Source organism: Lichenostomus cassidix, chromosome 1Aa (assembly GCF_008360975.1).
Source record: "Lichenostomus cassidix isolate B80296 chromosome 1Aa, HeHo_3.0, whole genome shotgun sequence".
Classification (NCBI taxonomy): Eukaryota; Metazoa; Chordata; class Aves; order Passeriformes; family Meliphagidae; genus Lichenostomus; species Lichenostomus cassidix.
The window spans coordinates 48,552,098-48,621,361 of NC_139480.1; the positions used below are offsets into that span (position 1 = coordinate 48,552,098).

The window sequence follows — 69,264 nt, forward strand, 5'->3', positions numbered from 1 at the left end:
TCCTTGTCCCCCTGACTCTCCTCTGAGATATTCACTACCACATCTCCTGGCAAGGCACGTGTGCATCTCCTGGTGCGTCAAGGTGGCCAGTGAGATCTGCAGAAAGGCTGCCTTTCCCCACATTCCTGCTGCAGTCAGGGCCAAGGCTTTCCCAGACAGGTCCTGCACCCTTGCCCAAGCCCTGCCAGTGGGCACTAATCCAGTTCCATGCCCAGATTCCATCCCTGCCTGCCTCCCAGATCACCCGGGAGAGGATTGTGGCACTACACCTTCACTGACAGGCATGCACTGCTGCCCTTCTGAGGAAGCCAACATCCACTGCCAGTGCCATGAAACTAATATGTTATTTAGTGGAGAGAGGAATAAATGCTGTCAGTCCCTTGCAGGCAGCTGGCAGCTGCCTCCTGGCGAGGCTGTGTGACTGCCCAGACCTCAGTGACAGGGCAGTGCTGGCTGGGGGAGAGATGCTCAGAAGGTGTCCTCAAAATATAAAGGGGAAGGGGAGCAGAAATTGGCCTCTTGGATTCCCTTCCCAGTGCTCCAAATTAAAAGTTTCTTTGCAGGTAGGGTGTTGAGAAGATAATGTGCTTGCAGATTTCTTCCCACTGATAAAGAAGTTTGCATGTCAGAGTTAAGACATTGAGGGGCAAGAAAGGTGGGGGTCAGCAGACCCCTTCCTTCTTTGAGATAATAAATTCTCTATCACTAGCCCAAATTTAAGACCAGGATCTTTGCAACAGCACACAGAAACAACTGACAATTAATATAGCAGCTTTCTAAGCGACAGAGACACAGAACCAGTAGCAACCTCCAGACCAATGAGAAAAAACCTTCCTATTAGCAGAGAGAAAATGCAGAACAAGTTCTGCTTTTTAATGTTTATCATTTTTTTCTACAATAATTTGCAGGAAGATTATACATGTTTGGGGTTTTTTTTTTCTTTCTGTCTTTTTTTTTTTAAACCACTGGTACTTTTCACACAGCTGCTGTTACCAAGAAGCAGAAGGTAACCATCAAGAGGGTTACAAAAACCAGTATTGGCAGAAAATATGCCTGATAATTGCTGGTCAACAATTTCTAACATTATATCTGTTTCCCTTCTTTTTTATTTCTTCTATTTCCACCCCCTCCACCCCCTGACTCCAGCCAACAGCTTCCAGTGATGTATAGAAGATGATGCATTTGCTATATTAAAGTACATCCTATTCTAAGTCCCTTTTCAGAATGTTGCACATGCAATTGAAACGCAATAACAACCATCAACAAAACAAGAGAAGACAATTTATGAAACCTGAACCCAAGACCCAACTCTTGATTTGGGGAAAAAAAATAAAAGAAACAACAAAAACCCCCAAAGCCAAGAAGACCCTAAACAGTGAGAAGGTTTTAAGAAAAGTTATATATTTACAAGTCTCAGGCAGTTACCTCTCCAGGGAGGAGATTTTGTAACCCTCCCTCTTTCCCACCATCCTTCCCCATCACAACAGAACAAACTAACCAGGGCTAAATTTGAAAATCCTGGGATTATTCACACTCCTTGTATCATTTATAGTCACGTATAGAGAGCTGCTGATTATCTGTGAGATACACATTCCCTGCTGCAATCGCTCATGGACATGAACTACTGGACACACAGTTGTTCCCTTTCCACCACCAGCACTGCCCAAAACACACACCAAAATCAATTATTGCTACTTGTTGGGTAAACAGAGGCAGTCTCACATACATGGGCACTGCACATGGACATACACATACCACTGGACATGCACAGGGAAACAACTTTCCTCTCCAGAAGGACAGAATTATTCACATTACAGACATGTCTACCCTCAGCTTTTACTTCTGCCAGGGAGGAAACAGGTATGAAACAAAACAGGAATGATGCAGGTACATGGGTGGGCGCAAGTTTTCTATTAAAAGGACAGCAAGACCAAGCAAAACGAGACAGACACAAGGTTAGCCAGGTGTGCATGCGTCTCACCTACCTTTGCATGGAAAAGAAATCTCCGAGGGAGAAGTCTCCAAGTCAGAGAAGCAAAATAAAATAATAATGAAGATGCTTTGAAAAAATTCCCCCACCAAGGAGAAAAAAAAAAGGCCCCCCCACCTCCCCCCCTTGCACACAGGCACACTCACACGCAGACACACACACCTCTGTGCCCGGGGTGGGGAGGATAGGAGAAAAAAAGATCAGGATCAGCTGAGTGATGGGGAGCAAAGAACCTGCCGGCGAGAAGCGGGGAGTTGTGTTAGATCCGTGCCTGCAAGGACTGAGCGTGTGCAGGAAGGAGATGGTTTAAAAGGAGAATACATGGTAAGAAATTGTGGCTGCTCAGGCTGGAGTCTGGAGCTCTGGAGTCAGAGCAAACAAAAAGAGATAAAAAAAAAAAAGGACCCCTTCCTTCACGGGAGGGCTTGGGGGGTTTTGTCCCTGTGTGTTTTTCCAGGCGGGTGGTGTTAAGAAGTGACAGAAGCTTCCTCCCAAAAAGACCAGAGAGATGGTCAAAATAATTGTGGGACGCTGAGAGGTGATGGAGGTGTGGGTGGGGGCAAGGTTAGCTATTCCATGGTGGGAAAGTGAGGAGGAAGGGCTGGTGTGTGGTTTCTGTCTGTCTCGCTCTCTCTCTGTCTCATGGTGTGTTCACCAACGGCTTGTGGAGCGAACTGCACAGAGAGAGAGAGAATAACTGTACAGGCAGAGAGGGAGAGCGAAACACCGTCCTTACAGTGACACCAAATGTCTTTAGGGGAACCTACAATTAGAGGCACAGAATGCAGGGATCCTTACAACACGGGAGGAAAGGAAGAAATCCTCTTGCACACCATCACACACCTGCATCCATGGTAGGGGGTCTCAGGACAGCTGATTTGTCCCTGCCTTCAGCCCACTCATCCTTCCTTTTGTGGTGGATGCTGGCATTAGCATTCTTGCTTATCCTCGAACTTTTAAGGATGTGTCCCTCCACAGATCAAGCAGGTTAGAGAATTATCACTTGGGAAGAGTTAAAAAACCAAACTAACAAACCTCCCCCAAAAATCCTTCCCTCAAAACCAATCCCTCCTCTCCCCCCCATTCTGTTACTGGAACTCAGGGGGTGGGAACAACTCTCTGCAAATTAGTTTTCTATGGCATTTTTTGAAGTCAGGGGGAAATGAGAGGGATGGATAACGTGCAGGAATCCCACCTTCCAGTGGCTAGAGCAGAGTACGGCCTCCCCAAGCCTCATCCAATGGAGGGACAGCACAGCCATCTCCCCCCACTGGTCCCATTCTGAGGCTGAGCAGCCCTGCCCCATGTCAGCACAAACCCCTCATTCTTGAAGTGTTAACCTTCAATTTTCCAGCTTGGGGATCCCGAGTCAGCTCTGGGAAAGAGACACTACATGAAGCCATCACAGTCCTCAAGGCTTTTCGTGGGTTTTTCCTGTTCAGAGCAATAAAAACCCCTGTGCTATGAGACACGAAGACATTCTTGCTTCTACCATGGGCATGTATTGTAAATAAGAAGCTAAAAAATTGCCCAGTTGCCAGCTGGAGTGAGATACAACATACACTGCAGACCAGAAACTCTCTGCTTCTTTGCAGGGTTCCACAAAGCCTCTCCAAACCATTCTCACCAAGACAACATCTGCTCTGATTGTCACAGACTTTGCAGTGCATAGCTAGGATAGCTGGATCAGGGGAATTACCACACCTAAACTAAAAATGGCTGGGAAACCAAGGGCTTTCATCATACTGAGAAATAAGCCCTTGGACATTAAATCTCCACAGGAAGGCAATGGAGCAAGTCCTCCTTCTGGTAAAGTCAGGACCACTCTGGTTTTACCTCAAGGTAGCTCACATGTGTTCACCACCTAGGGTGAAAAACATCCTGTAAATATCCTCTCCTCTGCCATTCATCTCTGTGTGACTTGGTTTTGCTGTGCCAGGGACTTGAGGCAGAAGTCAAGCAGCCTCCAGCCACTTACGTCACATAAGCCAAGCTCCTTGGAGCTTGAGCAACATGGTTGGCACAAATTCTGTCTCTCATGAGACCCTTAAAAGTCTTTTGAACAAAGGCAATGGCTGCTGTCCGCTTTTAACAGAACACTTTCGTGTTTTATAAAGTGTCTAATCTTGTTACCTCTCCTGAAAGGCAAACTCAGCCCTCAGAGGATCCTCAGGCTGTTCCAGAAGTGTTTAAAAAAAAAAAAAAAAAACTAGAGAGCAGTGTTATAAACAATAGGAATGTTGTGAGCATCAAAAGTTACCTGATTAACAGCTCCCAGGAAAAAGAGCTCTTCCTTGAACAAGTCCAGCCTGACTTTTTTCACACCAGGGCTGCAGTTCCATGGTGTACCCATGCATCTTCCACAAGCTGGAAAGATATTTTATCCCATGATAATAATTTTTGGTGCTGGTCTAACCTCTCCCTGCCCAGGGTCAGAGCCTGTTTTTATGGAAGCTGTGCAAGACACTGTCTCTGGTCACCTTGGGCCCCAAACATGCATGTGGTTACCCTGAGTTCACTGTCCTGCTTGAACTGGAAGGCTCCAATCTGGAGCAGGGAGCCCTTGAAAGTGAAGGATTTTGTGACATACCAACCTCAGCTCCTCAGTGTGATGGGGATATGGTGCTGGGCACAACCCCAGACCCACAGTACAGTTTGGGGCGATACCAGAACTTTAAGTGTCCCAAAAGCTGGCTGAGGCAGATGCCTGAACAGATCTCTAGACAATCTCTCTAAATCTAAATCTAGACAATCTCTAAATACTCAGGTGCCAGGCTACTCCTTCCTCAGCCAATTCTGGGCAGCCCCCTAAGAGATTTTCTCCTCCCTAAGGGTCTCACCAGCACCACACAGCAAACACAGCAATCACAGGCATTCACACTCCACATAGACACACAAATGCCTTCCCCATTCCTGCAGACAGAGCAGGGGCTGGCTGACCTTCTAGTCCCCTCTGCTAGCAGGTCCACCCTGTGCTGCCAAGGTTAATCTCCTTGGCTTCTTCCTCACCAGCCTCAAAACACTCACCACTCCCTCTCCTCACAGAAATCATCTGTTATTCCTTCCCGAGAAATAGAAGGGCTTCAATTCCGTCCCTGAAATGATGAATCTGAGCATTATATGATTTCAGATGCCTGTAATTCACCAACAAGCCCCTTCAGGGGGAACAGAGGAAAATGCAAAATTGAATTTATTCATGCATGAATATCAAATGGCAAAGAGAGAATGGGGAGGAGGGCAGGAGAGAGGGTGAGACAGGGTGGAGAAACAGGGCAGCAAGGGGAGGTGAAAGACACAACATGGCAAAGGGAGATGAAGGGTACATGCAGAGGGGCACAGGAGGACAGAGGCACATAAACACATGCTCAGGATAATCTGTGGGTCATCTCTCATGTCCTCATGCCAGGATCATGTCTGTTTGCCTTCCAGCATATCCACAGCATGGGGATAAAGAAGCCTTTGAACTCTCACTCAGACAAACCCTCCAAATCGATAAAAATGTGCAACAAGCCTGGAAGGAAGGGAGAGGAAAAGGGGCTAGCTGGGGAAATGGAGTCATGACATTCAACATGTCACAAATCTGGTGAAAAAGTGCAAGCCTGGGGCAGCTCACGCTCCAGGGCAGAGCCTCCTCATCCCACACCCCTCCCCATCCATACATACTGGAGAGGATTCCCATGGGCTTGCTGATGCGTACACCACAAGCATCCCCCAAAACAGCAACTCCAAGCCTTGGACTGGGACACTGTTGCCCACCCTGAGCTAGACCCTCCTCTCCACCATCCACAAGGGAAGGGGCTGAAGATGGCCTCCTTGTCCTGCAGCTCACAGGGCTCCATCTTCAACCCCCAATGAACATTCAGAGAGTTTTGTCATCTCTCCTGAGTGATACAGGTGGGCTTGCTTGGAAGAGACCTGGGGGTAGATCACACCAGAGGTGAGGCATGGCACAAGCTGGTCCTACCATTGCATCCACAGCATTTCCAAGAAATCCCTCTGTCCTCTCTGTGATTTTTGAGAGGAACAGGAAAGTCTACATTGTTCCTGTCACTACCAGAGCCAGCAGCACTGGCTGGTGAGTTAGTAGGGAAAGTACATGATTCACTGCAAGTGCTTGAGAGGGTGGATGAGGGGAGAGGGAAAAAGCAGGAAAGGGGGAGCCATATCAAAGCAGAAGCTGCAGGGATAGCTCGGTGAGATGCAGCCCTCTCCTCTGCAGGTTTGCATTTGGCTGTGGGCTGAGCCCACCAGGCAGCAACCTACACTGGATTTAAAGGCATCTTCTAGCCAAGACTCACAGGCATCATACTGCCTCCTGCCAGGCTGACCCAGCCCCAGTCCTTCTTGACAGCCCTGATGGCAAATTGTGCTCCCCTGCATGGCACATGGGAGTCAAACACTGAGAATCCTTTTGCTGTGGCCCCATGAATGGCTGTGCAGCCCATTCCACCCTCCAGCTCATCTGCACAATGAACAAAACCCCTTGGAGCTGGGTGCACTGTGTGCCCAGATCAGCCATGGCTGCACGTTGGCTAAGCTCATCCCCAGGCATGCAGCAAGGACAAGGAGCAGTCAGACAGAAAGCAGAATTCATCACAGTGCTCCCAGGTAGGGCATCAGGTCCTGCATCTGTTGCTGTTATGGGTTGATGTTTGCTGCTTCCAGGAGACAGTGCCCAGCTTTTCCCACACCCTTCAAAATAGAAAGAGAAAAATAAAACGAGAGAGAGAGAGTGTAAGCTCTGACGTGAGCCTAACTTTAGATCCAAGGGCTGATGACTCACTCCACTGGGGGAGAAGTGGCTGAGCTGGCTGTAGGTTTCTGTTTATATACCTCACTGAGCTAAATATATAGACTGAGAAGTTCTTCTGTTCTGGCCCAACAACTTCAATCTGCATTTTATCCCTCTAAATCTTAATGTTCCCTTCCCTACTAAATCTCTCTCTCTTTTCCCCCAGCACTGCCATCCTAATCCCCTTTATGCTTGCTTTGTTGTAGGAAATTGAAGAAACACGTCCCCACCTTCCACTCTGGTGTTTATGGTTAGACTGACAGGGGATTTCTGGGAAATGATTCAGTGTTGTGGCTCTTAAGCACAGCTCCTCACACGGATCTGCCAGTGCATTTCAGACCTGGCCCAGTTCTCTCAGCCACAGTGCTGGCAGTTGGATCCCATGACACCTCCTGATCCCCTGGCCCTGATGGCTCCACAGCTCTCAGGATGGACATCACTCCCCTCCCAGGGATCCCTTCCTCCATTGCTCCAGCATGGAACTCCACTCCTGACCCCACCCATGTGTCCCAGGGCTGGCAAGGTGCTGTCTTCTCCAGCCCACTGCCCTGGAGCAGAGGCACTGCAGGAAAAGCAATATCCACAAACCTGTCTGGGTTTCCTAAAATTATAGGTCCAGAGTGGTGAAGGTAGGTAGAAGAGCTGAAATAGATGTTTGAGGACATAAGGAACATTTCTGGTTGCACTGAAGGCCACTGTGGGTGTGTAACATCTGCAAGCTGGGATATCCCCTCACCTCACCCCTCCTCATTCAACACAGCAAAAATGGGGATGGTAAAAAAAAAAGAAGAGTGTAGAAAGAGGCAAGAGGGAAATTATAAATTAATCCCTCCAGCAGAGAGGAGAGACAAAGAGTGTGCAAGAGAAAAAGGAATCTCTGCCCCCAAAGGGCAGCTCTGAATGATGGTGGCAGACAGGTTTCTAGATAGGAAACAAAGACCATTTACAAAAAGGTGGTTTTACGAAAAGTAACAGTGGAGAAGAAAAACATAATGAAAGTGTGCATTTGAGGGAGAGGTCTCCAAGGGATGGAATTCAATTTAACACAACAGCTCAATCTAGGGAAGGAAGATCACCTTTGCAGTTTGCTAAGTAGCTGCTGGGAAGAGGAGCATTGTGTCCAAAAGCCCTCTCTGAATCTTCCCTAGATGTAAGTCTGCAGGACCCAACGGTGAAACCTGGATCTGAGGTTCCCCAAGGCATCCCTTGGGTTTGGACCTAGAGGTACATCAGTCTCTAAGGGATGGTCTCATGCAGTACTTATTTGTCACCTTGCTCAAAACCTTCTCATCTTCACTCAAAATATTAGAGAGCTGATTTCCCAGCAAGCATCAAAGCTGAGCCATCCTGATCTGCTTCACCCCACTGATCATCCAAAGGACACCATGGAGAGCCTGCATAGATCATTCTCCATGCAAGAAGCAGCAGAACTTCATTTGGAGAGCATAATCAAGCTAACGAGTGTGTTTGTAAAATGCCTGTTGCAGGACAGGCTCTGCCTAGGCTGAGATCAACAGCATCCAAGAGATCCAAATCCCTCTTGGCTCAGTTGTGCTCCTGGGCTCTGTCAGGCAGCCACACACAGCCAGAGGGAGGCCAGAACAGGCAAGAGGCATCCTCTGATCAGCAGCTACTCCAGGAAGCAGAGAGGAAGATGTCAAGGGCTAGAGAACACCCCAGGGTAGACTGCTGTCTCCTCTCAGGCATGTTCATTGCTCCTTAAAAAAAAAAATAGAGAAAATCTACACCTCGAATAACACATAATCCTTCTCATCACCTGCCCATCACTTTGGCCTTAACTCTTTGAGGCTCTGTGCCACGTTCTGCACAGCTGCTTTGTCTCATCTGGCTTTGGAGCCAGAGAAGCCTCCAAGGAAAACCAGCAAACATCTGCACTCAGCTGAGTGGCAGGGAGCAGCGATGGGTCGAAAAACAAGAGGACTGCTGGGGCCAGTAAGAGAAATGGAGGAAGATTTAGAAAGGCAAAATAACAAGGCAATCTTGTGGTGCCACCTCGTGATGGATTTGCACAACATAGCCTGGGCCAAGAAGTCCTGGGACCAAGGGCAGAATTGGGAAAGTATTGAGGTGGAAGTCTATATGATTTAAGATCAACAAAAACTTGAGACCCGTTCGTGTTTGCTACAACTCAGGAAAGGCATGACCTTGACTGAGACATTGCTTTTCCTGAGAGCAGCAAAAGCCCAGGGAAGGCAGTAGACAATTCCCAGCACAAATGATAGAGGACACCTAAAATGCTGATGGATTCAACCTTTTCCCGTCATATTGTACCCTCTGGCAGAGAGGCTTGTGGACTAAAGGCACAAAACAATATAAGAATGGAAAGGAAAATGTGCTTTTTGTTGTAGGACTCACCACTGCAGTGGAGGGGTGGCTGCAAAGATAGATGCCTTTTCCTGAATCAAAAGCATAAACTGGCACAACATGAAAGGTTTGAAACTCACCTGCTCTCCAACATAACCAAAAATTTATTTCATCCAAAGATCCTTATTCTGGGCTCTGGAGCAGGAAGAAACAAGATCAAATCCCCAGGATATAAGCTTAGAGGAACCTTTCTCATTGGGGTTGTATCTCCCCAATATCATCCCTTTCCAGCTCTCTCTGAAGCATGGTGCATACTGATTTCCCCTCATCAGGGGCAATATGCCCTTCCATGTACTTGATGCTGTACGAGTGAGGAATTTTCCAGGTCTAGAGATTGCTGATGTACTTTCTCTTCTACTGTTGAAGTACAAAACAAGGCATCTCCTCCAGCATTTTTCAGCTGGAGAAATGTTATATAAGCACATAGTTAGTTCTCATCTTAGGGACAAGGAAACTGAGGTTCAGAGAAAGAAGGTGATCCATTCAAGATCACTCTGCAGAGCACATGCAAATCTAGGTCTGCCCAGTCCCAGCTCAGCACCCACACAGTGGATCATCCTGTACCAGCATCCAGCTGGGACACCCTCTGGATACCAAATATCATCAAATGGAAACCAAATCTGACACTTCAAGGTGTGCACTGCCATGGGGAGAGTGAGGAAGGTGTTTCCTGCTAAACCTTTCATCACACAGCTGCCTTTTTCCCTGGGATGGGCTGTTTAATTTTTCTGTGAAGGAAGGGTATGGGCAGAAATTAAGATCTTGGAGTAGATCAGCTGATCCAGTGTGGCATATCCTGTGCTTCTAACTCTTCCCAAGTCCCACAGTCCTCTTAAGTATATTTTCCAAATAAGAAAGGAAATAGAAAAGACAGAAAGATATAAATATTGGAGGCTAAATTTGAGCTACAGCAGCGCCTGAGGGAGAAAAGAAGAAAAAAACAAACAAAAAAAAGAATCAGAGAACAGTTTATCAGATGCAAGGTTAGGAAGGGACAGGGGTTATGGTTAATAATAAGCCAGTTTGCTGTTCTGCTCCCAGGCTAGAGCCCAGTCTCTCACTCCCCTCCCCCAGCTCCTCCATCGCTCCCATCCCACCTCCTACCCTCTCTGTCACTCACTCTTTCTGCTCCATCACCTCCCATCAGGCTGGGGATTTGATGCAAGGCTCGCTCCTGCCTCTTCCCATGGCTTCCCAGCACGGACCTGGCTGTCAGCATGGCACACCCACTCCCTGGGCTCACCGACCCGCCTGCCAGCCCTCCACCACAGGGTGGGAAGGGAGTGCTTGGGGCACCCAAAATTGCAGGGAGGAGCTCTGCATTGGCTGATGATGGAGCAAGGAGAATGGTCTGTGTGAGCACCCAGGGCTGCACTGGACAGCTGGGGCTGAAGAGATGCACAGAGCCACGATGCTCAGCCAAACCAGTTTGGCCAGCTGATACAGCCACTCCAGTGCTGGTAGCCAGGCAGTGTCTGCATGGCACTGCAGTGTGCCTGATGTATGCCCAAGGGCTGCCCAGGAGGCCTGGGCAAGGAAAGCAGCACTCATCTCCAGCTTGCAGCACAAGCAAGCCTCTTGTCATCCTATCCTACCCTCTCTGCTGTAGACTTTGAGGGGAAAAGCCTTCTTCTCCTGCTCTGAAGAGCACTGGGTCAGACCCAGCAATGCATGAGGAGCAGGCAGCTGCTAGTGAGTTGGATAGGAAGGAAAGGACTCCAGCATCTAAAACTGTGAGGGGAAGAGTAGGAAGAGTTCCATGTGGAACAATTCCTCAGAATACACAAAGAAGAGACCCGCAAAATACTCTGCCCACGCAAGGACAAAAAAACCACGTGGCTTCTTGTCTCCATCAGCACTGCAGAGCCACCATTTCAAAGAAGAGGTGCCCTGATGTCAACTGGGCAGCAGGGTGAGGGTGAGGGACCCAAATTGGCCATGAGCATTTCAGAAATGCTCACTCTCATCTGCAAATCAGGACAGTGCAACACCATCCTCCCCAGCAAAAAGACAGCCACACAACTCCAGGGAGAAGGCTGCTCATCTAAGACCCGTGGCTACTAACTGGGCTATCAAGCTAACTAACTGGGGCACTCCAAGTCCAATACAGAGCTCCCAGGAGGCAGCCCTGACCTGGGAGAGAGCCATTGCTAGCTAGAGAACTGCTGTGGCATAGCAGGCATAGACTCTGTATCCACTCCTTCCCAGTCTCCTTGCTGGCATCAGTCCCTGGTGACCCTACTCATTCCCCTTCCCTGGCCACCACGGGAGTCTGAAAAGCAGCCAGGCAGAGAGCTCAGCTGATGGGAAAGCCACCAGGGCCAGGAGGTCTGTCTATACCTGGAAATGCCCTCCAGCACTCACACATCTGCTCACACACGTGCACAAGCACTCACAGCCAAAACAAGGTCAGCCTGTACCCACACAGGAGCATCTTCAGATGCATGGACATCACCAGTGGTGGGATGTCTCTGAGGCAAGCACATCCAGAGGCAGGCAGGACTGCCTGTCCAAGGAGGAGCATCAGGCAGGGCTTAGGCCACCTGCATTTTCCTCCCAGCTGGGGCACTGGCAGGCTGGGCATCTCAGTGTGAGTCACCTTCCCCCTCTGTGCAGAGGGTATTATCTCAATCATTTTGCTGAAGTGTGTTGGAGCCCAAGGCTGAAATACAGCCGGTAGGAGCCAAGTGCTTATTATATGTCCTGAGCACACACTTACTGCTTCTGCATGCATCATTGCATGTGAGCTGAACTTTTAGCAGTGAGGAAAATAGGACAGGTGACATTTCAGCTGTGTACAGCAGGAGCAGAAGTGGTGAAGAGGTGCAGGCAGGTGGCTGCAAAAACACAAGTGCCAGCTAGGGCTCTCACAGCCACTGCGGTGAGGTCCCAAGGAAGAAAGCAGCATAAGGAAAAGCAAGCAGGGAGGGAATAACTTTTAAAGCTGGGAACTAAAGCATCAGGGAGATGAGACCTGAGCATCAGGGAGAATACTGTATTCAGCTCTGAAACCCCCAGCATAAGAAGGACACAGACCCACTCAAGCAGCTCCAGAGGAGAGCCACAAAGGTGATCCAATGGCTGGAGCATTCCCCTGTGAGGAAAGGCTGAGAGAGTTGGGGTTGTTCAGGCTAGAGAACAGAAAGCTCCAGAGAGAACTTACATCAGCCTTCCAGTACTATAAGAGGTCCTGCAAAAAAGATGGGAAAAGACTCTTCATGGATCATATTGATAGGACAAGGGGTAATGGCTTTAAACAGAAAGAAGATAGATTTAGATTAGATATTAGGAAGAAATTCTTTACTGTGAGGGTGAGGAGGCACTGAAACAGGTTGCCCAGAGAATCTGTGAACATCCCACATCACTGTGAGTGTTCAAGGCCAGGCTGGATGGGTCTCTCAGCAACCTGGTCTAGTGGAAGGTCTCCCTTCCCACAGAACTAGATGATCTTTAAGGCCCTTCTAAGCCAAACCATTCTATAATTCTATGATTCTGTAGCATAAAGAGGATGAAGATAAAGATAAAGGTGATGAAGATGAAGGAGGAGAATGAGCTTCTGATAGCCCATAGGACAGACAGGGGGAATAAAAAATTGTGGAGATAAAAAAATGTGGAAGGGTGAGATTGGCAGAATCTAGCTATATCATTTTCATGTGCTGTTTTGCACCCTGGCTAGAGGAAACAAAATCACAACCACTCAGGTATGTTGGCTGAGGGGACCTGAAGGTTGGTTTCAAAGGCAGTCACCCAGGGAAAGCTCCTCTGCTGACTGCAAAACTCCCCAAGCAGTACAGTGAGTTTACACTGCTGAGATGGTTTTCCAAGCAGCATGGGAGCTACACAGAATGAATTGAAAGGTTCTCCGCCCCTTAGATCAACACTACAGACACTTTCAAAAGAAGACACACACACACATAAAATCAGCTTTCCTTTAGACACCTTTTTGGCTCACGTCTAAGCCAAGACTTAGCTAGAATTAATTGCCTTAGTGAACAGCAGTGCACTCCAATCCAAGCCTTTTGAGGCAAATCTGATGAATGACTTTGGTTTTCTCGGAAAATGACATGCAGTCAAAATTGTATTTGAGGAGTGAAGGATAGCATGCCTCTCCGTAAGGACTTACAGTTCCACTGGTGATGGACAGGTTTTCTTCCATCAGCTTGAGAGGGATGGGGGAGGAGAGCACAGCACTCCTCCAAATTGCTGGGAGAATCATGCCACCGCGAGCAGAGATGCAAAACGCATGACCTACCAGAAAGGTACTGAGAAAATGAAGATGTTTAGACTACAGAAGATTGAGAAAGGACACAATAACCGAATTCAAATGCATACAAGTTTGCTGAAAAAGGAGAAGAGTTCTCAGTTCTTAGTGTCCACAGTGGACTGAAGCAACTACAGGCTTACATTGCAGTACAGGGCATTTAGTGATAAGGAGGGCAAGGCACACAATTCTCAGACTGCCTCAGGATCATCCTGCACTTCAGGGCTTTGAAACCAGGCCAGCCCAACCTCTTGGGAGCAATGCATGCATTGATCATCCCGAGATGAGTATGAAGTCAGTGACATCCTGAGGACACAGCCAGGCCTGTCTTCTGTGGGTGTTTATTCCCAAATGCCTGTGGCCACCACCACGATCAAGTGTTGCTATTGTGATGCTTTTCGTGGAGAAACAGCAGCTGTTTCTCCCCTGGCCATTTCTTCCTGAGCAATACCCATTTATTTTGTCTTCCTGAGAGTCTCACAGAGCCCAGCATGTGTTTGCAACACTTTGTGAATAATAACACTCATATATCTCCAGCAAAATAAAAAAACTGGGTCAGCTAAGGCACATGCCTGTGTACATGAGGAGCAGCCAATGCATCTGCCAATGAGCCCTGCAGTGGTGCAGAATCCAACCCACCAGGCCCACGAGGGTTATTAGCCAGTGTGCCTCCATGGGGTAAAGAAGGGAGAGTTCATCTATAACTGGGAATATAAACCCATTTTAGTGACATTTCACAGGTGAAATCATGAATAAAACAGCACCTGAGAGAGGGTTCTAACAAATTGCTCATGCTAATATCCTGGCCACTGGAAGAAAGGGAGTGAATGTGCAATTACCCCAGCTCCAGAAGCTACCTCCTGTGCCTCCAATTTGTGTAAATACATATCAGAAAGGTGCAAATAAAGCCAGAGACACATACCTACCTTCTGTAGTGTGCAGGAGGGTGGCTAAGGAGAAACATTCAGAAGGGAAAAATGAGTCAGGAATGTTGGGGAAGAGCAGAGGCAAGACAAAAGCACAGCATATTGCAACACAGAGACTCTTTTAACTCAGAGGAATTTAGAAAGAAATGAGAACCCTGGCTCACATGCTGTAGCAGGCTCCACACACCTGGCCAGGAGGTCACAGGCCCCTGAACCCATGGGCTCCCCACTGGCTGCAGCCCCTGTATGTAGATGCCAAAACAAATACACTGCGTTAGAGAGAAGCTAAGATTGCCAAGAGACCAAGATGGGGTATCTTTGATCTGTCCCTCCCCAGCAGGCAGGACCTTCAGCCACCTCACATACACTCATGTGCATGTGTACATCCATCCCTGTAGGGCCACAATCCAGGCTGAAGTCACACCCTGGGTCAGAGACAAAGTTGTTTGCTGAAGCAAGGCAGCCAAAAAGGAGAGAGAGAAAAGCCTCAAGCAATGGGAGTCACGGGTTGGAGCTTCCCAGCTGGCCATTTCTCTTCCCATATTTTACAAAGCCCTGGTGACCAGCAGTGGGTTCAGTGGAAAAGCTGTGCTATGTCATCTCAGCATGGCCCCACATCCTGCACATCAAGGTGCAGCCCCCAGGAGACAGAGAGCTGTGTGATGTTACCCATCGCCCCTCAATCACCTCCGATCACCTCTGCAAAACTGGCTCAGGCCAGTCTCCTCCCCAAGACATGGATGGGAGACAGGAGAGGGCAATTGCCACTTTTAAAACATCCAGCAATAATCAGGCTGGCAAGGATGTAGAAGAGCACAAAATCAGGCAGCAGGAGCACACAGGCAGGGAGCCGGAAATAATTACCATGATACTGTAACCAGAAAACACAAGGCCAAGCTATTTACCATACTAATTAGTGTTTATCCCTGTTTATGGCTCCACATGGCAGAGGGATTGGAGGCCTGATTGGAGGTGTAAATGCTTAAAGGAACAAGCTCTGGATATTAGAATTAGACACCAGGTCAAGGGAAAGCTTCTGCTGAGAAGAGGAAAGGGAGAGCTAAGCTCTCTTCCTTCTCTTCCTCTACCAGAGAGTTGGAGCTGCTGAAAGGAAGACCCAGATGGTTCTTCCAGAGCACAGTTATGGGGAAGTGCCCAGAGACTGCTACACACTATTTATCTGCTAATGCATCTCCATATCTTCATTTCCCTCAGGTCTTTTTCTCCTACACTGTTTCTCTTGGATGCTGCAACCAGATTAAAGATTTCCCTAAAGTGTTCCTTAATGTTCCTCCTTCTAAACTGAGTCTGTTTCAACAAAATAAGACACAATTTTTCCTATATTACAGCAGAGTTATTTTTCCAAGGCAGTTTTCCCACATCTTCCCCCCTTCAACATCTTTATCTTTTTTATTTCTGAACAGATTCAGAGCAGAGGCATAGGAGGAAGGGAGAGATCTGCTGCATATTGCAGCAAAGGTGAGCATTAAGATGAAAATTCAGGACCCCCTGCTCCAAACCCTGGCCTAGCCCTCTCTTTGGTGTGATCTCCACTGGGATGTTCTGCCCAGCAGCAGCCAGTCAGCCTCTGCTACCTGTCCTCACCACTGCCTGCGACAAAGCTGCCTTGGCAACAGCAAGAGGTAGCTGAAATACTTCCCTAACCATTTTTTAATTTGTTTTAATACTGTAGGCTTTGTCATGGGGAAATAAGTCTCTGGAGGTGCTGCTCATGCTAAGGAAAAGTCTGAGTGCTCAGGCACTGGGCACTGCTGATCTTTCCAAGCCTGGCTCTGTCCCCCCATCCTGCAGGGGCTGATTCGCTCTTCCCTTGCATTGCTCATCGCCCACAGAGTCTCTCCCAGAGAAGCCCTGCAGCTGGTCTTGTCTCTGCCCCTTGTACTTTATTCTTCAGCTCGAGGATTAAAACAGTGCCTGCCTCTCTCCTGTGAAGCTCTCTCCCAAAATAAAATCAAAAAGCAGTGTTGGCCCCAATCTGTCCCTGTACCTTCGCTCCATGCTACATTACCAGATGCTCTCAAGGAGCTTGGCATGTCCTATTTGCTTCCATCGAGGATGTGATATCTGAAAACCCCTAGGAGACAATGGCTTTCCAGTCTGGAGAATTTGACTCCCCCTCTGCATCAGATGTGTCAGAGCAGCATCTGATTTACCTTTTCCAGTGATTTTCATCTGTCTGGTTATTAATGAGGATGTTTAACCCACTCCTGGGCAAATCCCTGAGAGTCAAACAAGTTACAGTGAGGCGGAACTGTGAGGGGAACAGTCTTAAAGTGAGACAGACTCCAAGCAGGCACTGACCCTTTGGTGCATGAAGAACCATCCCACCTCAGCTGATTCTGTCCCCTGAAAAGGCCCTTGGGCACCCTGCCTTCCCCCAGCATGGCTGGCTGTGCACTACAGCTGTGTCACTCTCCCCAGCTCTCCCACTATCAGCACCCTGCACTCCTGTGCTGAGAAGCCACAGCAGCCATGGCCATCTCAACACAGTCTCTAAGCACAGCCATGACCAAGTCATTGGTGCCTATCTGGGAAAGGCATTTAATTTCCCAGATAAAAATTAACTCACAAAATCAAATTGAATCTGTGTGATGATCTGCTTCTTTCCTCTATCCTCTTCCTTCAGGATAATGTCCTTATTTGCCCAGTGCCCAGACTTCCACCCCTCTCACCCTTATTATCCCCATCATCAATCACTGCACCAAAGGATGCCACCACACACCCTTCACAGTCCAGACACCTGAGAAATTGCCATCATGAAAAGAAAATAAACTTCTCAAGGGGAAAAAGTGACTACATCAAAGCCTCACTCTCATCCTTCAAAGAAGGCTGCTGTAAGCTGTCTGAATTCCAGTTTCTAAACCTCCCCTCCTCCATGCTCTTGTCACTTTGACAGACACAGACCCACATATAACGCTTCCTCTGCACCACTGCCCTTCCAACCAGTGCTCCCATCATGCCAGGAGATACCACAAGGGCATCTGCATTTACATGTTGGCCACAGGTGAGGGGAACCCAGAGCTGTTCCACATGGTGTTTATTTACCCTGGCTCTTGTACAGCTGCATGAGGGAGCCGAGCATCTCCTGCCTTGCCACCAGTCTGTACATAACACACCCTGACACACAGCAGCTGTTGGCCCCGTGGACCATGTCAGAAATTTGCACACCCATATGCTGGCAGCTCAAGCAGTACAGACTCACACCTTGGCATGCAGGAGGCAAGGGGCAGCTTGTTCACTCTCCCAGTGTACACACATTCCTGGCAGATGATGCTCCAGGAGATTCCTGATGTCCACTGCTGCAACAGAGGCCAGTGCTCAGTGTCATTTGTCCCTAATGCCTGTGTGCATCCTGCAGCCTCAGTACAATTGGTTTAATAGCCAATCTCTGCTGGGAGGCAGCTTAGGGAGGAGAGGGAGAGAGAAAGAGAGGAGTGAGGGGGAAAGCAAGCAAAACAAAAAGAGAGCAACGTGAGTAGGAGCCTGTAAAATAGAATAACACTGCCAGGCAGAGCAGCAGCTGAATTGACTGTGACAGGCAGACCCTCTCTGCACCTGGGATTCAAATACAAGCTTATTTTCCTGGTTTCTTTGAGAGACAATGAGTCCTGACTACCTGTCAACGTGTACCCAGGAGATGTCACTAGCAGAAAAGGGCCCCAGGTGCTCCTGACCCGCACGGCTGACACAGTTATGAAGGCTGAGGTCACAGGTCACATTTCTCAGAGACGAGCAGTGAGGAGCTTAGAGGGAAAAGAAGAAAAACTGAGCAACAGCAGAAACCAGAGATCCAAAACAATGCACCTGACATGACTCCTGGAGTTCCCAGAGGATTCAGGACAGCTTTGCCTCATGCACAGCTCCTCTTCTGCTCATCTGAGGGCCAGGGGAGCAATCAAACACATGCCTTCAGACAGACACACTTCTTCCCAAGTCCTAGCAGATGCACAAGTGAAGACATCCATTCTTTCTTCAGCTTGGCAGCTTGCTGAGGAGCCATGAAGGACAAACTCCCAGAGAGGTAAGGTCAGGCTGTGCCAGGTGTCCTAACGAGCAAGCTACACTCTCAGCAGCCCATCAGGACAGGGGTATCAAAACCAGCTGTTCATGTTCACCCATAAGGGACCAATAGAGGATCACTTGAAGACCAATTTCACCCTAGAGTATACCACCCCCCTTCCCAGGGCTCACAGCTGGGGGACAGCCCCAAAGAGAGGGGCCACCAAATGGTATTTTTCCTTCCCCTTCTTGGGAAGGAGCAGATCAGGTCATGCCACTTCTCCTGGTGAGACAATCAGCCACTCCTGTGCTCTCTCACGTGTTCACACAAAGGTTCCACCTGTGACTCAGCATCTCCCCCTGCCTCCTCCTCCTCCTCATCAAACCACCTGCACACCCTTCACTGCTGCAACAGGCCAAGGAGCTGCTTCCAATTAAAAGCTGCTGTTCTCACCACTTTTTTTAATAAGAAAAAAGTAATTGAAATTTAATTTAGTCAATGACCAAGCAACAGGGTGTGAAAATGAGCCAGCGTTGGCTCAGGTTCTATTAGGAAAGAGCTTGAAACAAGAGCTGTAGGAGGGGATGGGGGAGTTGCCTGGGGTAGCTGAGGGGGATCTGTACAGGAGGTTTTGAATCAGGGTCTTTTGAATCACCACATCTCCCAACCAGATTTCTTCCCTAGCCCACCCCCAGCATTACATATAAAGCCTCTTGGAGGCTTCAATAATCCCCATTCTCCAGTGAAAACTTCCCATCCCATCCCCACAGCCTGCAAGCAGTGCCTCTTTCCTGCCCTATTCCCATCTCTTTCCAGCACTGCTGTGACTAGATCCCAGCCAGAGTTGGCAGCCACAGGCCCATCAGCACAAACTGCTGGCTGAGAGGAAGGGAGGGAAGCAGAGGAGTCTTGGGGGCCCAAGAACAAGACAGGACTCATGAGTCATCCCCTGCATCCCCACAGCCCCCGCTGGCTACCGCCGAGCTCCAGGAAGATGCTGAATATTCGATGAAGGAGGTTTTTTTTAGATATGCTGAAAATGGCAAGGGAAACTCCACTGACAATTTTTTTGAAAAAATAAAAAAGGAAAGAGAAAGATCACAATCTCATCGCCACAGCCAGTCTTACACCTTCCCCGAGGATATGTTAGAACAGCCAGGGGTGTGAGAGGAAAGCAGCCCGTGGCGGTCTGTTTCTGGCAGGCTGAGGGGATGGAGGATGAGGGAATGGCTGTGTGAGGGTGCAGTGTTGCCATCCCCACCAGTCTGGATGGGTGCAGGAGCACAGGCAGCCTGGGTTTGCACAGGAAGGGGCAGAGCATGTGCTGAGGGAAAGCATCACCTGCCTGTGACACCTCTGCTAGACAGCCAGCATCTCTGCCCTGGTTGCCACTGGAAGACCTCATTTGGAAAAGGAAATGTTAAATATGATATTTTGCAATGCCAACCTGTCCAGCAAGGACAAGGCTCACTGGTTGTTTTTACACGGTTTCACATGAATCACTGCAAAAGTGTGGGATGACATGGGGTCAGTGAGTCTGTCTGCTCTTCCCCCAAATCAGTGAGGCAAAAAGCACCTCTTGCTGATGTTAGCAAAGTAGGCATTTACTCCTCCTCTTGGAAAGCTCCTTCACATCATCTGACACAGGGTTAAATCTTCCCACTCAATAAAACCTCAGCCCAGTGAGAGAGGAAGGTTCTGTTGCACCTTGGTGTGCCTGTCAGAAAGAGATGTGGCACAAACACTTTGTTCTAAAGGACGGTGCTTGGCTGGGGAGGTGGAGGGGAGGGTAGGAGTCAGGAATTGCTGGCAGGGATGTGGGGCAGAGGTTCTGGCCTGAAGCCCACCAGCTCATCATCAGAGGAAACAGAGTGCCCCCAGCATGGTGCCAGGAGAATTCGAGTTTCTCTGCGCAGCTGAGGGAAGGGAGGGTACTTGTGTGTGTGAAGGAACAGCGAGGAAGCAGGATGCAGAGATTTACAGAAATTATAGAAATTTTGTTTTCTCCCACTCTCCCCCGCCCTGTCATTTTCTCTTCTCCACTTTTTCTTCTGGTCTCTGCCTCACCTTCTGTCTTTCCCTCTGTAAGCACTTGTTGGCAAATCTTCTCCGAAAAAGAGTTATTTTGAATATGTGCTCCTCTACATCCCTTACAATATTTTCTGTCTCATTCTCAGTATCTTCCTTGCTGGTGAAGCTGATCAGCTTAATGATGATAATATTGAACATGATGAAATGGCTTCTTTCACACCAAAACCAATTATTCATTGCTCTGCTTTCAGGTATCGGCAACTTTCATGCTTTTCCTTGTCACTTCAGATACAGAAACTCAAATATCACCTTTTTTTTTCCCCTGCCATCTTCTCCACTTTGGAAGGGAAGGACATTCTCTATCATATATTTTTAATCTGCTCCTTGAAAAAGCCTGAGATGTAAGATGGACAATTTTAGTCCTATCCCTCTTTCCCAGTCAGATGTCACTCTTGGGAAAGCCAATCTCCTCAAGTTAGTGGCTTGCCTAGTGTGGAAGTAGCAAGTGATATATTCCTTGTCCTCATGGCATCCAGATCTCTGCCTAGACCACATTCCCATCAGTTTTGTGCTCACTGCACAGAAATAACTCCCCCAACACAGAAGCTGATGGTCCACAGTAGGGTCATGCTTTTCCCAGCAAAATAAGCCAACAGATCACTTCTGCTTGTGATTCATCCTGGAGGAGAGAACAGTGTGGGCTCCCCATTTCACTGTGTGTCACAGAACCTGCCCCCCGTGGGAGCCCAGAGATCAACTGGTGTCTAAAGGTATCTCTGGAGGCCTCCAGTCCAAATCCCCATTCAAAGCAGGGCTAACTTCAAGGCCACAGCAAGTTGCCCAGCACCTTGTCTGCTTGAGTTTTGGTGTCTCAAAGGAGGCAGACTCCAAAATACCTCTGGGTCACCACCTCATGTCGGATCCACCTTCATGTTTAAGATTTCCCTTCATACAGAGTTGAAATTTCCCCAGCTGCAGCTCGTCTCTGCTGCCTATTGCCCTTGATGCTCACCTCTGGGAAGAGTCCAGTTCCATTTTCTCCACACACATCCCCCATTGCCTGATCAGTCAGATCCCCCTTAAATTGCTTTCCTCCAGGCTAAACAAAGCCAGCACTCTCAGCATCTCCTCACATGTTATGTGCTTCAACTCCTTAATCATCTTCATAGCCCTCCACTGAGCCACTCCAGTTTGCCACTCTCTGTCTTGTAGAGGAGAGGAAGTACCTGAGTCTACCTCTCCTTGCTTGGGATCTCCCTAGGTTGAATTAAATCCTGCTCTGAATGTTTCCTCCTCATTATTTTACTGTTAAATGGATGGTAACCAGCCTCCAGGTTAGGTTATTATTTAGGTTTGGTTGGGTTATTAATTATATTCAACAGAAACTGCGGTTTGGATCACCAGGTTCATAAGACTGTATCTAGATTTTACTATCAGCAAATCAGTTTCCCAGTGCACAGGAAAAAAAAATCCCTGAAAAAATCAGGATGAGGTATCAGATGATTTTGTAAACCTCTTATCAGGGATGAGGAGCCAGAAAACAGACCTAGTCTTGTCTTTCCTGCCCAGCTGTCACTGTGGTTTGGGAATTAAATCACCATGCTTTATTTATCATCAAAATTTTCAGCCAACAGCCAAAACAGAGAGGCACATTTTTCCTCTCTAAAATGTACTCGGCCATATCTCAATCTCTCTCAGCATTCACTTCCACCCAGCATCCCTAAACCCCTTCACTTGATTCTTAAACAGGAGGGAGACAAGCTTCAGGAGTTCCATCTGTACTTGATGAAGGGCGGAGGAAGATACAGATTCACACCATCTTGACATAAAAACAAACAGAAAGGAGCAGGGCCCTGAGACAGTGGTGTGGGGAAGACTCTACTCATCCTGCACCAAGGATGATTGACATGGGGAACTCACTGCTGAAGGATATTGCTAATGCAGACAGCTTGAGTGGGCGTTTAACTGGAGGTGAGGGAGTTTAAAAGGATAGATGGCACTTAAATCTCCCAATAACTCAGGCAGCATTTAAGGGCTTCCAGGTGAACATTTGTGAAAGTCGTTAGGGATTTCTTCTTCCTTCTTCCCTGCCAGTCTCGTCAAAAGAATCATCACATGGGGGGTCAAAGGGGAAAGATTCACATCCTTCTGGCAGATCTGTGCAGTAGCTCTTCCCCTTTGGTGGAAGTTACCTGGTGACCAAAACACATTCACCCTGTTAGAACAACTCCATGGAGAGCTTCAGCCCCAAATTATCTAGGGGGAAAGTGCCACAAATCCTGGGGAAGGGTGCTGTAATTTCAGTTATGTGGAGATATTTGAGAGGGATTTTGAGTGAGATGCACAGTCCCACCTCTTCCAATTCCCCTCCCTCAAGCTCCTGTTGCCATGGCAATGGTACTGACAATTTCAACGCATAAACCGAAATTTGCATTTTAATGGAACATAATTAGAATGCTGAGATAAACGATTCTTCCTCGATAAAAGGTAACATAAACACCACATCTCACAAATATGCTCTACCAGCAAGTATTGCACATACACACACACACAGAGCCTATACATCTCTGGCTGTGGGAGCTGAGAAGTTGCTTTCTGTTCCTTCATGCCTAGCTGGGAAGTTTTAAATCCACCACAAAACCCCACAATTTCCAGAATAAAACATAAGAGTTACCAGATGTTTGCTGCAAACTGAATTTATCACCTCCTGGCTGCTGTCCTCCCATGTTCTGCTTCCCCTCCCAGGTCCAGGCAGGGTCAGCCCATATCTGCTGTCCCAACACAGAGCCCTGAGATGCTCTCTGTATGTTCACAGCTTTCCGGGGCTCAGTAGCAGGGAGGATATCTGAGGAAAAGGAAAAACCTTTCAACTGTCCTAATGTTTATTTTCCTTTAGGTTTTAGCTAAATTTGTCATGAGATGTGCTCTCACTTTGTTTTCTGCAATATGCCCAAGAGAGTATTCTCCAGCTCTTAGATCAAGAAAGGAGTACTGTGTTAGCACCTATAACACAGTCAGCCGAGAGGCCAAGTAACTACAAGAGGGCAGAAGGAGGTTTTAAAAAGGAAATGTTTTCAAGACATCTCTCGTTACTTCAGCAAAAGGCAGGGAAAGGGGATGGCTCCTATTCTGCACCAGATAGGAAGGCAGAACGTGAATTTCTCCTGCCCTTGAAACAAACTAAATTCAAAGCAGGCAGCTGGCAGGAGTGAATATAGACAGAAGAGAGAAAGAAAAAAAATAAAAAAGGAGAGAACAGAGGAATAGCAAACAAGTGAATCAGAAAAGCCACAAACTGCCTGGACATATCATTTGGCTTTTCAATTAGGGAAGTGAAATGATGCATACTTGGGTAGGGACAACCACCTGGGAGAGGCTTAAAGTAACAGCAGCCCAGACCAGCTTCTCCCAACCCAGCTGAACCCACTAGGCCACCCAGCCTTCACAGGACTTCAGGCAGCCCTGCAAAGAAGGGGAGAGCGCAGGAGTCACCTCTGCCATGAGGCAGAGTCATCTGCCTCATCTCACCTGCCTGGGCTGTGAAAGCAAAGCCACATGTCCTGCTGAGCAGCACTGACAGGGCACCACCAACACCGAATTGCTATCTGCCAGTGCATCAAGTAAATGACACACAGGTTGCTCCTCAGAACTCCGTGGCCTGGATCTGTCCATTTTGTCTCTTTGAAGAGAGCTTGCCAAGGGCTCTGCTTCAAGTCCTGCACCTTCTATCAGCCCTGGCTAACCAGCCATGTCCTCTCTATTAGATCTGTATGATTAGGGCCCAGAGGGCTCAAGCAACTGCCTGCTCCTCCTCCATCATCCCACACAGTAGTCAGCCTGGTGGAATCCTGATTCCTCCTCCAGGAAAGTCTTTTAGTCCTGCTCCTCTAGTCTGTACAAAAAAGAGCATGTCTGCCTCTCACCACTCCCACCATCCCAGCTAGCAACCCCATTTAATCTCTCTGCCCTCCTTCATTTGCCAGCATCAAATATTAATTGGGTTGCAGCTGATTAGCTTAAAAATAAAACAAACTAACTCTCCTAAACACCATCTGTGCCACTGATACAGTGGTTCATGGGTCATTTATGAGTTAGTTACTCTCCCTCAGGACACCATTTACAGATTCTCCACAGTAGGGACTTCTCAGATATTGGAGACATGATCCTACAGTCCAGTTTACAAAGTTTTAGAAACAGAGAGTGGAGTAAAGCAAATAAGAAAGGAAAGAGATGATCTTGATTTAGAGGAACTTGAGTGCTGGGAGCCAAGATCAAGGGATAAAACTTGCACTCATGCCCCACACCTTCAGCAACAGGGGCCCTGTGACTGGCTTGCCACTTGTCACTTGGCTTCCTTAGCACGGGAAAAGACCATCCCCTGCCAAGCCTCCCTCCAGCACTCACCCTCACCAGCTCTTGGGGCTCCTCTCCTCTCCACAGCAGCCCTGCCAGAGAGGCAGCACCATGGCCCCTTAGGGTACAAAAGTGTGCTGTGGCCAGGGCTGCACATGGGACAGTAAACAGTGATCCAGGGCTGAACTCTAATTAGCAAGAGACTTGTGGCCAAACAGGTATCAGGACCCACAGGAGATGAGCACGACTCAAACCAAAGTCAATGCCCTGATGACTCTCAGACAGGCTGGCTGCTCAAAGGCAGTGCTATGGATTTGCACCCCAAAGTCCCCGTGCATCTTGCTGATTCTGCTCCCAAAACTTGAAAAGGATGGGTAAAACCTACAGCAACTCTACTATTGTCCTGTAAACGTCTTCCGTGCCGTCACCCTGCTTCTGGCAGAACCTTCCTAAAACTCATCACCCGTCTGAACACCCATCTCTCCTGGCTGTGGTGCTCGTGGCAGGCGAAACTCAGCCTCACAGTGACATCTAGTGAGGACAGCCCTAGTGGCACCACGCTAGGAATGGCAGCCTGGCCTCGTCTCCCGCTGGCATTTGTTCCCAGGGCTTCAGGACACAGAGATGTGGCTCTGGAAAAGGCAGCCTGGCCCCCGGGGCTCTCATGTGGCAGTGTGAGGATGTCTGGTACCCAGAATCTCCAGGGCTGTCCCTGCACCCCAAGAGAGTGGGAGATCCCCAAGTCCATGCCAGTGGAATTTTCAGTGCTTTCTAAAGAGTGTTTTCTACACTGTGCCCACGAGAGGTGGATGAAAAGGAAGGGAAAGAGAGGAGGAGAGGAGAGGAGAGGAGAGGAGAGGAGAGGAGAGGAGAGGGAGAGGAGAGGAGAGGAGAGGAGAGGAGAGGAGAGGAGAGGAGAGGAGAGGAGAGGAGAGGAGAGGGAGAGGAGAGGAGAGGAGAGGAGAGGAGAGGAGAGGAGAGGAGAGGAGAGGAGAGGAGAGGAGAGGAGAGGAGAGGAGAGGAGAGGAGAGGAGAGGAGAGGAGAGGAGAGGGCTAAACATAATTTAGAGAGACTCAACTGCTGGGAGTCAAGAATAAATAGTAAAAAGTCAGGTTGAACTGTCACCCTCCCACAGCCTCAGAAACTGTGGATCCTGTTTGGAGAAGCAAAAGCAGTAAAAAGAGACAGCAGTCAAGGAAACAGGGAATAAGACAAGGAAAGACAAAATACAGCCATTAGAGAGAGAGAGCAAAGAAAGGAAGGGGGAAGAAAAGGAGAGAGAAAAAATTACAAAAGCAGAGTGCAGGGAGAGAGGTCTGGCACTACACTGATGAATGCAGCATGCCCGCCACAAGATAGAATATCTTCCCTTGATCTGAGAAGCTTCACAAGCTTTTCAGTGCAGTTCTAAGCAATTCTGAAAAAAAAAACCCAGAAATTTGGAGCCTACAGTGTGTATCACAACAATAAACATCCAGCCCTTCAAATCTGAAGGGACTGAGGAACAGGAGGGGACATGTTCCACCCTGAGTGACTGAAGCAGGGACATGCACGATAAGGTTGGGCTGTGCCAGCAGAGGACAGAGCAGGCAGGATCTGCAGCAGCAGCAGCAGGCAGTGCTGCCCCAGCTCCCCCAGCTCTGCTCTGCACCAAGCAGCACAGACAGCCTCTAACAAGGCCTGCCTAAGGCAGCAAAACCCATGATGTCCCCAGCCCACCTCCTGTCTGTCTCCAAACCCTTAATAATTGATGACAAGCATAACTGGCTAAACTTCGCTGCACTCCGAGCCAGCTCTGGGGCTTGTAAACATTTTAAGGAGTAGAGAGGCTGGGAACAAAACACAGAGCCTTCTACCTGATTGCCACTGCTTTGAAAGTAGCCATGTTCAGCAGCCACTGACATTCCCCAATTTCACATCTACACAGCTTTAGGACACATCAGCTCTCAGCTCTAGTGCAACCTCTTCTCTGTGTATTTTCAAGCTCTTTACATGAGAAATCAATAATTCCCCTGTAACCAGGGTAAAATACATCCTCCCTGGAAGAAACAACACTTTATTTCATCAAAGACCACAATATTTCCAGAACTGAGAACCACCACTTCCTTTTTACAAATTCCTCTAGTTAAAGAATGTTATACACTGAACCTTGCCCCAAAATACTCATTTCAGTTTCTGTCCATTTTCTCTGTATTCAGAAGGGTGAATTTCTCAGATTCTGGCATGGAAGACCTGTATTTCTGACTAAAACACAAGAGAAAGCCACAAAGCAGGAAACAAACCACGTTAGGAAGGAATAAAGGGTAAATTGAAAGCCAAAAGTGAAACAAAAGAAGGTCAAGTGTCAACAGGGAGGTCAGTTTGCAATTGAAAAGGGAAAGATCAATTCTAGAAGCACAAAAGGGGGAAAAAAAGATAAGTTGAAGTCCAGAGGCAAGAAAATAAAAAACTAAAGTCAACAAGTAACAGTCCAGCAGCTTGAAGCTGATTTGAAAGGAAAACAAAGGTCCTGGTAAACTTGGAGGCTCAGATGTTGATGTAAGTCTCATCAAACCCATCACTAACAGTGATTTTTCTGGCCACAAAAACCTTGTGACACCAACTGTGTATTATATGCAAATTATTACTTGCAAAGTGCTTTCTTCTGCTATTCTAAGTACTGAAGAAAGACTTGTTTGGTTTTTGGTTTTTTTCCCAAGTAAACCATTTCTGTTCTTAAAAGTATTTCCTCTAGCTACAAAGTGGCCTTTTAGAGCACCAGCAGAGCTACTGATGCTTGTTCTCTTCCCATTTGGAGCAAAAGAAAACAACAGGTAGAGGACAAGGTTATGTTGAGAGCTGCTAAATCTTTGTGCCTCTTTATCTCCTCTGTACAGGATGTCTTGTTCAGGGGCAGAGTTCATTTCTTAGTAAGAGTTCATTTCTTACTACAGCATCTTGTACAGTGGGAAGCTGATTTAATCTTAACCTGCTCTAACATTATCTGCAGAAGCTGTGCAAGGCAGAGCCAGATTCTTGGTGACCTGGAACAGGTCAGTGAAATGTGAATGGAAGAGGTAGGTGTCTGCACTGGATTAAAAAAAATAAATAAATAAAACAGAATAAAAGACTTTCTGTCAGTCTAAAGTAACTAGACACTTATCCATGCAAGTGTATGGATCAAAGCATTGCTCAGCCCTTGTTCAGATTCAGTAGGCTGGAAAGTGAAATTGCTTTTCAAAGGCATGTCACACTGTTAAAGGACAAAGGTTCCTATGCACTTGAGGTACAGGGCAGGCAGTGATCCATGGCTCTTTGTAGGAACAGTGACCACAACACAAAATGCTTCAAGTTGGCAAAAACAGCTAAATATTAATTGCAGCAGTGTTGGGTATTGCCGTTCAAGAGAAAATACAGAATACGGGAAGTGGTAAAACTAGACAGGTGCTGAAAGCAAAGCACATTCCATAATCCACATGTGAAGAAACATACTGAGGTGAAAATCTGTCATACATCAGCTTGAAAATCAGTCTGATTCATTTTGGAAGAGACAATACAGATATATGTGTCAGTGTGGACAGTACCAAGTATTCCGACATCAGGATTCCATTTCCCAAAATCATAAAACATGGCGCTTTTTTAATCCCTAAACTAAATAAATGTTTGTGATTGTTATATTTTACTTCTAATGCTGCCCTCAGCTTCTGTTTTCTCACATCCTTCACAACATTCCTTCAGGCTGAGACTCCTACATAACCCCCTGAATCCAGAAGCTGGAACATAAAGTCTGCAAACAGACAGCTATTACCAACTGCCACAGACAGGAGTATGATTAGAAATTAATATCAGTTATGACTTTGTTAGCATCTGGTACAGAATAATAAGGTGGAACAAGCTAAATCAGATATCTTCCAGTGCCTGGAATAATAGGGAAAAGAATAGTCACTCCAAGATGAACCAGGAACTTTATCCACATATTCAAGCAGGAGAAAATTACCATTTTTCAATGCCATAAGAAAGCAAGCAGAAAATAAACTGATAATATTCACATATGGAAGTTACTTAAAACTCCAACTGATCTGTAGGCTGGGTTATTAGTACTTGAAAAGCCAGCTACCCACTGAGGCATGAGATTTAAAGAAAGCTATAAAACATGAACATTAGTGTCAGAAAGCTTTCGAAGACAGCTTAAATCTCAGAAAGAAAGGCATTCTCAATCTGAAATGCAGCACCTATGGTTTTTACCATCCAAACTCAGATTATTCAGGCTCTAAGATAGTGATTTATTTGGATGTTATACATTTAAATGAAGACCATTTGGCATTCATTCTGTCCCCGAAGTGCTTCAAAGAGCTAACTGAACTGATTTTTGAGGGATTGCAAAGTGATGAAATTTTAATTTTATTCATCTTGGATGAAATTTTAATTTGAATAGAGGCCTTAAAACAGTATAATGAAATACTGACTTTTTTTTTTTTTACTGACATAGACAAAGTCTCATAACATAAAAATTTTAATAGTACATACTAGTCTGGAAAAAGCTATTTGTAGAGTCTGCTCAACTGCTTCCAACAGAGACTGAGTAAAAGAAAGGCACAGTTAAACATATATATCATGATGGCATAAGAAGCATATCACCACTGAGAGACTGATAAAGCTATGGAAGCTCCTGCAAGGAGAAATACAGCATTTCATATGCTGTGCTCAGCATCAAGCACATTTATCAGAAGCAGGTAGTTGACTTGATCTATGGTCAGCAGAGGATATTTTATAGTTTATGACATGTAGAAGAGATTAAGTGATCCAAATGCCTACATTCTACAACTATGCAGAGTTAAAGTAACATATCCAACACAAGCAAAATCCAGTTCATACTAAGAGATGATAGTACATTCCTAACACAAGACAAAAAAATTATCTTGTTTAGCAGTGCAGGGAAAAGATGTGAGCATAATTCTCTATTAAATCAAGGAGAAAGGGAAGACTCTGCACGTCTGTCTGAGGAGAGTGACAAGTGTTGGTTGTCCCAGAGCCACCCAGCAGAGACAGGACAGATGCTGAAATCACCATCTCTGGTAAGAGCAAGCACAGCTGCAGCCAGAACGCAGTCAGGAGAAACATCAACAATCATGCCCTGAGAAAAGCTGGCAGATCCTGTGAAAAGGAGACAAAGAAATGTAATGTATTAGTAATAGGTACGTGATTTCATAAAGCGTTAAAAACTCCACAGCCTGTGTTAGACCATGATCTTTGGACACAGATCCAAACCTGGGGAATATGTCAAACCACAAAGTGTGCATCCATTTAACTTCTTGGTGAACTAACCAGCTCCAAGAGCCTGACCAGACTGTGAGGCAGGAGGCTGTGAATGCAGTTTAAGGAAGTGCCTTGCCTTCCCTCTTCAGCAAAGTGACCCCTGTGCACTCATTAAATTTTATTCTGCAGGTAATTGCTGACTGAAATCACAGCAAGTCTGCACCCAGCCTTGCTGGTCAAAGGAGGAGTTGCCTGCATTATGGTTCCTTGCTATTGAAGGCATTTAATAGGAAGGGAGTCAGGTTTTCTGAGAGACCTACATAACTGAGAGCATTATTAATTGGCACAACAGAAATGGAAATAAGGTGGTATTGGTAATGGTTTGCTTTTGAGGTAGAAAAGGAGATATGTTTTCCATGAACAGGATAATAAATAAGTGCAGCTTCTATCACACTAATTAGTTAAACAGGTTTTGCAGTGTTGGTAACAAAGATGTTTTTCATCAGATGCCTGCATAAGGCATTTATGAGGTTACACCATTCTGACACAAAACATGTATAACAATCTACTAGGTGAGCCTAATAAATGATACAAATGTAGTGCTTAATGAGTAGAATAAGCTATCTTGAATATACTACGCAATGTGTAACCACTAACAGCTTACACAGAACCTGTAAATTGTATTTTAGGGGCTAAAAGAGAGCATTTGACTGATAAGGTATTTTTGAGAATGCCTTCCCCATGGCATTGGCAGCTATCATTTATCTCACTCTGACCAAGATGAAGATAATCTGAATATACAAGCAGCAACAACTTTTCTGCTGACTATAACCTTCCCTGTTGCTTTCTTCAATTTCAGCAATAGGCTTGTTACAAAGACACAATAACCTCTTTGTAACTTTGTGAGAGCTTTCACACAACTGGAAGGACAAATCTGACAGGGAATGAGATGAGCAAGTTCAATTTTCCACCAGCTACTAACAGAAAAAAAGAAAATGGAGAAATGGTCTGCTTTACACACACAGTGACCACACCTCCAAAAAAAAATTTAAAAATGCAATTAAAAGAAAAAAAAAAAAAAGGAAGTTCATTAAAGGTAAAATTAATGTGAGAAGTGACATAGTGAACAAGCAGCAAATGGTTAATGTTCCCCAGCCCTGAAGCCAGGAATAGGCACCACGTAAGCCCTGTCCAGAAAAATGTATTATCACCATCGGCAGAAACTGACACAGGATGTCGGTATCCACCCAGGGAGGGGGTCAGAAGAGAAGGAATAATTAAAGACAGGCATTGAGGTGACATCTGCAGGGGCTGGAGAACAATTCCCAGAGAATTACTGTCTTCTAACAAATCGAGGCTTAGCTGTTATCAGTCCCTCTACAGATTATTACTATGAGAAACAATGAGAGCCATTTGTATCCCTTTCTCCCTGCAGGACATGTTTGAGGGAGAATAAACCTCTTTCCTCCTCCAGTGTCAGCTTGTTACTGGCAGCACTGGCTATAATTGAATAAGCTTTATTCAAATGATGGCTAAATTTAGCAGATATTAGCATGAAGTCTCTAGAGGGGTGAAAACTGAAGAAGAAAGCTTAAAACAAATAGACTAAAGTAACGCTGAATAATAGATGAAATTTATGGCAGAGTCAACCTCTCTGTCTGATGAGTCTAGCACAGTTAAATCTGGATTTTGGGAACTTGCTGAGACAAAACATGACACCCTCCCCTTTCATCCTGGCCTGTGATGGCAGGATTCCTTGTGTTGTCCACAAAATCAGGTTCATTACCTGGAGTGTAACAAGCCAATGATTACACACCTAGGAGAGAGTTCACTTATTTATTTCAGAGTTGTGAAATAAATGTGGAGCACTGGGTGCTCGGTGACGTCCCACAAACCAAGCACACCCACCAGGCTTTTCACACCATCATTTATGTGCAGAAGTTCAGAGTCTGTAACTTTCCAATTACAGTCCCTGTGTTGTGATGGGTTAGTAAGGGAAATTACATAAGCCCAGCTAATTTCTGTGCACGCTCAGGGGAAGGGCCTCCACCTGGGCAGGGGTCTTTTTGACCTTTAGGCATGACTTTTAGTATTGTAGAGAACCTACATGGAGCTTGAGGATATTGCCAAGTTAGCAATGTGTACATACACATACATTGACATCTTGATTATCTACATCCTTGATGGTGTTTAGTTCCAGGATACCCTTGAGTAAGGGATACTAAATGCTCTCTGTTCTACTGACACAGAATATCTGACTTGCTAGATCCTTAAAGTTTGTTAATTCCTGGATGTCCTTGACTAAGGGGTGCTGGCTATTCAAAGTGTTCAAAGATCTTGCATCAAAGAACATCCTGACTTAAGATAATCTTGATATTTCACAGATTCTAGTCCAAGTCTCTGTCAAGTCAGGGTCACCTAGAGCAGGTGACAAAGGAACATGTGTCATGTTGAATGTCTCCAGAGACGGAGACCTCACAACCTCCCTGGCCAACCTGCACCAGCGATCTGCCGCCCTCAGCCTGGAGCAGCTCTGCCTCCTTTTGAGGTGACAATTCTGCTTTAGCTCATGGCCACTGCTCTGCGTGCTGTGCTGGACACAGGACACAGCGACAGCGCTGTCCCCGGACACAGCACACAGCGACAGGGCTGTCCCCGGCTCCGGCAGGACACAGCACACAGCGACAGGGCTGTCCCCGGCTCCGGCAGGACACAGCACACAGCGACACGGCTGTCCCCGGCTCCGGCCGGACACAGCACACAGCGACAGGGCTGTCCCCGGCTCCGGCCGGACACAGCACACAGCGACAGGGCTGTCCCCGGGCACAGGACACAGCGACACGGCTGTCCCAAGCTCCGGCCCTGACTGACCGAGCCGGCTTCCCGCCGGGCCGCTTGAGGCGCTGTGGGGCCTGGCCGGGCCGCTCTGGGTCCGCGCCGGAGCTTTGTGGTGCCGGGAGAGAGCGGCGCGGTCATGTCGGCAGCGCTGCTGCGCCGCGGGCTGGAGCTGCTGGAGCCGCCGGGTGAGCCCGCGGGACCGGGGCGGGCGGGCGGAGGGAGGGAGGGAGGCTCCCGGGTGCGGCTGCGGTGACCCCGTCCCTCCTCCCGCTGCAGGCCGGGCAAAGGCGCCGCCGGGAGTCCAGCGGGGTCGGCCCGGGCCCAGGGCGGCGAGGCGCAGGAAGAGGGCAGCGGAGCCCGGCAGGAACAAGGCCACGGTCAAGGGCAGAGTCGTCAAGTCGGCGATAGGTGAGTCCCGACCCTCCACAGCCCTCGCACCGGGGAGCCTTGCGGTGTCCCGCAGCCACGCTGCCAGTCGCTGTATCCATCCATCCATCCATCCATCCATCCATCCATCCCATCCCATCCCATCCCATCCCATCCCACCCCACCCCACCCCATCCTCCTGCACGCCCTCGTGGTGTCGCTCAGCCTCACAGGCTCACCCCTATCCCCTATCCCTGAGTAGCAGCGATGTCTTTCTCCCGGGGCTTTGCTGATCCTCCTGTGTGTCTCCTTGTGAGCTGTCTGGATGAGCGGCTGATGTGTTTTGTCCCTTTCTGCTTTGCCCCAGAGGAGTACCATAAAAAGAAGCCTGTGGATCACTTGAGAGAAAACCTGAAGTACATGTTGAAGGGACGACGTGTTGCAGACAAAGCCATCACAGAACAAGTAAGACTCCAAATAACAAGTTGGTATCTCCTGTTGTCCCAGTGACCAGCAGGTTAACATCAGTGGTTGCCTCTCACTTTTCTTTGGAGGCACTCTGGAAAATAGCAGGGTTCTTGTAGAACAGCAGGGATGCTGCAGGTGAGCTTGAAAAATCTTTGTTTTGTGGTTTGGTCTGGATAACAATGACTGTTGTTTTTCCATCTTTGTATTGTCTGAAGGTTCTTGCTCAGAACAGAGGCAGGAAGTCCAAAGATCAGCCTCCAGAGAAAACAGAAAAGAAGAAGCCTGAAAGCAGTGTGTTTACCGAGGAAGATTTCCGTAAATTTGAGAGAGAATACTTTGGGATACCATAGACATCATGATGAGGATTCCTGCAGCTCCAGTATTTCTGCAGCTTCTCCAGTGTGGCACACAAGCCTGGGCATTTGCTTGGTGTGTTTGAGATGGCACGTGGGGATGTGCCTCTGCTGTCAAGTGCTTCAGTGTTGGACTTGCAGAGCAGCTCTGCATCTGGGCAGGGCTTGTTGCTGGCCAGCTAAAGCCACAGAGGTGCTCTTGGCTCTTAGGTGTGTTTGCCTTATAATTATCTTTCTGCAGCCAGCATGTCTTGCATTCTTAATGTAGAAGGGTGGACCAAGCCAAATAAAAATCTTTCTCCCCTTCCTCAGGATGTAAGGCTTCTGCTACCTGTGTTATTTGGCAGGGAGCATTGAAAGTACTGTGTCTGAATGTTTAGGATCAGCATGAATAAATTTCTGGAAGGGAAGGATGCTTTGAAAGACTGTTAAACTTGAGTAACCCTGCAGTTTGGGTTCTTATTACAGCCCCTGTCAGGTCTGTCAGTCATTGCAAAAACTTTTTATATGTGATTTGATTAAATAATTATTGCAGACACTGTCTCTCTTTGCCTTTGTAATAGTGATTGTTATGACAGGCTACACCTGATGAACCGTGTCACTGCTGTGATCCAAGCATTCCTCTCTTTAGGGTGACTCAGTTGTGTGAATGGCCCCTCTGATTCATGTTGACACATATATTTAATCATCTCTCTGACATGCTTAGGCCTTCAAAGAGTGCAGGGTGGAATGGAGTTGACTCCTCCATTTTGACTGCTCACCATCTTCCCTCTCTTGAAGGAAGAGCTCTCACACAGAGAAAGTTGTCCTTTGGATGTTTATAGCTGAGTGTCCCACCGAGATTTAGCCTTGCCGGGTCCTGTAGCCAGGAGGGCTTGTGACCCAGATGTTAGTCTCAGCATCAAATTAAAATCTGAGCCTGGATTTGTGCTGCCGGGTTGAAGGGAAGTTGTTTTCTTGCAAACTACCAAATTCCCGACTGTAACAAACAGAAGGCCCAGCAGGTGGGAGTGTTGTTGCAGAAACTTCCTTGTTAAACCACTCCAAATGTGCTCCTGGGGAGGTCCTGCTGCTGGCTTTTCCTGCCACTTACCTAAGAATTTGGGGGAAAAAACAGATAAGGAGAAGGATAATGCCAAGCTTTGGTTAAACTCAGATCGTCTGACCTGAGCAGCAGCTGCTTGATGTCAGCACAGGCAGGAATTCACTTATCCCTGCCCTCTGATTACAGTTCCTGGTGCTGTCCTCTTAAGTCTGTGCCTCCTCTGCTGAGCTCTTTTCCTCCTGTCTGCATGGGAGGGAAGGTCACTTGGACGAATGAGATCCAGACAGGGGAAATAGTGATCATACTGAAGTGTGTGTACTGGAAACTGGGTAATAGCACGTGGGAGGGGATTTCTTGTAATAGGATCAAGTTCAACAATCTGCAGCCAAAAGTGGTAAATATAGAACAGTTCAAAGAACAACCACTTTTTTTTTTTTAGTTTGTTCTTCCTTCCAAAATTTAAAAAACGTAAAAGAAAAAAAAATAACTTCTTAAAAGAATGGAAGCACTATTGCTTGAAAAAGTAGTTGAGCAAAATGTGTATTCAGCACATGCTTCCCTAAAACTTCTGCACTGTGTGCTTGCTGCAGTGCATGTGAGCTGGCCTAACACAAGCAGCTCTGTGTGGAGCTGTCATGAGGATAATTAACTGTGTGAAAAAGCTGGCTGTGCCACAACTTGATTGAAAGAGGTACTTTTCTGGGGTCTTGTTTTAAGCCTTCATCTTCAGTATTTGGCATTTCCTATGACCCCACAGAGGTCCTTCATGTCATCTCCTGCTCTTCCTCTACCCATTCCTCCTACGCATCCTTGTTTCCATGGTTGTTCAGCTCCTGGGCTCTTCTCCTGCAGGCTAAGGGAAGCAAAACCATCCTTCCTTGCTCCAGAAAAGGGCAGGAGGGTAATGTGGTTCACTCTCTTTGTACAAAACTCAGCCTGTTTGTTTGCAAATGTAAGCAAACAGGAAAGCTCTTCTTTCAAAGCTAATGAGGAACTTTAAAGTGAGGCCCAGAGCAGTTCTCCATGAGGATAATAACACCCAGATCAGTGGAGTTTCAAGGCTGGGTGGCAGCTCTCATTACTGGCTGGAAATACTATTAGGGCAAACGCAAGTAATCAACATACTTCTTAAGGCATTATGTAGTCAAGGAGGGCAAAGCTACCTGGCAGACTGAATTTTGCCATTTGAAACTAAACTTGATTGTACAGTCAACAGTATCCTTAAACAAATTAAACTCTATTTAGTGGGAGGAAGGAAAAAGAAGCAGAAGGGAATGGTGGCTCTACAGATACCACCAGCAAGGGTAAAGATCTAACATGTTCCAGGCTTGACTTCTCCCTGTCTGGCAGAGCATGAGCTCCTAGGAAAGCAGAGCATTGCCACCTGAACTCTGGGTGGATAAGGACAGGTGGTACCACCTGAAGGGGATGTCTTCAAAGGAGAGGAGCGAACAGGTACCAGCCTGTTGTGTGTGCCTGGTGCTAAGATAAAGCCAGGCACCTTCTCATACTCCCAGCTGCCTGCCTAGCCATGCCCAGAGCATGCCAGCTCTCCAGCTCCATGGCTGTGCTGGATACAGGAGGTGGCTACCTACCTTGGAGCAACCTGCCCCATCCCTGGAAGTGTTCAAGGCCAGGCAGGATGGTGCTTTGAGCAACCTGCTCTAGAGGAAGGTGTCTCTGGCAGAGGGGTTGGAATGAGATGGTCCTTTCCAACCCAAACCATTCTGCAATTCCACATTTGTTCTTTGCAGTCAGACTTTTCTGCCTGGCAGAAGAGAGAAGAGAGGGTTAGGAAAGCAGCAGCTGCCATAGCTGCTGTTCCTAGCTGACCTCCAACCTGTTTCCCACACTGGAAGCTGTCAGGCTGCAGCCCACAACAACCTTTGGAGCTGCTGGACAGCATTTCTTTCCCGCACATCTGCGAGTGGTGGCGCAGGGACGTGTCCCACTGCTGCCAGGCCAGCGCCGCGTGCTTGCTGAGCTCATCAGGCTGCTGGCTCCCTTCCCAGCTCTGCGACACCAGCTGAGCATCCTGCAGCAGAAAATAGAGGGAGCTGAGCTAGGGAATGGTGAGGGTGCCATCTTACAGGGCATCTCCACCCACACGCAGCAGGGAGTCAGAATGGGCGGCGGCAGCAACAGCTTTAATATAAATGCAAATAAAAGCTCTGGAGTGTTATTCATGTGGCAGAACCTTCCCAGGGAAAATGTTTAGAATAGCTCCCAGATGCTCAGCCTTGAGCTCGTTTAGTGTGAATAAGATTCATCCAGCCTCTTAATGGCCTATTGCTCCCTTGTTTTGTGAATGGAAAGCAAAAAAAGGAAATTTGTTCCAGTGGGTACAAGTCTCCACTTCCTTACCACAGAAAGCAACAACAGCTACTACCAGCACTATGTGTGTATTGGAGAGGGGAGGACTGCAAATGTAAACCAAGAAAACATGTTTGTTCAGGACACCAACTTCTTGCCTCTGAAATGACATAGCAGTAACAAACCTGGCTGCCAATGAACTTGCTCAGGCAAATGAGATTGAAAATGCTGAAAAAGCTGTAGGGGAAAATCAAGGGCTGGGGGAGGGTCCTAAAAACCTTTGCCTATCTTACCGTCTGGGGTTTTTTTTCCATTACTGCCTTACATTTCAGTCATGCTGATGATCAATGCAGCATCAGCACCCACAGCACTGAGAAGCTTCTGAATGTCTCAGATAGGGGACTGGCTATTGTAAAAAGGGTGCAGCAGGGCCCTGAATAACTCAGAAAAGTTACAGCAAAAGGAAGTTTCTCATTTTGAGACATAAAGACCCATCAATTCGAGTAGAAATGAGGAGTGTGAAAGAAGGCAGGCTGCCTACTGTCTGCTTACAGCTCAAAATGTGGAACTTCAGCCAAGGCAGGCTGAAGGGTTGGTAGATTTGAGAAGGATTAAAGGTTTGCATGTCTATCCATAGTTACATTAAATAGGATTAACAGAGCCAACCACTAACTGGTGGAGACAGGGGACATAAAAAGCATGACGGTTGCTCTGCAGCTGTCTACAGGGTTACACACACTTTTTTCTGAAGGAATAAGCTGTTGGCAGGGCTAACCAGTAATGTAGCCAAGCTGGTCTGTCCTGAGCTGCACTGTTTGCGTGCCAGCAAGATCATTTATCTCCTTTAATGGGAGGCAGAGACCAGGGCTCTTTCTCCACCTGCCCACAAACTGCAATGGAGATGCTGAGGAGTTTCAGGACTAGGAGATTCTCTGCCCTACATAAATTAAGCTGACACAGCTTCTGCGCCTGGAACTCACTCCCTGCCATTTCTTAAAAGGGTGTGTGCATGCAAAAGAGAGGAACAGAGCAGCTGAAGGAGAAATGAGAGGAGGCTAGCCATCACTTGGAGAATATGCACTGTGTAACAGGGAAACTGGAGCTTGTGGGTGCAGCCAGCTTCATTCAGTGACTTCATTCACTTATGACACTGCATGAGTGCACTGAAAATAATGCAAAGGCAGCATACCTGGGATACCTGAGCAGCCAAAATAGCATTGCCTAGGTCAGGAGACTGAATTCCTTTGTTAATTCACAGGGCATGAAGGATTTCAATGGGAAAGTCAGCAAAGGTGAGCTTATAGTAAGACCCCAATACAACCTTTGCACTGAAAATTAAGAGTAACAGGAGTTTATGTGCTGGACTGCAAGGCTGTGAGTACAGCAGGACAGAAGAATATCCCCAGAAGCTACCTGAACCATACTGAGAAAAAATAAGTATGCACAAGACAGAAATTATTCCTACAGCAAGGACAATAGAGATCCTGGATTTTTTTCTCAGAGTCTTCCTAAGTGAATAGGAAGATTAAAAAAACCTGATATTCTTCTGGCCAAAAATGTATCAATTTCCCACCCCCAAAAAAAGGCAATGAATGAACTATCACTGTGTGAAACTGTATCAGAATAAGTTGCATTTTCTTTCTATGGTCCAGCTCAGGAGCACTGGAGGAGCACTCATCTCCCAAAGGACAGCCTGTCCTTGCAGCTATTTCTGGGCTTTCTGCCAGGGCAAAAGCTATTTGGAAGATTTTATCATCATTCTTTCTTCATTCTCCAACACTGCAGCTGTGGATTTATTTTTGTAAGCGTGCTGCAAAGGTGCATCTGATTCTCCCCACAGGCATGTGAAGAAGTTGTCAGCAGTGATGGTTTCCCCTTCTGCTTTTGAAAGAGAAGGGCATGCACCTGGGTCTCTCTAAAGGCAGGGTGAAGAGGAAGGCAGTTATAAATACTGTGATAACAGCAGAAACAAGCTTGTGAGGAGGGGCTTTGCAAGCAGTGAACTGCAAGAGGTTGTTTGGTTGTGTGGGGCAATATTGGACAGCACAAAATTGGCTGGAGGGATCAGAGCCTGAGGATCATGCTTGCTGTGCATGTGAAGTCTACTTCACTGCCCTTCATTCAGTGGAAAAATAACTGAGACAGAAATCCCATTAGCTGTGCCAACTTCAGATTCAAATAGCTTTTATATAACGCAGATTGGAGGAATTCTGCTGTTTCCAAGGATGTAGAAGATCTAGGCTGCCCTGGGGGTAGGTAAAGCCTGCATTTCATGCACTACAATCTAATTCTGGACATGGTATCATGCTCTATATGCAAGCTGCAAGGATTCAGTTGAAGCACATTTGTGCTGTGAGGCTCTGAGAAAAAGGAGAGAGCTCCTGCAGTTTGCAAAATATAAAATCAGTTACTAGGCAGGAGGCTATCAGACTTTTTATCCTTGTGGGCTGGAATTTTTGACAGCGTCCTGGGTGTTCCTTAACTCCTGTGAAAACCTGGACAAGCTGCTGGACTGCAGAGCCAAGTGGCATGATGCTTGCTGTGCCTAACTCAAGCCTGGAAGAAAAGCCTAGATTTTAAAAAAATGCAGAGGAAGAGTCAGCCCTGATCTCCAGCCCCTGTAAAATCTTAACTAAGTTACTAAGTATGGAAACACAGCGTCATTTCAGCAGGCATTGCATGAGATTGCCATATGGGCTGCCTCTGCAAAGCCACAAGCTCTGAGCCTCGGCAAGCACTGACAGTGCTGACTGCTCTTTAAGGGCAGATTTCTGACTCTCCTGCAAGTTCTATAAAACACACATATGGCTGCAGAGCAAAGCAGCACAGATGTGTCATGCGTTCCTTCTCACCTGCTCCAGCTTTGATCTTCCTTCCCTGGAGTGAGTATAATTTGATGAATTGGAGTTGCATCCTCTCTGCAGGGCTGTAGAAACCAGGATCATGTACTTCCTGGCCAGCTCAGGCACTGCCTCATCTGCCTGCAGAGCATGGACACAAAGAAAAATTGGTTTTAGCCACAAGTGGCTCACACACAGCTCTGCCATGGGGTGGAGAGGGGATAACTGTGCTGACAATCTTTCCAGGCTTCGGGAGAACTGAGTACAAGCAGCAAAACACACGTGCTGCTCCCTCAGCCCTGGCTGCTGCCAGGTGTAAGCAGAAGTTGCTATGACTCTAAGTGAAGAGGTGGTGGTTGCCCTGCAGTGGGAAAGGGGGATCAGTACAAGGAGCAGAATGTTCTGCATAGGGAAGCCACCAGCTCATAGACTCACAGCACTTACTGTTTTCTGAGGCTCAGCTGAGACAAACAGCACTGTCACCTCAGGTGCAAATTTGACCAAAATCTTGGGGCTTTTCTGCCTCTAATTATCCCCATCCCCTGCACGGGGCTCATGCAGCTGATTTGAGTGACACTTTACTTTGGTTTGTCTCCCAAACCACAAGAGATTCCCTTGTCCCTACTTGCAGTTTCCAGGTTGCAGTACATCCCATTCATACAATGCATGGCCATCAGTGCCCTTACCCAGGAGGTCTGGGACTACTCAAACACAGGGAACTCTGCCTCATGAAACCAAGGGGAGGAAATCAACTCCTCAGAAATGATGAGCATGTTCACATGCCAAAGGCATTAAGTGCTGTTAAATGGGGGTATCATGGCAAAAAAGAATAAAAATTAAGCACACACAAAATAGTTAAACATGGCACATCCCAAATCCTAAAGGAATCCAACCACCCCCAACACACAGGTGCTGCTCCAGCACACCAGCACCTACCCTGCACAACTGAGGCAGGGCTAGAGCTGAGCTACTTTTATGGACCAGCTTAGCTGCAGCCTTGACAGAAATCAAATTCGTATCTACAGCTTAAAACCTGACTCATCAGAGGCTGGCTGAAGCAAAGGCTTTTGCACTTCGGTGCAGGAAAAACACCCACCAGAAAGAGCACTGCAGTAACCCCACCCATCCGGCCCGGTTCCCAGCAGTCTGAAGGGACAAGGAAACACCTCCTGCCCGGTTTGGGCATTCAAGAGACCCACAGGCAACATGAGGAACCCAGTGAACACTGATGCTTGGTCTCCTAGCAAGCCGTTTCTTAAACCACTGTTCACTTTGCTATTTTTGTCCTCAGACCCTTTTCCTCCCTTCAGACACAATGCTCAAGCCTGAAAATAAGCACCTCCCACCACATGGTATTACTGACCTTATGTCTTCCATCACCGTGGCTTATCTTCCATCAACTCTCCAAGCTGGATTTTTTGAACAGGTTTACACAATTTGCTGCTGAAAACCGAGGCACCTCAGTGCAATCCCCTCACTTTAGAATAAATGTGAATTTTTGAAGGAGACAGGTCAACTGTGACACTTTATTATATAAACACTCCAATTCAAGACACTTTGTGCACCTGCACCACATCCACCACCCAAAACAAGCAGAGGAAGTGTCGCGCTTCACTCTGCAACAGTTTTTGTGCTTTTCTTACACCCAGGTGTGGTTCAAGTCATGCTGGTTTTACAGGTACCACTCATCACACACCATCATTGCACATTTACTACAAAATTATTTATTAGACAGCAATACACAGCTTTAGCAGGAAGCTTATTTACATGCACATCAACACTGCTGACTACCCTACTCGGGGACTCTAGTTCTTTTGCCCTTGGCCTTGCGGACCTCTTCTATCAGATCTTTTAAGTACTGAATCTCCTTACTAAGGGAATCTGCTTTCTCCTTCAGAGCCTGGTTCTTCTGCTCCAACTCTCTGCACTCCCCAGACAGTGCCTCCTGTTCCGCCCTCTTCTTCTGCCGGTAACGCGTGGCAGCCGTCTTATTCTGCTCCATCTTTTTCAGTTTCTTATCTATTTTCTTTTCTCCTTTCACCTTTGCTGACACTACCTTCTCTGCAGGGTGATCATATGGTTTGGACCGCACAGAGCCACAGGGGGCATCTGCAGGGAACTGGTTGCCATTGGGGGATCCATTGGGGGATCCAAGTGAATTGGTGGGGCTGTGTTGGGGGGTCCCCAGGTAGGAGTCTGGGCTCATGCATATTCCACTATCATCTGAGTGGTTCTCATCCTCTTTCTCAGACTTGGTGATCACCACCACAACAGCAGGGCACTCCCGCTTTCTTTCTCCTTCCAGAACATCCACTTCACTACCTAGTTCTAAACTAAATGAGTGGTCTGGAGTGGAAGTCAGAGACCCTGGGGAGAGGGGAAAAGACCAAAGGGAAGCCAGTGGGGCCACTGGATCTGCTCCAGCTGGGGATTCAGGGAGATGGGTGATTACGTTATTTATCAGTGGAAGTTCTTTGTTGTGTAATTCCTGGATGGCAGCGTTATATAGATCACACGTGTCTTCCAACGTGGCCATCAGCTCGTCTGGTGAGACGGTGGCTTCCAGATGTTCCATACCTAACAGGGCATCAAAATCAAATTCCTTCAGATCCATCTTCTCCACCATCCACTCCATGCCAGAGAAGGCATCCTCTGCACAATGAAAAAAATTGCCACTTCAGTAAATTACCCAACGTAACTCAAACTTTTGAAAACCATCTAGCAGCTCATAATTCAACATCTTCCCTGATGTATTAGCCCAAAATGTGTAAACTATCAGAAAAAATACTCTTCCACTGAGCTCCTAGAGACTTCAGGGTACTATGTAAGCAGCTTGTAAGACATTCTAACCCTAATAGTTAAAACCAGAAGAATTCAGGAACATTTGCAACACACAACCATGCTTTCTTCCTGTTACCTCTGCCAAGGAACAGTGCCATTGGCATCTGCTTTGTTACTGAAGGCCAACACAAGTGTCACTTTACCATAACCAACAATTCTGTGTTGTGTAAGCAGCATAATACACAGCTTTCCAAGCTGAGGTAATGCATTTGAGACTGCCTTCAGATTTATGAAAACCTAGCAATTTATTTCCAACTGGAATGTCACTGTGGTATTATGTAATTGGTGCCCTTTGCAGAAATAAGTAATACCTTACCCTGGCTGCTATCTATGGTGTTGACTAAACTGTCCACAGCAAGCCAATTGGAGGAGACTGCCTTAGCCTTGTCGCTGGAGAACCCATGCGAACAGAGGGGCTCGGCCACCTCCAGGTAGTCATCTAGGAGTCCCAGACTTTCCTCAGCCACCGAACACGGCTGGCTGAAGGGGGATATTGTATCCCCCAACAGCATCTCGTTGTTCAAGAAGCTCATTTTCGTCAGCTTTTAACGCTTTGACGTCGAAGGATGTAGACAAGTACAGGGTCTTTTCGTCGACTACAGCAATGCTGCTGTGCGATGCCTTGAAAAACCTGCGAACAGAACTCCAACTGATCAGCATTCGCTCTGCCCAACATAGCAACCATTTAAAGCAGCGGCACCTCAAGAAGCGATGCAGAAATTTACGGATTGTCTCACTTCTTTATTTCGGCGCTGCCTCCCTCAGGCCGGGCAGGCCGGCCCCGCCCACCCGCCGCCATTTCGCGCTCCCCCCCGCCGCCATCTTGTGTCTGCCACGTTTCCAGCGCGGCTCTGCACCGCCGATGGCCAGGGCAGGCTGAACGCTACGCTACTGTTATTTAACATTAGAACTGCTGCCAAATTAGTAACAACCCCCATTCGTCTATCTCTGGGATTATGCCTTGTTCTCAAAACCCTAAAACCCCTAATGCCCCATTTCCCTTTAAGTACAGCAGCATTTTCCCCTCACGGGGGCAAACAAACCCTCCTCAGGAATATGCCTTGACTCCCATAAAAACCCTATGAGAAAAATATTAAGTAATAAAAATCCTAGACTTCTTGAAATAAAGGTTTCTCGAACGACAGGAAACATAAGCGTGCCTCATGAATTCTTTCGGAATGGCATTTCCTGCTATTTCTGACGCTCGCCGCACCCGGAGATGTTGAGCCCTACAAGGATGTCCCTCCGTCGTCCCCCCCCACCCCCCCCCCCCCCATTTTCGCGCAGCTAGGTATTTTATGTATGATTTTAATAGACCTATCTCATCTCCCCCCGCTCGCGGTGAAATACCAACTACCACCACACGCGTGGTAAACCCACCCCAGAAGCCCACTTAAAGAGGTTAAGAGGGAACTATCAACACAAAGGAGAAGGGGCAGCCGTCCCTCACACACGATACTCACGCCATGGTTGCAGATGCCGGGGGTGTGCTGTGGCCGCCGCCGCTGCTGCTGCGCCTGCTGCACTGGCCGATGCCGCCGCTGGCCCTGCCGCCTTAAAGAGCCATGGCGGCCAGGGGAGGGGGGCTGCTCGTGTCCGCGCCGCGCGGGAGGTGCTGCGCGCACTGACACCGACACTCACACAACCCAGCAACGGGGAACAATGAGGTGGCAGCGCCCGCTCTCCGCCCTTATATATGAGCCACCTTTAGCCACACTGCATGCGGCTAAGGTATCCTTCCGCCAAGCGTCACCTGCCTGTCTCCAGCACCTATCGCCCTGCGGCCTGTCTTTCTGTGCTTCTCTCCTACCGTTCTGCTACGAGTTAAACACAGGAGCCGCCGACAAGACACCACGGCTCCACGACGGGGCAGCTGTGGAGGGACTATATGATGTATACATCCGCGCCGACCCCTGGCCGGGCGCGGCTGCGCCACGTGACCGGGCGGCGGAGGACGCTCCCCCCGCACCGCCGGCGGGGAGCGCTGGGGGGGGAATTTTACCCGCCAACAAAGACGCGGAGCTCGCGCCGAAGACGTCACGCAGCTCGCCACGTGGGAAGGGCGGCGCTCATTGGCTACGGGAGAGCCGTTGCCGTGCACCGCGAGCTGCCATTGGCCAGCGCCCGGAGGAGACCAATGCTGAGGGGAAGGGGGGAAGAAGGAGCGGCGGGGCCGGGAAATGGCCGCCCGGGAGGGGGAGGCGCGGGAGCGGGGCGAGAAGGAGAAGCCGGGCAGGGAAACGGCGCCCGCGCATCGCAGCCCTGCGTTTTCCCTGACATGCCTCTCTTGAAGCAACACACGCTTCCCACTTTGATTTCCAATGGCCCCTTTTGTTCCGTGCACAAAGCCCCGCTGAGGTCAGGCGGGAGCTGTGGGCTGCTCCCCAGGCTGAGGCGCTGGCATGGCGCCCCTGAGGCGGCTGCCCGCCATGACCTCCTGCTGCCTTAGATAACACACTGCCTTCCCTCCCTGCCTGCCCCGCACATGCAGCGCGTAGATTAGGGGCTCTCCGGGGCTGTGTGTGTGCGTGCAGGGGGAGTCTGCCCGCAGCCTGCGGGTCTCACAGCGGCCATGGCGCCGCACCGACGGAAAGAGGCTTCTGAGGAGAGCGGCTGCCGAGCCGCGCCTCTGGGCAACCGAGAGCATCAGTGTAACCAGTGCCTTCAACCCATGCAAGGGCTGAAAATTAACTTGGTTACTCCACAACTGAGGAATGACAATGTCCTCTCCTGCCATGCAGTTTCACGTTGATGTAGTTGCTTCTCTGTACTCTGCGCTGACATAACTGGACTGGTGTGAGCATAAATTGATCACCTACAGAGCCCCGCGGTTATTAAGGGCAGTGTCACCTTGGACAGCTTTCAAAATGCGGTTTCGCTGTTAACCTGATCCAAATCTACTTGCTTCCAGGAAAGAAGTCAGACCTCTTCCCCCACCCTGTTCCGGCTAAACAGTTTCACCAGCTGGCCTGTCCCCCACTGAGACAGCTCACAACAGGAAACTGACAGGGGTCAACAGATTTCCCCTGGCTTCAGTTCCTTCTGCATCCTTTCAGTGGGGTCACACGAGCACCGGACAGCTTCGGTGAGCTGGGAGTTTCGGTACCTGTGTCCTTCCTCACTGTGCCAGAATTACCCGGCTGCAAAAGGTTGAAATTCCACGTTGCCAGCCTCACGGCACCATCAGCTCTGAGAGCTGCCGCTCACCTATTCAAACACCGTCCTGTGGCTCCGCTTGCTCTCAGCTATTTCTGCAAAAGGCTCCACTATTTTCCAGTTCGGGCCTCAGTAGCATTTGTGTAAAGCCATAGCCATCACTGCGTTTGCTCAGGTTTAACTGCCTGGAATGTCTTAAACAACTTGACTGATAGTTTGTAAGGATGGGGTGTGACCCAGTTTCTACCTTTAGCAGTCTGGTCTTAGCATTGTCACTACAAAGTGGGGTATGTCACTGTAACACATCTGTAACGTGAGCACTAGCTGCTGAATTGAAAAGGGCAATCTTCTCTCTGTTGGTTTGTTGCTATTTTATTTTGGTTTCCTTCCTTCCTTCCTTCCTTCCTGCCTGCCTTCCTGCCTTCCTGCCTTCCTTCCTTCCTTCCCTCCTTCCTTCCCTCCTTCCTTCCCACCCTCCCTCCCTCCTTTTCTCTCTTTCTCTCTTTTTGTTGTCTAGATGCAAGTACAGAATCTGGAATGACTCATTAAAATAGTGGAGGCAGAGAAAAATGTCCTCCAATGCCAAAAAAACACCACAGTAGCAGTTGAGCAGTCTAAGATAACTGTTCTGATAAATACACCACAGAGGAGGCAGATCTTGCTTCAAAACAAAATTGAGAGGATGCAGCAGCTTCTAAAGAAGCCAGGTGGGTGATTGGCTGTGTGGATGGGGGGACAGAACTTCCATGTCCTCACTGGCTAGGGGAGAGCTCTCCCATCCACTGCCATGCCTGCTTTCCCCTCCTTGAAGTGAAAAGAAAAGGGCGATTGTATGGCCATAATACCAACTAAATAAACAGAAATGCACCCAATACACATACACCCAATCCTTCATCATGAAAAGATAATTATAGATTTCTCTGGAAGGACTCTGGGTATGTGTGCGCAAGAATCACGTAAGCAAAAATGAAGCATGCAATGAGGAACTTAACCCAGATCTGCCTGTTTCCTGGCTGCCTGCTTTCCCTTTTGTGTGTGAACTGAGGTGGAAATTTTCTGTATTATGTGTTCCAGACAGATTTTTTTGTAACAATCTCCAATCCAGAAAGTGAAATCAAGTAACCAGAAGCTGGGCATTTAGAGAAAAACATATTTTTCCCTGTTTCCTGCAGGACTGCAGAATAACTGTTGTTACATCATTTTATGAATTATAACCCTAATTCCTTCACAAATTATCTTTCTTCTTTTGCAGATATTATGTCAGAGATGTCTCCACTGTAGCTTGAGTTTTTGACCAAGCTAGAAGACATTTCTTTAAGCGCAAGTAACAATTTTTTGGGAATTTTTGTACCAAAAAAAATTACAAGTCTATTCTAAGCAGAGGACTACTAGCTACCCTCTACTAACTCAAAAGTGTCTAAAAAAGTCTTCCTTCCCAATATTACATAATACATTTGTGGCTCAGAGACTGAGCAGCTCTGAAGAAAATTTAATTTACAGCACAAAAAGATGGCTTCTGAGGGAACATCAATTTGTGTGCACGGTGAGTGAAGTCCTGCTGTTCCATTAACAGCTTTATCACCGTGGATGTTATTTTGCTGCCCTGGGTACCTTGGCAAAGAGAGCTCCTGGGATAAGTAAGATCCATCCTGCCACAGAAGCAAGGGGCCAGCTGCAGAAGAAAGGAGCTGCTGTTCCAGAGCTCCCTGCAGGATAGAGGCTGAAGGCCTGTTTGGGAAATGAAGAAGTGCCCTGATAAATCCAGCACTGCAGAGAGCCACCTCCAGCCAAACAGCATCACCAGGAGGTGGAAAACTAATATTCCTCCATTCACCCTCCTCCTTTCTTTAGATGGAAGGTCAATATATGGACTTTAATAATTTCTTTCTCTTTTTTTTCTTTTTAAAGTAAACATTGTGAAGGAAAAGAGGTTTTCTTTTTCCAGCAGCAACAATACAGGAGACAAACATGCCGAATGCTGTTAGTAAGCACAGCAAAGACCGGGAAGACGTAAATGTTTCCATAGTAACATCCCCTCACACAGTCTAGACAGGCTGCATGTGATACTCTCAGGGACTGTCAGTGGCAGGGAAACTCGTGGGCCTCTGAAACGGGGAAGCAAGGAGGGTGGGAGGAGTGGGTATTGCTGGGGCAGGGAGGGGAGCCAGAGAAAGGAACGGAGATAGAGATGTTTGCTCTTCTCCGGAGCGCTGGGAAAGCTGCAGCCAGGGGAAGGTCGGGCTCACGCTGCACGGGTAGAGGGCATGATGGCCATGGTGGCACTGGGCAGGCAGCTTTGGGCTCCCGCTGAGCCTCAGTGCCCCAGAGGAGGGGCAGATGGGCTTCCTGCTGGCCCTGGGTCCTGCTGGGCTGGCTGGAGAGGAAGGGGTATTCCCTGTTTTGCAGAAGGATGAGTGTGAGGGCAAGTCTCCAAGGGGATTTTTGTGAAGGTTAACTTGAACCTTCCATCAGGAGGGACAGGAAGCCTTACCCTGCACTTCAGTGAACAAAGCATTTCCAGAGACCAGCAGGAATTTTTCCAGGAGACAGTGCTGAGGGAAACACAAGGGAGGACTGAGGCAAAGCAGAGAGACATTTTGAGTAATTTCGAGGGAGAATTACCTACAACCTCTACAGCACAGACTAATTCACAGTGCTTGCTTGCTTCTCTCCTCATGTGGTACAAACAGGTATCTGAAATATCTTTTCTGTCAGATTCTCACTGTAAGCTCTTTAGGGATTTCGTTATAGATATTCCATTTTAAAACGAGATTGAAAAGCAAATATATGTGATTAAAGATCAGACTGGGAGGTATTAGCATCCATCTTTTATTACATACAAACAGAAAATAAGTTATCCATATGCTCTGCCTCATTTGTTTTGGACTAGTACACCAAATGGAATGTCTAATAAATCATTCATTACTTACCCACCCCCTCACTGTCTTCTGTTTCCATCCTACTATGTAAATATCCCTGACATTAGAAATGAGACTAATAAAAAAGAGGATTAAATCTGCAATTTACATTTGCAACTTACAGTTCAATTATTTTAGACAGTTATGGAAACAATCCTGGTTGTCCACCTACATTTTTCTTACTGAACAAACGTGGGCATGCCAAGCACATGCTGATAGCTCACAAAATACGTGTCTCCAGAGGCTTAGTTACTCAGAATCAGCCAGGCTGTGGCCAGCTGCTACAAGTAAAAACACTGTGCAAATCTGGTAAGAGGGAGGTGAGTTGTAACTTGCCCAAGCATGAGTTTCCTAAGTAAAGCTACAATTGGCTGAAAATGATGTTTAGCAAAAAATATGCAAGAAGGAGGGAGAGGAGGGGGTGCTGATTTTTGTTGAGACCATTGGGCGATATTTTTAGTTTTCTCATTGTCCAGCCTTGTTTTATTACAATGAAAGTACTTGGGGGGTCAAGAATAATCCTTCATGTGTGTTAGCACATGTGGGCTCAGTTTAGCACACAAACAAAAGCCTTCCAGTGATCCAAGCAATAAAAGAATAGAAACTTATTTCATGTTTCTTCATGAATAGTTATGTGACCCCCCCTGCAGACTGTGTGCTCAGTGTGTATCAAAATGTATATATCTGTAGGTTACCAGCACCTGCTGGAGTCACACGTGCTGGGTGTCTTGTGCCATTCAGTGCAAAAGGATGAAGAGGAGAACAACAGTGCACATTTCTTCTTTTCTAGCAGCGTGAAGTTAGCCAGAGCTGAGGCATGACAAATAGGTACAGATTATGAGACTGCAGCATCTCAGCCCAGCCACCAGTGGGTGAATTAACAGCCCATCATCACCTCAGTGCATCTCTCTTTCCATGTCTTGGTGCCCCTTAGGCTGGTCAGCCTGAGGACCCCTTGCTATACCAGCCCAGCAGCACTTGCACTGCACTCCCGAACCTGGAACCTGGTTATTTGAGCTCGAGTTATTTCAGCCTCTGTTTCAGTGAGGGGGGAGAAGGGGTGTGCACAGTGAAAAGCTGAAAATACCACCCTATGCTCTGGGTGCTCCTTTGGGGGATTTGGTTTTCATTTCATGACACTTTAGAGTGTTCTGATGAGGCCAGGAAGAGAAACTCTTCATGGGTATATCCTGTGAGTGAAATAAAAGATTTTTAGGGATCTTTTGGGGCTGTGTGAGATCTCTTTGATTCTGATGCAGGCAGGCAGCTTCAGCAAGAACACTGACAAACCAAGTAGTTCAGATGAAGCTCTGAAATTCATTTGAGGATAAGTCACTGTTGAGGCTGTAGCTGCCCAGGTCCCTGGGGAGGAACACTGCAGCTATTATTCAGTAATAATTTTCCACTCTCCATAGGGAGCAGCTGCTCAGTGCTTTACCAGCAGACTTTGCACTGGTTCAATATATACTTGTTTACAAAGGAGGAGAGAAAAACTCCTGGCGGATGTTGACACAATTGTGATACCATTGAGTTTATAGCTTTTCCCTGAAGGAATGTCATTTTCCATCCTAAAGTCTCCGTGTTAGGGGATTTGGCAAATACGTCAGAAAGAAAATTCTTTCAGAAGACTTTGAGCCTGCTCTGCTCCTTACCTTGTCCTGGCCTCAACAGGAGACAGACATCTCTGGGTTCCAGGCAATGCTGGTGCTATTCAGGAAGGTAACATTTGAGCCACTCACCTCAGTCACACAGTCTCAGTAAGACACACTTGGATGCTGAGCACTTACCAGAAATACAGGTCTCCCCTTGGCAAGGCAAAAAAGGGTAAATCTGTCCCAGGGCACAAAGCTTGGGAGTCACCAGTCTGCTGGTGACACCAAACATCTTCCTTTGCAGTGCAAAGTGATGGACTGAAGATGCATAATTTTTTATTAATTCTCTTCTTTTATATAGAAAAAAAACTACAAAATTAAAAAAAAAAAAGGAGAAAAGTTCCTAACTCAAAACATAAGCTCATTACCAGGTTCAAGAAAAGGTACTGGACTACATGCTTTCTACCATCTGCCTCATGACCACAGGCAGTGATTTGGAAAAGAGGTTCGTGCCTGGGCCACGTCCTTGCCTGAGCAAAAACCACCCTCCCTGCGAGTGCCAGGGAGCTGGGCCCCTGCCAGCTTGCTCTCTAACAAGCACCGTGAGAGCTGCAGCTCTGCAGCCTCTGGGACTGCTGTGCCTTGTTCTACCTTGGCTTCAGTGCACCTCAGGCCCTCTGACAGTGCCTCACTGCTTGCTGCAAACAAGCAGCAGCTGAACATGATTCACATCTTATTATCCATATAAGTGGTGGTACTTACTGTCTCCAAGGCCCCCTGTGCTAAATAAATTCAGGAATCTGAAGGAAAAAATGTCTTTCTGCTATACTGCTTCCAGGAACAATTGCTTCTTGCCTTTCAAGGGAGATAAGGAGCCTGCCAGGGCACTATGAGTTTTGAAATAATGTCTGTTGTGGGAGAGGTAAAGAGCCAACACAGTCCATCATTTGCCATCTATGCCCTCGTGTCTGCTGCCTCTGAGCTGTGTTCTTTGCAATGCTGAGCAGAACAACACAAGAGGGTTGTACAGAACCAGGATTATTGTTGTGGGATGCCTTATGGGACAGTATCACCCCTGTGCTTCTGTGGAACAGTGACAATTCTACCACAGAGAGAGGAAGGGGAAGGGTGGAATTGCACTGGAGCCAGGGAACTGTTGCCTAACAAAAGAAAATCCTAAACAAAACAAAAAACAGAAGTGAGCAACTTTGACCCATTATTTGTATGGAGAAGGCTTTTCATGAAGAATGTGGTTAGAATTCATATATATATATATATTTTTCCCCTGAGAAGCTTAGCACTGAGTGAGTGTTAATAGACAGATCAAAGAGCTACTTATCTGCAGGAGCCAGGGAAATTGAACCAGGAGAGCAAAATAAAAATCAATCTGACTTGTAGTGTGTTTAATGTGATTTTGTTCAGAACTGACTTCTGCATGAGTACTTGGGAAAGCTTAAGATCATGAGAAGTTTGAGTTCCATGAGTCAAACTCTGTCCTGCTCTCTTTGCTCTTTGTAAAATGACGTTTCCTACCTACAGAATGATTCCTGATCTTCCCTGCCTTACCCTTTGGTCTTACCACCCTCTTTTGCCTTATTGTTTGCAAAATTATTCTACAGGATCACATATTGTAAAGAAAGGAATAATACCCTGCTCACCACCACATTTCTGGGTCCTTGCGTTGTGAGTAATGCTGTCCTTCTGAAAGTATGGCAGTAAAAAATGTATCCTTGATGGTGTAGGGGACACATTTGTTAAATGAGAGCTATTCCAAGAAGGTGTTAAATGTTAAAACAAAACAACAAAAACAAGGGAAAAAAAAGAATAAAAGGGAGGGGGAGGATATTTCTTGAATCCCTCAGATTGTAAACTCAGATAATAACTCAGCCTGACAAGGATAAAGAAGATAAAATCCAGATATCTCAAAAGTTCCCCAAATGTCTAGACTGCAGCAGTTCTAGGGCTGGAAGCCAATACTGGGTTTCACTGGTAGGAGGTAGAATCTTCCATTTCTTGTTTGCTACATCTGTGGGCAAAGCTCAACATTTCAATATCCACTCCCATATTCAGTGAGCCATTCTGGAGCCACTGACCAGTGCAGGTAGTGAGCAAATGTATTTCATCTTATCTGGAAGAGAAATTCCTCATTTGGAAGAGGCTCCTCTTTTTTTTTTCTATGAGACTAAATTTAAAAAGCAGCAGCTGTCTGCAGCTTTTCTGAAGTTTACAATAGTAACATAAACCTTAAAAAACCATGGATGCAACTAAGTATTTGGGACTCAAAAAAGAAACATTAATGCAGTTCAACAGTTTAGCATGATAATCCCAAATGTGGGGTTCTGTCATCCTTTCTTCCCCAGTTTAAGATTAGCTACAAAATAGGCTGGAATTCATGTATTTATTTTTAAAATGAAGAGATGCAAAAATAAATAAGTAAAATGTAAACTCAGCTACATTAATATCCAGGACAGGACTGTGGTTATATAACAAAGCGGGTAATATATTTTGCTTTTTCCAAAATTCACTTTCCTCCTAAGCTGTTTGCTCCTTAGGCTAAGAACAAAAGAGATTCTGAGTCTTTGCAGCCTGAAGAACTACTTGTGCTCTTCTTCTTTGTAGCAACTTCTTCCATACTTGAAATAATTATCATCACTCCCCTCAATTATTTCTTCTTTACATTAAACAAACTTATCTTTTGATCTTTCCTCCCTATTCATGCCAGGACAGCTTTTATGCAAAGATGCAAACCACTGCATATATTAATCCTGTATTCCAGGCTCTAGGCATTCCAGGGGCTTTAACTTGAGGGGGTAATACCTGTCACAGATTTCACAGAGCAGCTTATTTTAGCTATTCCTGTGAGACTCTGTATGGCATGAAATGTGCTTGATCTCATCTGATAACGTTTCTGCCACAGGACAGATTAAAGGAAAAAAACAAACACAAGCAAGGAATGTTAGAAAAAACCAAAAAGCTGGAGATATAGACTGTCTTTGTAACATAAAATACCCTCCAAAATAGTTAAATGTTAATTACAGAGTCCTCATTAAGACAAGTCTCACAGGACAATGTTGCCACTGTAGCATGTCTTCCAAGAATTAAGGAGCCTGGGACCCACCAAAAGCAGCATGACTTCACACTTTATTCAACATCCAACATTTCCACTCCACCTTCCCAAGCAGGCACATAAAACTGGGTTTTACAGCAAAGAACTTCACCACACCAGACACAGACCCCTGGCAAAGCAGCTTCCTCAGCGCCTCAAGGTTGATGCCTGGATAAGAGATGCCTGGATAAGAGAGGAGTGAATTAGTGAATTTGGGAGGGGTGAGGCCTGGAACACAAAAACCAAGGTGTGACTAAACCAGGGTGGGGGAGCCAGCAGGAAAGTTTAATATCACAGAGGCACAGAAGCCTCAGAAGTCAGGGGAGCCACATGAAAAGCAGGTGCCTGTCAGGGCACGCGGACTATCCATGGGAGAAAGGATGGGAGGCTCAACACCACATTACGCATCATCTTGTGACTGGTGAGAAAGCTGCCAGGAGTCAGGACGCTGCTGCAGCGAGCTGATTGCTCCCTCGAGACAAGCTGCAAAGTGCTGAGTGCCCAGAGCTGCGAAGGGAAAGCGAGTGAATCAGCAAGGGGCATGTCAGTCCCCAAGCACTGGTGTGGTGCAGAATTATATTGGCATGAAGGTGATGCACTGAGATGAAAGCAGAGAGTGAAGCTCCTTTGTTTACAAACAAGCCAGAGACAACCAGGTTACTGTGGAAAGTCATTTTATTTCAGAATTCCACACACTCTGTCACAGATCATGCACTTGGACTTTCCCCTTTGCAAATCCACAGCCTCCAGGCCTGGGAGAGATGGGGCATCATCTCTTCACTTCTCACTGCATGCCCACATGGTAAGAATGAGGGCCCTGATGGCAGCTTGGCAGAATGCAGCCTCCTGTTCCAATAATTGCTTTTAAACACAGGAAAAGAAATCCATCTGACTTGAAAGATTAGCAGTGGAGCTCAGCAGCAGTGAAACCCACAGCTGAGCAAGTTGGTCCTCACCCTGTGGTTACAGGGAATAAGATGACAATCTCATGGGAAGCTTGTGTGAGCTAAGCTACAGCAGAACACACGGAGACATTCTTGGAGCTGAGGCAGCAACCAGCCCAACACATGCCCTGGGCCTCTTACAATCAATCTGTCTTTGAGCTGCTCTGCCAGAAAGGTGGCTGGGAGCTGCCCTTTTCACATTCAGCTTTAGGTTCTACAGATAGGACCAGGAAGGAGCCTACCTATAGGTAAGCCAGCCCTCCAGGCTGTACATCCACACATGTACTGCATTTAATACTGAAAGGTGCCTGCTTGAAAGACTCTGCAACATTCTGTTTGACCCACAGGCTGGGTGCAGCATTACTGTAAGTTACCTGCATACTTACCCCGCACCTTCTTCCCTGCTTCTATTGCCCCTTACACCTGACCCTGCTCTTAAAATATTCCTAGTTGCAGTGCCCCTGTGACCCATCACATCTTTGGCCTTTGTCAAGACTGCCACTGCCAGGGCAGCTACTGCCTGCTGTGGTGGCTGCCTGTAGGAAGTGGTCATTTGCCTCCTGAGAACGGGCTTGTGGCTAGCTCAGAGGAGGGCAAAAGTGAAGGGAAGAAATGATGGAAGTGGTTGATGCAAGTGAAGTGGAGCAGAGTCTACAGAAAAGGCAAAAAGGCAGCTTCAGTCTCCATTTGATACACAAATTGAGCTCAATAGCAGCAAAAAATGGCCATAAAATATTAATTCATTAGGTTGCCAGGAAGAAGTAAAAGCATTCATGTAAAAAATTATATATACAGATATGTATGTGGCAACTGTTCTCAACTCAGACAGTGGCTTCCTCCTGTTTCTATCTCACCTTTTTCTCTGATATCTAGAGTTTTAATCATTTTTAACCACACTGCTGTTAAAATGTGAAGACCACGGTACTGCACTAAGCACCAAGTGAGGGGTTACATCATCCTGAAGAAATGAGCTTTGGGGGAACTCCTGACAACCCAGATATTTTAATATTTTTGTTGACCTTCAAGTAATGAAAAACAAGGGGAATTTTCCCCCAATAGCCTATAGGCTCCAAGTCTCATCTGTCTGCTTTTAGGGTAGGAAGGCTGACATCAGAAAGGCAGTGGGGGGCAAGGGAAGGAAGAGGGGAAAAAATCTGGGAACCAGAGTGAAGAGCAATCAACAGCTGACCAACACTGACTGCTGCAAAACTTACAAAACACAGTCGTACAAATGGGATTCCTGTTAACCTTTGATAGACTATAGACTTTATATACACACACAAACTTCAAAGTACACATCTGGCAGTCTAGAAAATACCAGTACCCTAAGGATTAAATAATTTAAAATGCAATGTTGCGTTATCGCTGTATACAGAATGCTATCTGACACATTGGTTAAAATGGACGGATTGTCCGAGAAAGATGCTCCCTCCCTCATCTCACCAGCACTGCCTCTAAAAAAAACCCAGGGTGAAAGACTTCCCTCTGTGGTTCCACTCCTGAAATTCACCTAGAAACTTCTCTGTCAAAGAAGGGGGAGGTCCTGAGAGGAAGGGAGGAGAAAAGGATTCCTGCTTCTTCCAAAACCTGCTGCTGCAGCACTTCTCTCTGCAGCTAAGGAGATTGGACAGCACAGGGGAAAAAAGGTGCTGAAGCTGGGAAAAGGCAGATATGTTTCTTTTAACAATAGCTATGCTGGTCTTTTGAGATACACACAGAGCCCCAGACTCTGTGGGGGGACACCTTCCCTCCCACTTTTTGAAGACAGCAGATGGCTTAATGCAGAGCATAAAGAGTCTACAGCCTGAAAGCAGCCATAGACAGGAGTGGGCAGAACTGCAGTGCCAAAGTCCAAACAGATGGAATGGGAAGGTGTGCCCTCACCAGCTTTCTATGAGCATTTGTAAACTGGGAGCACTGGAAAGTCAGCACATGGGAATGAGGAAGGGGATGGACAGCCTCAGTTCTGGGGAGGAGACCAAAGCACACAGAGCAGATGGCAAAGCTAATGTATCCATAAATGCCAGCTCTGAATATGTACCCTAATATCCAGTGTATGGGACAGAACCTTGCTGATGACACCAGTTCAGTTCTATCACCTTCACAGACTTAGAGCTGGTGAGAATCTGGCTTGTGTGTGCTTACTCCAAAGCCCTTTGAGGCATGCAGTCTTATTTCCACCTCCAGTAAACCAGAACAGCCATAACCTCTTGGGAAAAAGATGAAAAAAAAAAAAATTCCCCATTCCCATGTGTCTCCCACCCCTCCCCCATAATCACCCTCTCTTCCTCTAGGCCAAGACAACTAAATAACTGCCTTGTTCTCCACTCCCGAGGCCATTCCCAGCAGATCTGGCTAGGCAGGAACAGCAAGCTGTGCTCCTTTGACCTCATCACACAGCCAGACCACGAAGGTTCCTCCCTCCCCTGTGACACCTTCAACAAAAATTGCCCATCCAGGAGGTTATGTGGCAGCAGACTGGACAAACCTTGGCCCTTAATCCCAAACCCAGCTTGCAAAGGATGAGAAGGCTCCATAGGAGCAGGAGTTGTGGGAATTCTCCAATCTCAAGCTCTACAGCCCTAAATATTGCCAGTGTAATCATTATCCACTCAGAAATACAAAAAGATCCCTATCCAAAATATCTCACTCAGTCTGTCCTGCATGACTGGGCCAAAGGGACAAAAAAGAAAAGAAAAGAAAGTGAGACAGTGTGGGACAGCATAGAAAAAGAAATGAGGCAAAGTCAGGCTGAAGGAAATTAAACTACCTCAGTGCAAGTCTGCTAAAATCATCACTGGATTTACCAGCCCAGTTCCACCTTCTTCAGAGCAAAATGGACTTGCTGCAGTAAGTGTACTACAGAAGAAAGAAGTGCATAGTTTTGTTTATTTTTTTGGTAGACACTTAAACTTAGCAGAATTTATGTGAAGATCTCAGAGCTGCAGTTTTAGCCTCTCTTCCCTAGCCAATGGGTACCTATTGGGGCAGAGATGGTGGAAATGGACCAGTAGCACCAAGAAATTCAGTGGGAGCACCAACTCCACAACAGGAATTACTAAATGAACCAAAAGGAGGGAGTGGTAGAGAGAGAGAGGGAGATAGGGAGAAGTGGAGGAGACATAATTCGCAGTAATCAAAGTCTGCATTGGCTAAACCCTATCAGCACTTCCCTAGGTAAGGCCCCATTACGTCTGCAGCAAGACCTCTGGCTCTGACAGAGAGCTGTAGAGGGTGTAGCCCAACTCATCCACTTCTTCAGGGGTGAGCTCTGAGAACAAGTTCACCTTGGGGTTCAGAGCACTGGGCAGGACACCTGCCTCCAGGTAGCGGATCAGCCCCTTCAGTGCCTGCAGGAAGCGATCAGCCAGCATGTCCTGGGACCAGTCAGACTCCTCCTGGGACAGGTGCAGGATGACATTGGTGAGCTGGCTGGCAGTGAGGTGTCCCAGAGCTGGGTTTAACTTGCATACTGCTTTGAAGATCTTGAGGCACAAGCAGCGGCAGCCAGCATCCCCCTGGTCCAGGGCGCGCAGGCGAGCCGTTTCTGCTGGCCGCAGGCTCAGGCGCCACAAGTTGTCATTCTGGGCCAGTCGGTGAGGTTTGGCAACGAGGACAATGTCACCCAGGGTCAGGGATGGTAGAAAGTCAATAAAAAGATGCCGATCTGCATCGTACTGGACTTCCAGAGTCAAATCTGCTGGAGGAGCTGCTGGACGGATCACATAGTCCAAGAGACTCCCAATTGCTGGCCAGTTGATGGAGCCAGCTACAACTTTCTCAAAGGTGTCTGCTACAGTTTTGGGGGAAAGGTAACCTCCCACCACACAGCGGTCCCAGTAGCTGCTCCCACGAGGAAAGTACTCTGGGTTTTCTCGACGCACCAAGTAGAAGCCAGGAATGTTCATGATAGTGTCCTCCCCGGGGATACACGACCACAGGTTCTGCTCCAGCATCAGGGGTACAATGAGCTGGATGTGGTCAGCTGTCACTACCTTTCACAAGAGAGAAAAGTCGGTAAGAACAAGCTTTCTCTCTCCACATTCATTTTATCCACCACCTTTAGATAGCCTTCTGTCCAAAGGAACCTGGAATAAGGATTCAGCTGCCTCACTCTCCTCTCTGCGTGGGATTCCCAGCCTCCCTTTGTTAAAAAGCATTCTGAAGGACTATTTCCAACCATCAGTGGGATAATTCCAAGGTATAACTGAAGCTAGCACTTAGGTGGTATGTACTATTTAGGGACCTGACATGGACTGCATCTAGATGAATCATTCTGCCTCTAAATGTGCTCCTTGGTTGTGAGATGCAGCTGGCCTAGGGCACAGCACCACATGACAATTTAAACAGAGTATTAAGTTTCTAGACAAGCTTCCGTTGCCATGGTTTAATAATCCCATGCTACAGCTAGGTACACTGCCCTCACCTGGTCTGCCACATTGTTTGGAAAAAGGTCATTAAAGATCCCTTTTCACCAATGTGATTAAGACCCCAGGTCTAAGTTTCACTGGACACTCCATGCTCCATTCCAGAGCTGTGACTCAAACAAAGAAGTGTGCCTCTGGATCACTCACTATAGCCATGGGCATCTTGCCATCAGGGAGATATTGCAGCAGGGACTGCTGTCCAATCCAGGTCTGTCATGCATTAAAAAAAACAAAAGAGTAGGAAAGACCTACATGAATATAGAGGGAATTCTAAGGGAATATCATGTATTTGGATGGATATAGAGGGATGGAGAGAAAACAAGAGGTCTACCAGAGAAACCGCAAGAAAAACACAGCTAAAAGGAGACAGAGGGAAAGGAAAGAAGGACTGAGATATGTCGGAGAGATAAAACAGCAAAAAGCAAAGGCTTTGCAGACAAGGACAGAGCAGCCTGGCCATGCCTGTTCAAACAGCGCTGCGGCAATCAACGCCTGGCTCCACAGTGGGAAAGGCAACACCAGGGGCATTATTACTGAGGAATTACTGCTGTGCTGAGCCAGCACTGCCAACAGGGAAGCCTGAAATGCCCCTGCCTGGTGAGCCTCCTGAGTGAGGAGCCCCGATGCGTGCCCAGGAGTTACCTGCAGGTCATCGTAGAGGCTGCCGCTGAGGTACATGTCGCGCAGGGGCATGTCGGGCAGCTTGGCGCGCAGGAAGCTGCGCAGCTCCGTGCAGATATCCACGGCCGCCTGCTTGGCCCGCGCCTGCTCCTCCGCCGGGATCGCCACGCGCCGCCGGTAGTACGCCAACAGCTTCTCCTGCAGGGACAGACGAAGGCGGGACTTCTTCAGCTCCACTTGACTCCTCTTGGCAGATGGCTTGGGCTTTGTGGGGCGAAAAAAGTCTGCAAGACAGGAGGAAAAGTGTTGAGGTTGCAGCTGATTGCGCTGTGAAGTGTTCCGCAGAACGGAATCTGCAGCGCGAACTGCAGTCTCCTAGGTCTCGGAAAGCTCTTGGCAGACATTTTGCAGGCTTTGCAAAGGTACCACGCCAAAGGGACGTGCTGAGGAACTCCAAAACGTACTACTATGAGCATAAGAATGGATGAAAATAAGTTACTAGACTTGAAATTTAGCCAGACTAATACTGTGTTCAAGGATGTAATTTTAATGGCTATATGGCAGTATCTCAGCTCCATTTCATCACAATTTCAGTGCTGTTACCAGTTCAAACCTGCCATTGTGATGCCAGACCAGTGGATAAAACACTTTCAAAAAACCATCACGATCTCTTTGAGTTTTTAACATTGAAACAGATTATTACAAACTACCAGCAAACCCCAGTCCTGACTAGCATATGAGATCAGAGAAGATTGTGCCACCTGAAAATGAAATAGCTGTTTGGAGTCTGATCAGCAGAGTTACCAGGATGATGAGCTGATAGATCCTGGGGCTGTCCCAGCTCAGGCCATCACAGCTCCAGTGATACCCCCTTAAACCTTCAGGACAAAGACCAGAGAGCCCACTCTGAGGTACCATGCAGTAACACGAGGTTTATGTTGCCACCTGCGTGATTAAACAATGTCTAACCTGCACAGATTCTCTGAGCCACTTTTTCTCTGACTGGTTTCCCAAACAAATACGTCAATGCTTCCCATTTGTTTCAGATTTCTCTTAACATGGACCAAGAAGTTATCAATGAGAATTAAAGGGGAATTACAGATCTAAGAGATCTTGGAAAGGGCTGTCATACCTAAGGGGTACAGGAAAAATCCCCTAATCAGTGGCCCCATTAAAGCAATTGGCTGTTGCAGATCTTTGGTAGTGGGCATTTGGCCACACAGCTCATGAGGAATGGCTGACCAAGCTGCACACAGACTCATCTAGCCCAGCCTCAGCAGCTGCTGTCTTGTCCTACTGGCTCTTTTGAACAGATTTGAGCTTTTATTGTGTAAAGGAAATAACGCACAGAACCATAAGAAACCGAATTTCATTGCCTATTCATGAAAAAAAAAATTTTTCTATACTGAGTTTAAGTTTATTTCTAATTGAAGAATTTAAGACATCATCATCAATGTTTTTATTCCTCAGTCCATATGTCTGGGGACTCGTCAAATGATCTAGACTCCATTTAACACAGATGTCTAATTATTTAATATTTCCTCAGCAGAAAAATCTACTGCCATCCCAAAGACAACTTCCTTTAAAATAATCTGAAAATCAAGTCAATAGCTTGATTCTGATTTTTAGTTAAAATGTCAAGTGTAAATCTCCCAGAGTGACCAAGGATAGAAAATAAAAACGGTGAGAAAAAAGAACCAAACCCATATAACAAAACATTGTTGGATCCTAAATTACTGATTATCCCACTTAGAAAGAAAACTGCACTTTCTATGGACTGATGGAGACAAACTCAGTGATAAGCAGCATTAAACAGGGAAATGCTGATCCAGAAATTATTTGGAAAATGGTAGAAATAATACAGGAAATACTCTTATAAATTGCTAGTACATTCACAACTGGAATATTCTCCCCTTAAAAAGATGAAAGCAAACTGGAATGACCCAAAGAAAGGCAACAAAGTGCTTCAAATACTTGAAAGGAATGGAATAGCCTTCTATCAGGAAAGAATAAGTACTCAGATTGAAAGAGAAAAAATGAGGGAGAATAAAGCTTTACACCATGAAGTCATGAGAGACTGAACAATGCAAATAGATGACTATTATTGACTAGTTCCCAATGTCAGTTCTGATTCTTTAAGTTACCAGTCGACCTGCTTAAAAGAAAAACACAAAAATCCAGGACCAGACAGAATATTTTCTTTTCTGCATTCCTTTAAACAAATCCAGGCTTTATGGGCTTGGATGACAGTGATACAGGAGTATAACCATGCCTCTTACCTGTGTCTGCAGCTGCAGGATCAGTGGGAAGGGTCTGCAGGGAGCGGCTGAGACTGGTCTTCATCTCCTGGGTCAGCAAGCGTGAGGAGGACCCCAGCCAGTTTGGCTCTTCCCAGCTTCTCTTTCCCGACTGGCTCAGGCGAGTGGGGCTGCTGGGAGCGCTGATCGCCCGGTCGTACATCTAAACCAGGAACAGCTCGAGTCACCCAGTGCTTGCATTCCACCCAGGCCATTGTCAGCACTCCAGGTCCTTCTCCTCCCCCTCCTCCCTGCCAGCACTCACCCTCTTGACAGCCAGCGTGGCGATGCCCAGCATGGCAGCTCCCCCCACGCCCAGCACCAGCCGCGCGTTGGACAGCACGAAGTCGATGGCAGTGCCAATGCCGTTGTCATCCTTCTTCCCTTTGCGCTGCCCAGCGCCTGCCATCTTACCTGCAGGGAGGGTGAAACACACTCAGGGTCACAACACACAGCCCTGGTGGGTCACTGCCTTCTCCCCACCTTGTGCCCACTGCCCACTGCCCCCAGGGTCAGAGCATGCAGACACAGGAAGGGATCACCTAACCCTGCAGCCTCCTCATTTATATTTATATTTTTTATTATCCAAAACCCTATAACCATTCAGCTATTTTTCTTTTAATCCGTGCTTCTCAACCAAAGCACAGCCAATGTATTTTCTGATTCCTAACATGACAAGTGTAATTTTGCTCACAGACAAGGCAACACAGGGTTGGTCAGCTGCTTGCAACAAAGCAGAATCTTCCCCAAGAACTGACAGGCAGCCTCAAAGCTTGCACTTCCAGATTAATTTCTGAACAATGTCCAATCCCAGATACTTTAAAGACACCCAGGAATCAACAGTAGAAACCACAACACATCATAAAGGGAACCACTCCCTTGCTTTCACTTGATGTTTATTCCTGCCCTCGAGGCTGGTGGGTTTGACAGACAAATCATGTAAAACACTGACATTAATATTTTCTTACATGGGTGCTTTTGTGTCCTTCAATTTCCACTTAACCTGACCTTGAGATTTAAATTTAAAGAGTCTCTGTGGCCAGCATGGCCTCAAGCTGCACCAAGCAAATCTCAGGCTGGACATCATGAAGAACTTCCTCACAGAAGGGGTGATTAGACATTGGGATGGGCTGCCCAGGGAGGTGATGGAGCCACCATCCCTGGGAGTGTTTAACCTGGATGTGACATTCAGTGTGATGGTCTAGCTGACAAGGTGGTCATCAGTCAAAGGCTGGACTTAACCTCAGAGGTACTTTCCAATGTAAATGATTCTATGATCCTGTAAAACACAGCTTAACACCACTCTACTCACTGATGGATCCCCAGGGAACCTACAAGAAAACAGCAATAAACTCCTCCAATGTGACCTGAGGTCTGTTTTCTGAGTCAGTATCCAAGGTTCTGAGCCTCCCTGCCTGACTGGGATGGCTTACACCTGCCCTAAAGCCAAGCCAACCTCAGGAGGAACGTTCCTGCCTGGATACATCAAGAGCACATTCACTTGTCACCCCCAAGCAGAAAAAACCCAGCACTTCCTCAAAGCTCGCTATAACAGCAGCACAAAGAATACGTTTACATCATTGTAAATGACCTACCTGTGACCTAATGCATTTGTGAAGAGAACAGGAGAGCCCTCCTGGTGTGCCTGTGGAAGCACCTTCAGGATTTCTTCAATAAACTGGCGGGTAGTGAGTGTTGATCATCTCTTCTGGCCGGCGAGGGGATTTCGGAAAGAAGAGCGAGGTAAGCTGGACCAGCGGGAGCTACGGGGAGTCTCTACACCAGGCCTCCGAGCCCGCTCCGCAGGAAGGCCTGCCCCTTCTGCAGCTGCCGCTCCCTGTCCTCCAGCCGCTGCAGCCCCTGGTTGCGGCGGAACTCGCGGCGGACGGAGGCCAGGTAGAAATCGCGGTCCGTGTAGCGCAGGCCGCGGCCGCGGCGCAGCAGAGCCCGGTACAGAGTCAGCACCGCCTCGCGGGACCACGAGGCCATGGGGGACAAGTGCGCGGCGCGGGCGGGCGACCTGCAGACGAATGACCGAGGGCGGGATCCGGGTCAGCTCTTCCCTTCCGAGGGACGCGCCGGCCGCCGCCTCAGCTCCGCGGCGGGCGCCGCTCCGTGCCGGGGCCGCCTGTGCAACGGGAGTAACGCGGGGTAACGGCCCGGCGGGGCGCGGGCGGGGCGCGGGCGGGGCGCGGGGCTCTGCGGCCCGCGGGAGGAGCGCGGCCGCCCCGCACTCACCGGTAACGCGCGGGCCGCTCCCGGGTCACCGCCAGCGCCGCGATTCCGCTTCCGGGCCATAGCCCCGCGCCCGCCAATCGCAGCGCCGGCGCCGCGGGCAGCGAGCCGCGCGGGCTTGAGGCGGTGGCGGCGCGGCGCTGGCGCCCCCTGGCGGGCGGGAGGAGAGCCGGCCGTGCCCATCGCACCTTGGAGCTCGGGATGCTCCGGCGGGAAGGTGCGGCTGGCAGCCCGGGATCTGTGTGTGTGCAGCCCGGGATCTGTGTGTGCAGCCCGGGATCTGTGTGTGCAGTCCGGGATCTGTGTGTGCAGCCCGGGATCTGTGTGTGCAGCCCGGGAGCCGTGTGTGCAGCCCGGGATGTGTGTGTGCAGCCCGGGATCTGTGTGTGTGTGTGTGCAGCCCGGGATGTGTGTGTGCAGCCCGGGATCTGTGTGTGCAGCCCGGGATCTGTGTGTGTGCAGCCCGGGATCTGTGTGTGTGCAGCCCGGGATCTGTGTGTGCAGCCCGGGATCTCTGTGTGTGTGCAGCCCGGGATCTGTGTGTGTGTGCAGCCCGGGATCTGTGTGTGTGTGTGCAGCCCGGGATCTGTGTGTGTGTGCAGCCCGGGATCTGTGTGTGCAGCCCGGGATCTGTGTGTGCAGCCCGGGATCTGTGTGTGTGCAGCCCGGGATCTGTGTGTGTGTGCAGCCCGGGATCTGTGTGTGCAGCCCGGGATCTGTGTGTACTGCAGCCCGGGATCTGTGTGTGTGCAGCCCGGGATCTGTGTGTGCAGCCCGGGATCTGTGTGTGTGCAGCCCGGGATCTGTGTGTGCAGCAGCCCGGGATCTGTGTGTGTGCAGCCCGGGATCTGTGTGTGTGCAGCCCGGGATCTGTGTGTGCAGCCCGGGATCTGTGTGTGTGTGTGCAGCCCGGGATCTGTGTGTGTGTGCAGCCCGGGATCTCTGTGTGTGTGTGCAGCCCGGGATCTGTGCTGCAGCCCGGGATGTGTGTGTGTGCAGCCCGGGATCTCTGTGTGTGTGTGCAGCCCGGGATCTGTGTGTGCAGCCCGGGATCTGTGTGTGTGTGTGCAGCCCGGGATCTGTGTGTGTGTGCAGCCCGGGATCTCTGTGTGTGTGTGCAGCCCGGGATGAGTGTGTGCAGCCCGGGATCTGTGTGTGTGCAGCCCGGGAGCCGTGTGTGCCCCCGCAGAGAACGGGCCCTTGCTGCTCCAGGGTCACGGAATCACGGATTCCGCCAGGCTGGAAAAGTCCTCTGAGATCATGGAGTCCAAGCTCAGACCGAACAGCACCTTGTCAAGCAGACCATGGCACTGAGTGCCAGGCCAGTCTGTCCGTAAACACCTCCAGGGACAGTGACTCCTCCCTGGCAGCCCATCCTAATGTCTTACCACCCTTTCTGTGAAGGAATTCCCCATAATGTCCAACCCGAACCTCCCCTGGCAGAGAGAAGTGGGTTAAAGCTGCACCTCATCAACAGCTCTGACTGTGATGGTTTTTACAGACTAACATATCAAATTCATACTCCTTATCTTTATCTCCGAGGGCCCCCTGTGAGACCAGAGCCTGGTCTGGAGGTCTAAAGGCTCTGGGAGAAGGGCAGTAGCTGGCAACCTCTCTGAGGTCTGCCTGAGCTGATGGAAGGAGATTCCCAAAGCCAGAACCCTTTGCCCCTCTGTGCAGGTGCAAATCCCACTTTTCCATTCTCACATTCTCTGCTGTATGCCTACTCTGGGGCATATACATCCCTCCTTAGCCATCCCCTCCTCCCTGGGTTCTACCAAAATATAAAACATAGTGTGCTGTGCCTCCCCTGGAGGGGAGAGTGAGAGAAAGAGCAAATGGTGTGTGACAGAGGAGAGCCACATCACTTCACACACTTCCCAGCGACACTAGATATGACAGTGATAGAACTGAACAGGAAGAAAAACAGAAGCTCCGGACTGGCTTACTCTGTGCCAATCTCATCTTGTTCATTTCCTCTCCGAGATAAACAACCCCAATCGTTTTGATCTCTCTGAGAGCGAATTTGCCATGCCCCTAATCAGCCCTTTCTGAGAAAGGCTTACTTGAACTGCAGACAGTATTCCCAGCGAGGCCACGCTAGTGATTTACATAATAGCATTATCATATTTTCCATATTATTCTCTCCTTCTTCCTTCTGCATGCTAATATTTTGTGTGTGCTTTTTTTTAACCTGCAGCTACTCTGAGAGCCAGGGGTTGTGTGACATCCATATTCTTTCTTGAGTTGCTAGAGAACATCTGGAGCTTTGTAATTCTTATGTGCAATTCGTTTTTCCTCCTCTGACCTTGCACATACCCAGTTAATCCTTGGCAAATATGTGGTGCTGCCCATTTGCCACATTTGCATTTTACTCAGTCCTTTCTGATCTCCTCAGGAGTCAATAGCTTTGAGTCATCTTTTAAAAATGTTCGGTATATTGCTCATCTTTGTTTCCAGATCATCAGTTCATATACTGGGCTATCCAAGACCGCGGAGGCAGCGTTCATATTCCCTACTCTTAACCTGCTGCCAGAGTGAAAATCGATCTTTGAACCTTCCTCCCGACTTCCTGCCTCCTCTTCGGGTTGCTAATCCACAGAAACACTTCCCTTCTCACAGGAGGGCTCTGGGCAGGTGTGCTGGTGAGCCCAGTCCCCAAAACCCTCAACTCTGGATCAAAACTCCAGCAGCCACATGTGGCAAACCCTTGGTGCTCTACCAGTGGGATCTGCCAGGTGAGGCCAAGCAGTGATGTGATTCCCCAGGTGGGGTCAAGCAGTGATGTGCTTCCCTGCTGCCCTCCTGCCATGAGCACCCCCTCCCCAGCCTGGCCCCCTTGGCTTGTGCCTGTCAGGGTGTTTCTCCCTGTTCTTCCCTGCAGCCCCCAGGCTGGCTGCCAGCTCCCGGGCCCCTCGCCAGCAGCTGTGTGGTGTGAGCTCCTCCACCCACACCAAAGTGTCCCCAAAGTGCCCCAGCCCTTGTGGGGATGTCACTCGCTGTGTCCACTGCCCGACATGGGCTGGACTGTGTGGGCAGGTCATTCAACCTGCCCCTTCTCTCTCACAAAGAGGGGGGTGAGTGTTAGGGCACATGACTGCTGTACGAGTTCCAGACCTCTGGTGACATTCTGGGGGCTGTAAGCTTGAACTCTGCCTTGAGGCAGTGAAGCAACATCCCACTGTCCCCAGTGTTTCCCAGCCTTTGCTGATCCACAGCTGCTGGGACCCACCCAGCATCCCCAAAGGTTTGTGCTGCCCTGAGGGGAAAGCCCCAGCACCCCATTGCCTGCAGAACCCTGTTGCCTGGTGGCTTCTTTGCCCATGGACTCACTGGGAAAGAGGTTCCCCCTGTGACTCCAGCCTGTGTCCCTGTAAGAGAGGGAATTTACTTGCCCTGACGGGGCAAGGTGCAGGCAGAGAGGAGGGAGCACACCTTCACTGTGCTCCTGGAGAACAATAACAACATTTGTTTCCCCAAATGACCCAGTGAGCTGGTGAAATATCAAAGGCAGCGTGTGTGACAGGGCACAATAACCCATGCTGTGACCTGGGATGAGGCTAAGACATTCCCCCCACTGTCCCACTCCTCCTTGGGAGTCTCTGGAATCTCCTCTGCCAGTCTTCTCATGCTTGCAGCCAGTCCTCCCACTCGAGCAGCCACTGCCACAGGCTTTGATGGCCACAAATGGCTACCTCTGAGCCCAGCTTGCAGCCTCTGCCCCTGGGAGCCAAGTGCGATTCCCAGGGCTACCATTCCCAGCCAGGGAGACCTCTGGGCAGCAGGGAGGTGAATGTGACCCTCAGAGCTGCAAGTGGCATCTTGGAGGGGCTCTGCAGGGATGGGAAACACACTGTGCTTGGAAACAGAAGGCTGGTCTCTTAGAGGAGCCAGAATGCAGCTCTAAAATGTGAGAGGGAAGATGGATAGTGACCCACCAATGCTATCTGAGTTTAAGCTTAATATCCTTAATATCTTCTAGTAAATGGACCTTGCAGAAGGCCTTTTGGCAGTCTCACCCCGTTCAACAGATCTCTCACTGCAGCCCTATTTCTTTCCTTTTCTTGAGCAGTCACAAGGATTAATGGCATTTGGGCTCCTGCTCTGCAGCTGTGGGCTGAGACAGGAGGGGTGGAAGGCCAAGGATGGCACAAGTGGCTTCATTCCCTGAAGTCCCAGCAGCTTTGATGCTGAGTGCATGTGGGCAGGAAGACATGTGGCAAGGGAGGAGAGAGCACTGGTACACATCCACCTTCCAAGGAGCATTCCTGATTTACAGCCAGGAGGCACATTTTAGCAGGGACAGTAAATATCCGACCTGGGGAGCCACGCTCAGGGTGTGTTTTTGACAGGAGTGAGAAAGGAAAGGTCCCAGCCTTGCTGTGGCTGAAGTGGGGCTTTTCAGAGCCCCAAACCTCCATCCCTGCAGTGCAGGGAGCTGCAAACACAGTCAGCAGTGAGTGGTCTCATGAGTGAAGCAGAGCTGCTCCCCCTGCAAGGAGCTGCACCGACAGTCACTGAGGAGGCTGTTTAATTACCTAACAAATTGAAATTGTTTCTGTAGTATTTTTACAACTGGTCTGTGCCCACCTTCATTCTCAGCACGACTCATGTTTCTTCAGCCAAATTTCCCCGTGGCTGGGCTTGTTGGGGTCTTTTCTCATTATTCCTCAACTAGTGAGATTCCAACCCCTGGCCTCTCCCACCCCATTTTTCACTTTGCACCAGCTGCACGCTGCAGGGGTTTTACAGAGCCATTTAGAGACCCTGCTTTTGTGAGTGCTGCTATCCTTGCAGTGCTGCATCACTCCGATAGCCCCGTGGGCTTTCTGCAGGGGAGGTGTCTGCAGAGAGCAGAGGGCTTGCAGCTGGTGCTACCACCTGCCTGAGCAGAGCTGCACATGCTGAC

The 69,264-nt window shown here is 48.0% G+C and overlaps 4 protein-coding genes and 2 long non-coding RNA genes across 8 annotated transcripts; 1 reads left to right on the forward strand and 5 right to left on the reverse strand.

Moving 5' to 3' along the window:
• Nucleotides 1-25,824: 25,824 nt before the first annotated feature.
• On the reverse strand, nucleotides 25,825-40,616 carry LOC146443733 (uncharacterized). Of its 3 annotated transcripts, XR_014849282.1 has the most exons (4): nucleotides 36,950-37,096; nucleotides 36,661-36,833; nucleotides 29,732-29,893; nucleotides 25,825-26,177 (listed from the first exon to the last, which is right to left on the reverse strand). It is a non-coding gene; the product is annotated as an uncharacterized LOC146443733 (long non-coding RNA). The 3 variants fall into 3 exon arrangements; XR_014849281.1 differs by lacking the exons at nucleotides 25,825-26,177; nucleotides 36,950-37,096 and adding an exon at nucleotides 40,231-40,616 and having other exon boundaries at nucleotides 26,712-29,893; XR_014849280.1 differs by lacking the exon at nucleotides 25,825-26,177 and having other exon boundaries at nucleotides 26,712-29,893.
• On the forward strand, nucleotides 32,881-34,556 carry RPS19BP1 (ribosomal protein S19 binding protein 1). Its single transcript, XM_085048717.1, has 4 exons — nucleotides 32,881-33,018; nucleotides 33,110-33,241; nucleotides 33,567-33,664; nucleotides 33,883-34,556. The coding sequence occupies exons 1-4, from the start codon at nucleotides 32,970-32,972 to the stop codon at nucleotides 34,015-34,017; spliced, it is 414 nt and encodes a 137-aa protein (XP_084904843.1). The 5' UTR covers nucleotides 32,881-32,969; the 3' UTR covers nucleotides 34,018-34,556.
• On the reverse strand, nucleotides 33,623-35,479 carry LOC146443735 (uncharacterized). Its single transcript, XR_014849283.1, has 2 exons — nucleotides 35,187-35,479; nucleotides 33,623-35,113 (listed from the first exon to the last, which is right to left on the reverse strand). It is a non-coding gene; the product is annotated as an uncharacterized LOC146443735 (long non-coding RNA).
• Nucleotides 40,617-41,919: 1,303 nt separating the features above from the next.
• On the reverse strand, nucleotides 41,920-44,708 carry ATF4 (activating transcription factor 4). The gene is made up of 3 exons (XM_085048718.1): nucleotides 44,523-44,708; nucleotides 43,376-43,690; nucleotides 41,920-42,870 (listed from the first exon to the last, which is right to left on the reverse strand). Exons 2-3 carry the CDS (start codon nucleotides 43,590-43,592, stop codon nucleotides 42,011-42,013), a joined length of 1,077 nt encoding a protein of 358 aa, XP_084904844.1. The 5' UTR covers nucleotides 43,593-43,690; nucleotides 44,523-44,708; the 3' UTR covers nucleotides 41,920-42,010.
• Nucleotides 44,709-53,844: 9,136 nt separating this feature from the next.
• On the reverse strand, nucleotides 53,845-63,884 carry MIEF1 (mitochondrial elongation factor 1). The gene is made up of 5 exons (XM_085048719.1): nucleotides 63,716-63,884; nucleotides 62,386-62,534; nucleotides 62,103-62,283; nucleotides 59,845-60,107; nucleotides 53,845-58,770 (listed from the first exon to the last, which is right to left on the reverse strand). Exons 2-5 carry the CDS (start codon nucleotides 62,527-62,529, stop codon nucleotides 57,964-57,966), a joined length of 1,395 nt encoding a protein of 464 aa, XP_084904845.1. The 5' UTR covers nucleotides 62,530-62,534; nucleotides 63,716-63,884; the 3' UTR covers nucleotides 53,845-57,963.
• A 12-nt stretch (nucleotides 63,885-63,896) lies between these two features.
• On the reverse strand, nucleotides 63,897-64,382 carry MIURF (mitochondrial elongation factor 1 upstream open reading frame). The gene has a single exon (XM_085048720.1). The coding sequence runs from the start codon at nucleotides 64,107-64,109 to the stop codon at nucleotides 63,897-63,899; it is 213 nt and encodes a 70-aa protein (XP_084904846.1). The 5' UTR covers nucleotides 64,110-64,382.
• Nucleotides 64,383-69,264: the final 4,882 nt, after the last annotated feature.

What these genes read in the sequence shown, in the direction of transcription:
- RPS19BP1 (XM_085048717.1), top strand. Translation starts at nt 32,970, where the DNA reads ATGTCGGCAGCGCTGCTGCGCCGCGGGCTGGAGCTGCTGGAGCCGCCG. An exon ending in AGTCGTCAAGTCGGCGATAG is followed by an intron (nt 33,242 to 33,566) that starts GTGAGTCCCGAC and finishes GCTTTGCCCCAG; the next exon opens with AGGAGTACCATAAAAAGAAG. An exon ending in ACAAAGCCATCACAGAACAA is followed by an intron (nt 33,665 to 33,882) that starts GTAAGACTCCAA and finishes TATTGTCTGAAG; the next exon opens with GTTCTTGCTCAGAACAGAGG.
- ATF4 (XM_085048718.1), bottom strand. Translation starts at nt 43,592, where the DNA reads ATGAGCTTCTTGAACAACGAGATGCTGTTGGGGGATACAATATCCCCC. An exon ending in CACCATAGATAGCAGCCAGG is followed by an intron (nt 42,871 to 43,375) that starts GTAAGGTATTAC and finishes TTCATTGTGCAG; the next exon opens with AGGATGCCTTCTCTGGCATG.
- MIEF1 (XM_085048719.1), bottom strand. Translation starts at nt 62,529, where the DNA reads ATGGCAGGCGCTGGGCAGCGCAAAGGGAAGAAGGATGACAACGGCATT. An exon ending in TCCTGCAGCTGCAGACACAG is followed by an intron (nt 60,108 to 62,102) that starts GTAAGAGGCATG and finishes CCTGTCTTGCAG; the next exon opens with ACTTTTTTCGCCCCACAAAG. An exon ending in GCCTCTACGATGACCTGCAG is followed by an intron (nt 58,771 to 59,844) that starts GTAACTCCTGGG and finishes CTCTTGTGAAAG; the next exon opens with GTAGTGACAGCTGACCACAT.
- MIURF (XM_085048720.1), bottom strand. Translation starts at nt 64,109, where the DNA reads ATGGCCTCGTGGTCCCGCGAGGCGGTGCTGACTCTGTACCGGGCTCTG.